The 61,959-nt window shown below is 39.3% G+C and overlaps 4 protein-coding genes across 5 annotated transcripts; 2 read left to right on the forward strand and 2 right to left on the reverse strand.

The window, feature by feature from the left end:
- Window positions 1-5,910: 5,910 nt before the first annotated feature.
- Window positions 5,911-12,236, reverse strand: LOC134565838 (keratin, type I cytoskeletal 19-like). Of its 2 annotated transcripts, XM_063425504.1 has the most exons (8): window positions 11,647-12,236; window positions 10,632-10,714; window positions 9,560-9,716; window positions 9,130-9,291; window positions 8,719-8,844; window positions 8,271-8,491; window positions 7,927-7,961; window positions 5,911-6,317 (listed from the first exon to the last, which is right to left on the reverse strand). In XM_063425504.1, exons 1-8 carry the CDS (start codon window positions 12,211-12,213, stop codon window positions 6,256-6,258), a joined length of 1,413 nt encoding a protein of 470 aa, XP_063281574.1. In that variant the 5' UTR covers window positions 12,214-12,236; the 3' UTR covers window positions 5,911-6,255. The 2 variants fall into 2 exon arrangements, with proteins under 2 accessions (XP_063281574.1, XP_063281575.1); XM_063425505.1 differs by lacking the exon at window positions 7,927-7,961.
- Window positions 12,237-20,811: 8,575 nt separating this feature from the next.
- LOC134566168 (keratin, type I cuticular Ha3-I-like) lies at window positions 20,812-24,161 on the reverse strand. The gene is made up of 4 exons (XM_063425871.1): window positions 24,113-24,161; window positions 21,907-22,063; window positions 21,568-21,729; window positions 20,812-20,907 (listed from the first exon to the last, which is right to left on the reverse strand). The coding sequence occupies exons 2-4, from the start codon at window positions 22,054-22,056 to the stop codon at window positions 20,812-20,814; spliced, it is 408 nt and encodes a 135-aa protein (XP_063281941.1). The 5' UTR covers window positions 22,057-22,063; window positions 24,113-24,161.
- Window positions 24,162-31,288: 7,127 nt separating this feature from the next.
- Window positions 31,289-38,789, forward strand: LOC134565839 (keratin, type I cytoskeletal 19-like). The gene is made up of 8 exons (XM_063425506.1): window positions 31,289-31,834; window positions 32,077-32,159; window positions 34,321-34,477; window positions 34,554-34,715; window positions 34,821-34,946; window positions 35,270-35,490; window positions 36,856-36,890; window positions 38,436-38,789. Exons 1-8 carry the CDS (start codon window positions 31,310-31,312, stop codon window positions 38,540-38,542), a joined length of 1,416 nt encoding a protein of 471 aa, XP_063281576.1. The 5' UTR covers window positions 31,289-31,309; the 3' UTR covers window positions 38,543-38,789.
- A 10,822-nt stretch (window positions 38,790-49,611) lies between these two features.
- LOC134614936 (keratin, type I cytoskeletal 19-like) lies at window positions 49,612-55,083 on the forward strand. The gene is made up of 8 exons (XM_063459219.1): window positions 49,612-50,237; window positions 51,497-51,579; window positions 51,742-51,898; window positions 52,500-52,661; window positions 53,305-53,430; window positions 53,526-53,746; window positions 54,298-54,332; window positions 54,824-55,083. Exons 1-8 carry the CDS (start codon window positions 49,680-49,682, stop codon window positions 54,883-54,885), a joined length of 1,404 nt encoding a protein of 467 aa, XP_063315289.1. The 5' UTR covers window positions 49,612-49,679; the 3' UTR covers window positions 54,886-55,083.
- The last annotated feature ends 6,876 nt before the right edge of the window (window positions 55,084-61,959 follow it).

The following is a 61,959-nucleotide window of genomic DNA, read 5'->3' on the forward strand; positions in this document are numbered from 1 at the left end:
TTCATATGTAAAAAATAAAATATATATTTTACTCACTCCACCCTAAAAACATAGCCCCAGTTGTCAACGTAAAATAATGGATTGAACACGACTCCAATAAAACTCAAAAAATGTGGTTGTATATTTCTAAAATTAAAATGACCATTCAGGTGGTAGTAGGTAAATAAAGAGATTCCTACATTAAATAATTCTAAAATTATCATGATTCTATAATGGTATTAACATATCTTTTTTTTTTATTTGTTATTGTTTTTTTAAACATATATATATATATGTAGGAATAATATTCTATTACATATATTCAAGTGTAGTCTACTTGATTAAGATATATATTTAAACACAAAAAATAAAAACAAATTCATGTAATAATGTTAATGTTTAAATTACTATCATTATTTAGAGAAGTTATTAAACATGAATTGAGAGCTTATACTAGTCTAAAAGATTAACAAAAATACATAAATAAATAAATTATACACAAAAAGGTACAAATATTGTACCTCAGAGGAAGTGAGACATCTATGATGGGCATGGGGGACTCTCCAATCCAATCCTAATAGCAGTATTTTATAATAAGAGCTAACTCAAATTAAAAATTGTTCATAGGGGACAAAACTGCAGGGCATAATAGCAGATGATATTATGTATCAATATCAGGAAATGAAGTAGGAACAAATTTCCTTCTTTAGAATATGTAAACCATACCTCCCAAATCTTATTGTTATGTCACCATCATTATAATAAACTGTTTATTCCATTACTCCTTGGTAATTAATGTGTGCTCTTATTTTGTCTATACTAGGAGATCCCTCCTTTCTCCAATACCTGGCCATACATAGTTTCACAGCCATTTAAATATGAACAACAAGATATAGTGATGGTCTAGATCAGGGGTAGGCAACCTACGGCACTCGAGGTGTCTTTGCACGGCACTCAAGGCTGCTAGAGTCAAACAAGCTCTGGCCTATCAGGAGTCCCAGTAAAACTTCAGATATCTGCTAATCCGAAAAGGTGGTGAAGGACAATCCTCAATCTATGCATTGCAGCACATAGAGGTAGTGATCTCAGATCACTTCCTCCCAGCACTTGTGAATAAGAAGCCACTCTGTAGTAGAGCAGCTCGCAGTTGCTGTTGCAGCTCCTGTCCTTGACATGTACCTGGCCGGACTAGTCCCCACTGGAACCCAGGGAAACCATCCACACTGCTAGATATACACAGAAATGCAGAATAACCCTCCCCTCATACAAATAATACGGACAGCCCACACACAAACATACACACAATCCGCACAAACGAAACACCACTAACAATCCACATACATGCACACAACCCCACATGCAATACCCCAAACAGCCCCCACACACTACCAAACACACACTTTGACATATCCATCCACACACACACACAATTTCGCAAGCAGCACCCATACACAGATACATTCATATGTATCATACACAATACTATAAACTACTCATGAACATAAACAATATAATAGCTCATATACGCAGGGCCTTCTTTAACGCGGGGCAAACTGGGCAGCTGCACCGTGAGCCCTGCTGGCCTCAACTATTTCTACCCCTCTGGCTGGTAATCTGCACACTAAGGAGGCCCACCGGGTGGCCCATGCACAAAGGACCACCCGCTGGGCTTCTTTCAGCTGGGACCCGGTCACACGCTGAGGTGCTTTAACAGTGCGAGCGGGCCCCTTGCTCTTCGGCAGCAGGCTGGGAGGAAGTGACGGCCACGTATCACTTCCTCCCACAAAGAGAGGAGCGCGCAGGAAAGAAGAGCAGATTGGAGGGGGGCTGGCCAAGAGCTCTAGACCCTAACTCCCAACGCCTTCAGCCACCAGCAGGAAAGGTAGGAAACTGGAGGGTGAGTTTTAAAGTGTATGTCTGTGTCAGTATGTCTGTCAGTGTGTGTGTGTCAGTATGTTTGTGTGTGTAATATCTGTGTGTGTCAGTATGTCTTTGTGTGTCAGCATGTCTGTGTGTCAGTATGTGTCAGTATGTCTTTGTGTGTGTCAGTATGTCTGTGTGTGTGTCAGTATATCTGTGTGTGTGTGTCAGTATGTTTGTATGACAGCATGTCTGTGTGTATGTCAGTATGTCTCTGTGTGTGTCAGTATATCTGTGTGTGTGTGTGTGTGTGTGTGCTTGCAATCACGCCAACACCACATACAAACATATTCCACAAAAACACACAAAAACTGCTTAGTGCTAAATACAGACCTGCAAACATGAGTAAATGGTAGAGCCCCAGCTGTCAATGCATTTCTGGAGTTGCACGACAGATGGGGATCTACCTTTTAATCACCCGTGCAACAGGGAGACCGCAAATAATTCTTGCACCTCTCTACTTTAGGGCCGCCACTGTGTTGAGGTGGAGGACGTGATTGCATGCCTGGGAAGGGGGGACAGGGTCCAGGGGGCCCTAAGCAAATGCTTTGCCCAGGGTCCAGTCATTATTAAAGACAGCCCTGCATATATACGCACAAATACAACGATACAAAGCAATTACAGTAAAAATAACACAAGCAGAATACGGCAGCATACACACCTCGATTTATAAAAAAAAATAGGACCGACACGCTACGGGACATCACAATCCTATATCGGCACAGTGCTGCTAAAAGGTTGCCTACCCCTGGTCTAGATAGACAAGGGAGGTCAAGATGAAAAATAAATTGCTCTAAAGTTAGGGTGATATCAATTTTCAAGTCTATAAAACTTTTTGTAACTTTCAATTTGAGATGATTTAGTTTAAAACAATCCCACCATATATGGTTTAGTGAGCCAACTATTACATCTCCAAGATAGATTAGAAGTATTTGGTTTGAATTTACATAGCTTTATAGGAACCATATACCATCTATGTACAAGCTTAAAAAAGGACTCCCGTATATTCACACAATGTATAGATTTCCCAATCGTTTTGAAAACATTTTCCCAAGTCTGGAAAGAGAACGTTTTATTCATGTATTTTTCCCATTCTTGATACAGCTTTCCTAATCTTAGAAGATAACTTCCCATGATCTCCAAGAAGGAGCTTATCTAAAGACGATTAATTTATTATTAAACTTTTACGTAAGACATTTTCTATTCTTATATGTATGTAGTTCTTTAGTATGAAGATTTTGTCTTATTTGTAAATCAAAAAATTTGCAGATTTTACCAGCATAATAGATATTTTTTATTCGTATTAATCCTGCGTCTGACCAACCTGTCAGATTCAAATCTTTAAAAAATAATTTCAAAGCTTTCAATGGGGTATGCTTGGAAAGTTGTTTGTCTACAAAAAAAAAAAATATTTATTGGCTCTACAGAATAAAATACTTGATTAATAATTAAGATGTCAATCTTCAAATTTCTATAGATGTTTTTTATCAATCCAAAAAGGTGGAAAGTGTCAACTTTGCCACACATCTTCCTTTCATATATATGCCAGGGTTTCATAAAGGAATAGTTGTTTCCCCATTCAAGAAAATGAGAAAACATAACAGTGTCATGAATAAGGAAAACATTGGGAAATGATAAACCATCTCTGATGTTCTAGTTGTCATTTTTTCAAGGGCAATTCTTGTTTTTTTATTCCCCAAACGTATAATACAAATAGTCTAGGTTATAGTCAAGTCAAGGTTATACTGGGGACTCTAAGAGGTATTATCCAAAAAGATATTCTAACGTATAATATTCTAACGATATTCCCCAAACGTATAATACAAATAGTCTAGGTTATAGTCAAGTCAAGGTTATACTGGGGACTCTAAGAGGTATTATCCAAAAAGATATTCTAACGTATAATATTCTAACGATATTCCCCAAACGTATAATACAAATAGTCTAGGTTATAGTCAAGTCAAGGTTATACTGGGGACTCTAAGAGGTATTATCCAAAAAGATATTCTAACTTTGGGAGTCAATAGGATCTGAGGGTATTTATCCTCCAAAGCCAAAAAAGCTGTATGTTACTCCATTTATCTATGAGCTCTTTAAGCTCTTGGAGCAATTCATTATAGTTTTCCTGGAGCCAATAAGTAATTTTAAAATTTATCTTAATTCCGAGATATAGGATGGAATTATTAGACCACTTAAATCTAGAGTTTTTTGATAAAGATTCAACCTGTGAATGTGAAAGATTGTTATGCATAACTTGGGTCTTATGTATGTTGATTTTATAGTTAGAGAGGTAACTGAATTCCTCTATTCAGCTCATTACTGCTGAATTAGACATTTCTAGATTAGTCAAAGTCAAAATTACATCGGCAAATAACATTATTTTTTCTTCTTTGCCTGCTAGAAAAACATCTGAAATATTACTTGACAATCTGATGAGAGCTGCAAGAGACTCAATAGACTCAATAGACTCAAAAGAAAACCACTGCTGTAAACACTGGAGGATGGATTGAATATATTGGATATCTAGCTAGGTGAGAGCTCCACTTAGAGTGTGTTAGGTGGAGGTGTCTGACCTGACGGTATTATACCATTCCAGCTCCTATTTTTTCTAGGTTATCCCTACAGGGTGTAACCCTTTGAGTGTTGGAGTATCAAGGAGAAGCTTATTCCAATGCAAATTGCAAGAGCTTGAACATATACGAACGTATAATATATACATACTGGGGCATTGTTTCAATTACAAAATACTTTTTATTTTTCCATTTTTATTTTTCTACATTTGTATTCTCTCTAATTTTAGAGTTATTAATATTATGTGCGCTAACTCATTGTTGTAAGGAATAAATATCTTCAGTTGTTTTAGCTCACTTCATTTATAATTCACGAGTTGCTCTAAAATGTTTGATTATAAATAACATGTACCCATTCTTCTAAGCTTCTGTGCTCATATTGGTAATATGTTGCTTATTGTGACAAAAAGAGACTTTAATGTGTCACATGGCAAAAGATGCAGAGCCTCCCCCCATGCTGAGATATCTGCCTGGCCAATCTAGGTATGTTTTTGTTGTCAAGGTGGACTTGCAGATGGTCGAAGGGGAATGTAGTTTGTATATCCTGATGCGAAGTGAAAGTAAAGGCAGTTGCTGTTAATACCAAGAAAGAAGCTGGTTGTCTCTTTCCTTGCTTTAACAAGATCTGCTATAATGTGAATGCTGGTGGATGAAGAGACTCCAAGCCCAGGTCATAGCACTTAGTGTGGTGATCAGCTGTGCAAGTTAATGGAAGTACCCACGGACGATATATATTAAGGCTGTATTGTCACACTTATGATCTTTGTTATTTCGAGTTTGGTATTATGCTGCATAAAGTATGTTATACGTCACAGGTTCTCAACCTGTGGTACGCACCACAAACAGGTCTTGAGTCAAAACCTGGCCTGCAGGCCACTTTAGGGCTCCTCAGGAGGCTGACTGTGTGCTAGGGCAGAGTAAGCACCTTCTTACTTAGATAGTAGTTGCCTACTCTGGCCGAATGCACTTTGTCTGGAGAATGGCATGAAGGCAGGCTGTGAGGGAGTACTGATGTTGATTCTCTACCTGCATGGTTCCAAAGCTTTAAATCACTCTGGCCCTGGCATCACTCTACAGCATAAACATTCTATTCTTTTAATTTTGCAACTTGAAAAAGTTTATGTCTGTTTAACCCCTTAAGGACACATGACATGTGTGACATGTCATGATTCCCTTTTATTCCAGAAGTTTGGTCCTAAAGGGGTTAAACTGACATTTGTTTCATTTGGGTGATATAGCACAAATAGTTGAACATTTGCATGATACTGGGATAAGTAATATTTACTTTTACATCTAAATTTCTAGTTTATAGCCACAGTAGCTGAACCAGGAGAATTTTTTTCAACTTGTCTATTCTGGCCTTAAATTTTAAATTTCATTCCACCTGTGAACGTGTTTATAAAGAATACAGTACACAAAACTGTAGTTTGCCTCAAAGATTTATGAATTAAATAGAAGAAAAAGATAGAACAAAGTCTAATTTAACACACATATGTATTGCATTTGTCTGGAAAAAAATATTAATCTTAAGTGTTTTTTTATTGGTACTCAAAATGACTAATTTTCTTTTCTGACATTAAATGCAGTTAATGAATATTGATGCCCTATGATGTCTCATTTATCAACTGCTGTTATGCAAATAATATGTTTAGAAAGATTAGCTGTTGTCTGACAAACAGAAGAGGGTAGGTTGTATATATTACTAATATATTATGTAATGTGAAGAAAGCTGTTGAATTCATAGTTGGTCTTCAATTTCCTGGTTAATTCTCAGAAGGGTTAAACTTTAGCACTTGCTCTGTTGAACATGGCCAGTTGTCTGGTGAACATTTGTGATGTGGTGAGATCCTGGAAAGATATTATGGGTTATTTAAGAGCATAGCATTATGACGCAATGTTTATGCACACTTTATACTGTCTACAGTGTTTTATAATGGTCTTACTCATGTTAGCACTTTGTAAGTCTTTGTTAGCCTAAGAAACCTAAAGATACCAGGAAAGGGCAATAGGAATTTTGAACTGAGCCAATATATTTTAGTAGTTTTAGTATGAGGATATCTGCAATATCCAAATCATTCTAGTTTGGAATGTCCTCAAATTTGAAAGGATCCTCTTTTTTTTACATTTACAGAAATCTTGGACTAGAATAAAGCATATTTTTTATATCAATTTAAGTTACAATAGAAATCTTGGACCTAAATGATCACTTTCAGTCATCATAAACCAAGTACGGAGTTTAGTAATAAGAAAATACTTTTAATGTGGACTAGCATAGATTTTATCCTCTTTACACCGATCATCCACAACATTAAATCCACCTGCCTAATATCATGTAGGCTTCCCCCCGCTGCCAAACAGTTCTGATGAGTTGAGGTATGGAGTCCACAAGACCTCTGAACGTGTCCTGTGTTATCTGGCAAGAAGACATTAACAGTAGATCCTTTACGACCTGCAAGTTGCAAGATGGGGTCTCCATGGATTGGATTTATTGTTACAACACATCCCACAGATGCTCAATCAGATTCATATCTAGGGAATTTGGAGGCCAAGGCAACACCTTGAGTTCTTTGTCAATTCCGCAAACCATTTCTGAACAAGATTTGCAGTGTGACAGGGTGAATTATCCTTCCAAAAGAGTTCACTGCCACCAGGGAACACCATTGCCATGAAGGGGTGTACATGACCTGCAAAAATCTCTAGGTAAAAATGACTTCCACATGAATGCCCGGAATCCAAGGTTTCCCAGCAGAATGTTGCCCAGAGCATAAAAATGCCTCCGCTGGTCTGCCTTCCTCCCACAGTACATCTTGCAGTCATCTCTTATGCAGGTGAACAATGCACATGCACCTGGTCATCCAACTGATCTAAAAGAAAAGCTATTCATCACTGGACCTCTCCATGGTCCCGTTCTGAAATTTACATCCCCATTGAAGGTGCTCTCAGAGGGCAATCATCACGAGGATTCTGAGTGGTCTGCAGCCCCATACGCAGCAAACTGTGGTGCACTGTGTATTCTGACCCCTTTCTATGATGGCCTGAATTGTTTTTTGTTTTTTTTCGTTTTTTTGCAGTTTGAGTGCAGCTGCTCTTTTGTGTGTTCAGACCAGACAGACTAGTCTTCATAATCTGCGTGCATCAATGAGCCTTGGGCATCCATGATCCTGATGCCAGTTCACTAGTTGTCCTTCCTTGCAATACTTTTAGTAAGTACTAACCTAACCACCGCATAGGGGGGAACACACCAAAAGAATTGTGTATTGTGCCTAATATAATACAATGTAAGTTTAACAACTATAGATGATTTAAATGAATGTAGTCATTAGTTAGCTAGGAAAAATCCAATTTGTTCTGTCACTATAGGTGCTGTGTTTGAATTTGAGTTCTTACACATATTTTGTAGCTGAATATGAAAACCATTTTAAATTGTCTAGTTATGAAATTAGCTTTTTCTACTTACTGTACTTGATTTCTGAGGAATGATGTCCTGAAGCACTGCAGGGAGAAAAATACAATTAAGAATGAACATAGAGAAAATATTTTTCACAGCATTTTTGTAATTTTAAGACGTTAAAATAGCTTGTTGATTTTTGTAACGTGTACCAACATTCTTTCGCCTCTGTGCTCAGGACTGAATCCATGCAAGTATTTATCTGTGCTGATATCATAAAAGAATATTACATAGGCTAACGTATAACAAATCAGATCCTATAAGGCAGGTAAATGGTCTTTGTTAAAGGAGGGACGAGAGTGCGACAAAGTCAACTTCTGATTGGACGTTTGGATTAATGGATAAATACATACTTTAGAACATGTCCATCCAACAGTTGCTTGTAGGTGGCAATCTCCCTCTCCAAATGAGTCGTTTGGTCCATGAGGATCTTATACTCATGGTTATGGTGCTCCAGGTCAGATCGGATCTTCTCCAACTGGGATTCGACGTTGTTGATCAGACCTTGCAACTGGGAGAGCTGTGAGCTGAAACCACCTTCTATTTCTGCCAACGTGCACTGCAGTGCAGATTTCTAGAACGGATAACAAATACATTTGACAAATGACCTTCATATTGGTGTTATGTTATCAATGCTGGTCCAGGTATAATCATGATGAAGTAGTAAAATATTGAAAACTATGATTTTTTTTCTTGCAAATATAGGCGCTGTGCATAAAAAAACAACAACAATATTGTTGTTGACAGCATATCATTTTATGTAACACCTCACGCTGCAAGCATAAAAATGCGAATACATACCATGCTTAGCTGACTTTCAAGCTCGATCTCCAAGGTTTGGACACTACGCTTTAAATCAATGACCTCAGTTTGTACGGATTGCAGCTGCTCTGAGCCAGATGTCACCTGCTGATTGAGTTCCTGAGTCTGGAAATGGAGAGAAGTGATTGCATCACCTGCATTCCAAATTATAGTGCAGTATCGTTCTTGTAGAAGAAATTGGGGTTGTTAACATTAATAATATTAGGAATTACTATTGAAATATAAAAGAAAGTGGGGACATTTGAAATGACAGCCAAGAGCATCTCTTTCATTCTGCTGTTCTTTACTTATTAGTCATCTTATAGTCACCAGAACAACTACAGCTTAATATCAGTTTTTTATGTCATAGTGTCATAATATAGAGAAAATGTATGAAATAATTAAGAGTACCCTTTGGAGGAACATGCTCTCAACCTCTCTCATATTTCTTTCCATTAGGTTTTCATATTGATGTCGGATTTCAGACAAGATTCTGTTTAGGTCTACAGATGGAGCAGCGTTTAGTTCCACGGTGACTCTCTGGCCCAACTGAGCTCGTAGAGAATTCACTTCCTGTTCAGGTTAGGATAAAGGTAATATTAAGTCAATAAGATATTCAATTTCTGAAGTCTATGGCAATATATCTCTCTAATATCTGTTCATTTTATATTTTTTCTAACCCGTTAAATACAAGAAAAATGTATAAAAAAAAACACTGCTTACATAGTTTACTTCCTGTAGGGTTCAGGTTAAAGAGTATGGTTTAATTATCTTTTCTAGTGAATAGCAATTTACTTATTATTAATAACTAAAAATGACAGCAACAAAAAATTAATTCTACCTCCTCATGTGTTCTCTTCATCTGCTGCAGTTCTTCCTGAAGGTTCTGAACCCGTGCTTCAAGATCGCATATCTCACGATTCAGTCCCTCCAGTGCTCTGCGAAGACCTTTCATATCTGCTTCAATAGTATTATGCAGCTGAAGTTCCAACTCATACCTTGGAAAATAGATACAATGATGTTGTTGTGATGGGAGAAAATATTTTTAACTTGCATTGTAATCTCTACGAGGGAACAGTCTAGCTCCAATAAGAGAAAGTAAGATTAGACTGGCCATAAAACATTAGCCTACTGTTTGTGTAGAAATATTAACTGTATGCTAATTATTATGACCTTTGTGGCTAGAAGCCTTCATACCCAATGTCCAAGACATAAAACAGATAATTACTCAAAGATGGGATAACCCCGCTGTACTATAGTCCTTAAACACTAATATAGACAGATGCCTACAATTGATTGATTGATTAGTGAGATTACAAGTAGATAACATTTTCCACAGCATGTATGTAATGTTTGTTAAAGCTTAACTTCACTTAAACATAGATTTTTTTTAAGTAGGCTATATTGAATGCTAACTTGGCTCTTCTATTTTACATCTAGCTGTAGAAGTAAGTTTAGTCAATTTTAGCGTGAACATTCAAAATAATGGAAATGTTTGGTGTCTAGCATATAAACCAGATACGACTTAGTATTTTGTGATTTCAGTGGGGGAAGTTAAAACATTTACCAGCTGCTGATTACCATTTGCAAAATGTTTGTTTTTATTGGATGGTAGTCATTTAGTGATGACTGTTTTTAAGTAAATAACTGTGACAACCATGGCAATGAACAATAGGTATAGTTAAAACATTCATATTCATTTTTAATGAATACAGACATAGAAGCATAACAATGCATTTTAATAAAATATAAAATTGAACACCGGCAGATGACCAACATAGGGTATTCATTATTATCCACTTAGACTTGTAATAATTAATGAAACAAGAAAGAAAATGAAGACCAACAGGAAGAAGATTAGGACAGGAAAAGGGAGAGACATTTACAGGACAATTTGCAGATATAAGACTTACTTGTTTTTGAAGTCATCTGCTGCCAGACGAGCATTGTCTATGTGGAGAACAACCCTGGCATTTTCCACTGTGGCTGAGGAAACCTAAAAAAGATTCCTGACTTTTACAAGTCTCCAAATACAATATGCCATTTAAAAAAAATGCTAAATAAAATATTAGTATCAAACTATTTTATAACAGGTATCTTCGAGGGCTAATATAGGACAGTGGTAGGCAACATTTGGCACTCCAGATGTCGTGGACTACATCTCCTGTGATGTTTTTAAAGCATTATGGCTGTAAGAGCATTCTGGGAGATGTAGTCCAAAGCATCTAGAGTGACAAAGGTTTCCTACCCATTATATAGTAACTATAACCATTTCAGCTCATTGAATTGGTTATAGTGCTTGGAGTACCCTTTTGCTGAATCTCTATCCAATGTTAAACCATTTATGAGTAGTTTAACAAATAGGGTTCCCTAGTTACCCACAACCTGAACTCCCGTGGTGGTATGGCTAGGGCAGAGATTACAGAGTCCCATAGTCATACCATTTCATACCAGCAATGGGCAGTTTTGATAGAGGGAAAGTGGTCAGTTGATGCTCCCAGCCAATCACAGCCACCGATTCCTACTCAGGCTAATGCTTCTTCATTAGTCCAAGTAGCACAGAGGGGAGGTGCTGATGGGGATTGTCATTTAGCAATAAACTATTACATAATTTTTTAACACGGAATGGTTTTGCATTGCGACTAAAGACACTACAACCACCTCAATGCTGAGGTGCTTACAGTGCCTACTGTGTCACATTAATTGTATATTAAAAATCCCACAACAAGGTCCCTTACAAAAATACTAGAATGTGGTTGCCAGTAAACTACAATATAATGAACATCTACTAGCTGACATTGGTTTGTGGATGCTGTAGTTTGTAAACTGCTGGAGATAATGCATTTAAATATTCTGGTATATATTGGAAAGCATTAGAGACAATATTCCAAAATCAGTTCAATTGTATTTATAAATGTTCTGCTGTACCTGACTCTTCAGCTCCTGAATGGTTCTAAAGAAGTTGCTGGAGTCAGGGAAAGCACTGGGTTGGTTTCTGTCATACCACTCTCGAATGTTCCTCTCAAGCTGGTTGTTCTCATTCTCTAGTGAGCAGACTTTCTCTAGATAGGAAGCCAGACGACTGTTCAGCAGTTGCATGGTTTCCTTTTCATTGAAATTAATTACGCCACTTTTCTTCCAGCTACTGTGGCCTCCAAATTTACGTTGCGCGCCATGACTTTGCTCTGCCTGTCCAGATCTAGGACAAGATCCATGAGTGGAAGATGAATGTTTGGAGATTGAGATTCCTCTGCCTCCTGAACCTCCATGTGCACTGGGAGCTCTGTATTGACTAACACGATGAACGTTATGAGAACCATGTGAACTTTTATATGCATCTTGGTGGCAATATCCTTGATGTGAAATTCCTGAAACCCCATGATGGTACTTTCCAGATCCTGTATTTCTGAAGATATTGAAAGAATGGCCACCAACATGGCAGCTACCCTTGCAAGATCCAGTTGAAGAATGTGACCTCTTACCACTGTGGCTCATTGTGATTCAAAAATAGGAATCCAAGCAAAATATGTTGTAGTTCAGCTATTAGATGACTTTGAACATATGTTCTCTTATCATTTTGCAAACTTTTATACAAATCTAAAGGGGCGTTGCAAATGATTGTGTCTTGCTTTTGGAATTTATTAAGCGTCTACATTTGTTAGTCGTTTCGCTTCACGTGGCATATGTCTCATTTTGTGAGTTACCTTGAAATCTTTGCAAGGCAAGTTGAAAGGTGCTTCTAAAAGTGTAAATATATAAATTATTGAGTTTATTCACACCACCCTGACAGTGTTACATTCATTGTCATAAATAGGGAATGGATTAAAATACCTCCAATAAAACTTTAAACATTGATTGTATAGTGCACAAAGAACTCTTATAAATTCAAACTAGCGCTATAGCATTTTTTATATTAACTCTTTCAAACCATCCATATTTCTTACCTCAACCACACTATTGCATCTACATTTCTTAAATTGTATGTATTTTAAGAGGAATCAGAGTTTCTTCATCTGATTGATGGAAAGCAAACTTATCATTACAAGCATTGTGGAGAGGCAATTTAAAAAATGGCTATTTCTTATATGATACCGAGATTTATGCTAAGAAAATAGCCACAGAGCTATCCTCCTTCATTTCCGAAACATTTATATTATGACCAAATAAGCTTTGTGGCCTAGTAACAAAATACGAAATTAACAATGCTATCTCCCATGTAGAAATTAAGCATTCTGTGCCAATTGCTTTTGTTTGATCCAGACAATGCCTTTTGATTACCTTGACTTAAACTACTTATGACTGTCTATTTTTTCATGGTTACATTTTATGTCCCTGAGGATTTATTGGGGGCATACTGGCCTTGGCCAGTTCCTATTAGAAATGGAGTATCAGCATCAATGAAGTAAAGGATACCACACTCTTCTGGTCCCCAAAATACAACCAGGTCTGAGGTTGGCCAAGCCTCACTTTACAGGTATAAAGAATAATCAATGGTACAGACACTTAAGGATGAGACAAAAATTGGCAGATTTATTGGAGCAAAAATCGGTGAGGTTTCGACCCCATCAAGCTGACCATTGCTTATTCCCCATTAGGATGGGTGTCTAACCTCAACTATATTCCTTATTACTGATAACTCTTGACATGGTTTTCCCCTTCTCTCTAATTATATGTACAGAGCCATTAACAATTACTATTAGAAACAAACAAAAAATGATAGATTTTGATTTTCTTTCATTTCAATGTCAGTCCAAAAAACTGTATATACATGTATTCCAGATGAGATAATAGGCTCTGCTTTATAGAAGGACGTGAAAAAAAGCCACACAATAATTAAATAACATAATAAATGTACCGCCAGGTTTATTTAATGAAGTAAGAGTTAATGGTATAGTTTCAAAATGTCATCATGTGATTTAAGTCCATTTTATATCCTAACATGGGCCTCAATTTAATATATTTGTATCAGCTTTTCAAATTATTTACTATTTTGTGCTCAACTTTTAAATTGATTTAAATATTTAGAATTTAATTTTTCTATTTTGATATTTTTTTTCTTATATATTTATATATTTTTATATGCTTTTGACTAGTTTGGTGTGATATATATATATATATATATATATATATATATATATATACATACATATGTCTAGTTAATTGTCTAGTTAATTCAGAAATGTTATTTTATTTTTCATTTATTTTGTGTGTTTTTTTCACAAAGGTCTTTATAGTTATGCATTAACTGAAATGCTGATTATCAAGTTATAAGCGACCTCGAGTCATTTAACGTGTTTTGGAGGGAACGAGCTCATGACGTCTTTGCTTTGAAAATAGCTGCAATACTTAGCAGGTAAGGATGCTATTACTACATGTTGGCTCCAATGGGTGTCTGTTTATTTTATATTGATCACTTTTTCATACAGTTTTTCACCGTACAAAAATCTATGAATTATTCTGTTCCATTGTAGGTGGCCCTAGTTAGTTAATAATGATAGCTAGTGATTTTAAAAATGTTTTAATTATTTTAGACTTCAAAAATCGTTTGTATTTTATTCGTTTTTTGCATTACCTGATTCACCTAAGTATTCAACATTTTGTGAAATGAATAGAAAACATTACAGCAAATTTCAGGTTATTTAGTTAAGTTAAGTTATTTAGAACACTCAACTATAACGTATTGAATGCATTCACTCCTCCCTGAAAGGACAACACAAGCTTTCAAAAGGAGTAATGGTTTGAAGACTCCTGCAATAAAGTTTTCAAAGTCTGACTGTATATATGCGTAGTCAAGAAGAATTCTAGTATACAATACCAAACAGTTTTGCACTCCAGCTTTCCTCTTAGTAATGCCTGGTGCTAGGCTGCACAATAAATAGATGAACAAAAAAAGCCAGCACTCTGGGTCTTGTAAAAACTTCTTAGATTTATTCCTGCAATAAAGTCAACGTTTCAGTTCATATTAGAACCTTCCTCAGGACATAACATATATGTATGTATATATATGTATATATGCTCCAGGTTTTGGAAGTCCCTGGCAGTCATGCCTTGCAGAAATGGTCTATTGTGGAGGTAGGGCATGAGGGAAGAAGGCGATGGTGCCAACCCGTACTTTTGCTTTGACGAATCCCAGATTCTCAGATAAATGTTGACATTTTAGCTGAATAAACCATATAGTGAAATGAAAATATAGGATAAATAGTACAAACAAGAGGCTGTGCAAAAAGTTGCTGTGTGCACACCAAGGTGCTACTGGTATTTATTTGAAGGACAGAATATCACACATGTTTGGGGTATTCCCTTTCTCAGTGCACCATGAAAATATATTTTTAGGCAACAAAAGTTAATAATTACTATTTTTTTTTTTTTTTTTACAATGAATTGTTGTTTTCTTCATTCCCTTTTTATAGGAGTGGAAATCACAAAGGGTTCCAGGCTGTGGCCTATGACTTCTTCACTATCTACCAGTGGACTTCACAAGAGCCATAGTAGCAGAACTTGAAATGTTGGTGGAAGTTTCTGGTTGTGTAAAGACCGTCATACTCTGCAAAATAAGGGGATGGGACATTTTCTTCACAGTATGTTCATGTACTCATGGGTAACAGATGCCATATTGTGCATTATTAAACTACTAACTTACCCTGCTACAATTAACTTTTGTTGTAATATAGCATCAAAATGCCACTGGGATAAAACAAAAAAAAAATAACTGTATGTCGACATTTTGTTAAACCATGATTGTGACGTTTATAATCTTGTGTTTTAAGGCTTACAGTTGTAATCAAAATTATTCATCCATGTCAAAATTTACATACGTTCAGCTGTTTGTGATGAATAAATCAAACAAAAGCGAATTAAATAGCTCAACACATTGAATGCTTCAAGTAGTTGCCCCAAATTCAACTGAAAATGCTACTTATAATGACTTTCCCATTTTCTAAATTATTCAACACCTTCTTGTCAAACATCTTTAAAACTGTCACGGTTCTCACAGTGACATCCAGACGAGGTCGCCCCAGAAGTGCCTAATGAGGGATTTGAACCTGGGTACTTTTCAGTCCTGGACCTGCTATTTTGTCTCTGAGCCACTATACAGCTCTATTAGTTGCCTGAAATCTAATCTTGTCTTGTATCAGCACTGGGGGCTGGACATTATCTGAGACTGCTCCTGTCACTCATGGTTCGCCTGTGGCTGATCACCAATTAGCCAGGTATAAGACGCTGCCTCTCTCTGAGGGCAGTGTCAGTTCATTGACTCTGGTTCAAGTATTGCTGTTTCGTGTTCTCCTGTTGATTCCTGACCTTGGCTTGGTTTTTCGTGTACCCTGACTTCTGGCATCCTCTGACCTCAGCTCTCTACTGGTTTATCCTGATTTCTGGCACCCACTGACCTTTGGCTTGCCAACGATTATTCTCCTGTTTATGTCCGTATCTGCACTGCGACTTGGAGCATCTGCCTGCACAGCCCCCGTGCACCGACTCACAGGCCAGGTGAATTCTTACCTGACCACCTTGGCCTGTGTTTACTTGCAAGGGTGAGCACATATATCTGCGCTACAGACTCCCATTTAGGTAAGCCCTGACAAATACTTAGTAGAGCACCCTTATGCTATTTTGACCTACTGCAAATGAGATGTGTAGCCTAACACCAGCTTCTGGCAGCATTTCTGAGGTATCATAGCATGAGCAATGGCCTCCATTACAGTAATATTATTGGGTTTGCATGCTGCAGCAACCTTCTTTTAATCCCACCAGAGATTTTCTATATGGTTCAAGTCAGGTGACTGTGATGGGCACTCTAGAATGTTTAGGACTTCTTCTGCAACCAAGCCTTGGTGGAATTTGAGGTATGCTTGGGATCATTGTCTTGTTAGAAGGTCCAGTTACGCCCAAGCTTCAGCATCCTCACAGGTGGCATTACATTTTCTCCTAGGATTTACTGATGCTTCAAGAAATCCATCTTGCCTCCCACACGCTGCAGGTTTCCAGTGCCAGATGATGCAAAGCAGCGCTGGAGCATCACGGAAGCACCAACATACTTTACTGTAGGCAGAGTGTTCTTTTCAGGGTATAATTCATTCTTCTTCTTCTCCATTGGGCTGAAAAGTTCCAGTTTTGTTTTATTGCTCCACAGAACAGAATCCCCAAACTTATGTGGCTTATTTATATTAATTTGAACATTTTGGAGCTGACTTTTCTTGTGTTTTTGGGTCATTATTGTTGTTTGTCTTGGAGTTCTGGCATGGAAACCTGTGTTTAGTACACGCCTTACTGTGTTCACTAATACCTCAGTGCCTGTTGCCACCAAGTCTTGCTGCAGGTCTTTTGCAGTCACTTGAGGATTTTTCACAACCTGCCTTCTCATAAATATGGTTGCAGCCATTGATGACTTCCTTTTTCTGCCCTGTCCAGGTAGTTTAACCACTGTTCCTTCAATTTGAACTTGAGAACTATTCTTCCAACAGTATCTCTAGTAATGTGCAGTGCCTTTGCTATCTTTTTGTATCCTGTTCCTTGTTTGTGAAGGGGTGATGATCTCTTCTCTTAACTTTGTGGACCATTCTTTTGACTTAGCCATATTTCTAACATGCAATCAAACGTGACACTCAACAAATCCCTAGCCAGTTCAGGTATTTCAATTGTTCCAGCTCAAGCACACATGGTGTAAATAATGAAGCCCTTGATTAATTGCATCAGGTGTGCTTGAGACAACACTGTTTTGCATATTTGTGCTGTTGTGGAAAAGTAATTATAAGTTGCATTTTTGTTGAATTTGGGAAAACCACTTGAAGCATTTGTTGTGTTGAGATATATTTAAATTGCTTTTGTTTGATTTGTTCATTGCAAAAAGCTGAAATTCTGTACATTTTGGAAATAAACCTAATTTCCAATGGGGATTGAATAATTTTGATTAAAACTGTATTGCAATAGGGTGTATTGTATTGTAATATTGTACAGTATGACTTGTGTTATATGTATTTATATTCAGGTTTAAATATCCATTTCAAGTCAAAATATTTGATAATTTTATAAGTGTTTCCAACTTGATTAATTGGTTTTAACATTTTCACCATAATTAATTTTTTGATCACCTATTTTTAAAATAAATGCCCAGTAGCTGTGCGATTCATAAGAAACAAGTGCACACAATTTTCATTTGCTTAAAAGATTTATTTGTTAAATACAAGCATTAGTAAATAAGAATAGGAACACACACAAAAGAACTGAAATTGTCCATTACTTAAATACCTTACTTATACAATTGGTAATTCTGTACATTACAAGATGTAGTAGCACAGCTATTTTCACATCAAAATAAATGTTATGTTCTTACTGTATATATTTGCATTTTTGTGAAAAAATTCCTGTGCGTTTATAAAGGGCAACTTTACACCTAATTATAATTTTGGAGATGTCTTTTTGAGCTAAGTGTCATTATTAACCCCTTAAGGACCAAGCTTCTGGACTAAAAGGGAATCATGACATGTCACACATGTCATGTGTCCTTAAGGGGTTAACCTTCTGACCTCAATTCAATCTAATAAATAAGACTATTCAGGACCTTTTGACTTTTCAGTTCCATTTTTGACGTGCACCGTTTTGATAAAAACAGGTTTCAGTTTATTTTTTGTTCAATAAGAGAAAGAAAATATGTTTGGTAAACTACTCAGAATTCTGAGAACTTTGAGAATGATTGTAAATCTTAGTCTGTTCTTTTTTTCATTCCCCAGTACCTTTCCAGAGTGACCAGTCAAATTTTAGGACTTGTTATGTTGCATTGTATTGTTAGAGACATGATGAGAACCTGAAAGAAAACATATTGAGTGATGTTCGGTCCGCCCTCTATTCATCATCATTGAGTAAACTTTGATCCTGTACCTCACAGTCAGCAGACACATTCCAGCCAATCAGCAGCAGACCCTCCCTCCCAGACCCTCCCACCTCCATGACGAATAGGGGGCGGACCGAACATTGCGCGTGTTCGCGACCACGAACACGCTATGTTCGCCAGCGAACGGTTCCTGGCGAACTGTTCGGGACATCACTAATCAAGGGGTTTGCCAGTCAACAGGATAATTCCAGATTTAGATTATAGCGACTCTGTCACACAGTAACTTTTTATTTTTGTTTATCTCCTTTTCTCGCAGGTAATTCCCTAAATTTCCTCTTTTAATATATTTTTCTTAATAAATCACCCCCCTTCACCTTTAAATTGCACTACTCTTCGCAGCTCCAGATGCTCATTTCCAGTTCCACCATCTTCTAATTTCTGGAAGTGATTTGCCTTCTCTTGCCCCACAGTATGCAGTGGGGGGGGGGGCAACTTGGCTCATGCTCAGTATGTCATGAGCTATGAAAATGGAACTGGGTATTTTTGGCGTTGGAAAATGTTGCAAGGTAATAGATGACGGACAGGAGAAGTTGAGTATTGTGGGAAAGTTAGCTTGACAAAGGAAGTGGAGCTTGCCTTAAGCTCACCATTTTGTCACAATTGTCAAGCGTAGGAAAAATACATAAGACAAAGTAGTCCCTACTTTGTCTTATGTTTTAAAGAGAAATAGAGCAGAAATGAAGAAAGGAAAAACAGATTGAGAAGGATAAAGAGAAAACAGTAGGACAAAGGTAAGTTTGATGGAGCATAAAAAAAATTAAATACTACTCTGATCAGTAGGTATTTGCAAGTTATTGCGTCAATTCCGGTTTAATGAAAGTCAGTTTTCTGCAATTCGTCTTACCTTTAATCTGTGTAGGGGATATTGTCTATCTATATGCATTTAATATATTTAAATAATTTTGGTTAAGAGTGTAGACTTAACAAAAATCCATTTCACCTGTAACGAATAAACCAAACGAATGGAACCTTCAGGTAAATGCCAGACGGATCTATTCATTTGGGTATAAATTAGCAGGAATTTGATTTGGTTGTCACAGGTGAAAAGGATTTGTGCACAAGTCTATAAGAATGGATGCCAATTTAATAACCTCTTGTTTTATATGTTTAAGTTTAAAAAAAAAATCCAAAGTACGAGGATTTCTTTATTTGCGTTATCTTAGGTGACATAAAATCAATAAAACCTTTGAAGAAATACTCCATGGTGAAACAACAATCCTTATTTATGGAAAATAAATGGTTTCAAATAATTTAGGCTAGGGTCATTTTTTACTTCCCAGGAGTTAAGCCATGACTCATTAAGAAGGTACATGAGTCAAAAATTCTCGGTCAGTGATTCGTTTAACTGTGATTGTCTAGATTGTTGTCCCACTATGAAGACTAAATTTAAGCTTTTCTTCTCTTTGTTTGTAAGTTTATCATTAAACTAAAGTCAAAGGTAAGTTCACCGTATTGCACATAACGTGACTTTTCTTCACTTACTGTCTTTGCTTCCTTGGAAATGATGTTTGTGAGCACTGGAAGAAAGCAAAGACTTGTACGAATACATGTAAGGATCGGGAGAAATATATTTTAGTTTTCTACTTACTTATTCTCTCTCTATTTCTTATTTGTAAGAAGTGTAGTTTAAAATGTTGGACATTGTGTTCATCCTGTAGCAACGCTGTTAAAAACTAATTATCAATATTACATAATAAAATATATTGGATATGAAACATGTTAAATTTGTTTTCCTATGTGTGAAATACTTCTCAATATTTTGAATTATGTTGCCTTGGATTTGACTAAGGATTCTTTTTCTGTCATTAACAGATTAAAATATATTTTTTTCTTGCCTTTTTCACAGGAACACTCCTGGCACCATAACAACTCTATTGGAATTAATTTGCTATGGTGCCAGGTGGTTCCTGGCACTGGCTTAGTTTTAGGGGTTAAACTCTTCAACAACAAAGTTTAGAATCCAGCTCCTGATCGCTCTGCCTCCTATCCTTCGACTGCTCAGATTCTTGAAAGAGGAATCTTAGACTGGGGGGGCAATTATTGGTTGAGAGTGTCAGTCGACACTTCAAGCCAATCAGTGACTTCTCATTCACACAGTCGCTTAAGAAAAAAAAAACATGAATTGGGAGTTACTGATTGGCTTAGCACATCAGTTGACGCTCTCAGCCAATCAGCAGCACACCTGGTCAAGGCTTCCTCTTTCAAGAACCAGAGTGGAACCACAAGTCAATGACCTCAGTTTGTACAGACTGGAGCTGTTCTGACCCAGATGCCACCTGACGATTGAGATCTTCAGTCTGGAAGAATTAGAGATCATACAGTGTAAACGGCATATAAAATTAATTATTCACGTACTTTAATCAACAAAACGTCTTAATTATATCATAGCATTATTCATTATGGAGAAGAATACGGAGCTCTTTAGAAGATCTACAAAACTCAAAAAATTATTTTTAACTAACGTGAGGAAAGTTGGAAAGTTTATTATAAAAGTCAATTACATTTCTATGCAAATTACTGTTTTTTTTTAAGTGTTCCTAGAATTATTTACTATAGTGCATAGCAGATTATAATTAACCATAGCATAAGATTTTTTTTTTTTAAATCATTTGGTATCAGTATATTTTATTTTTGCACATTTGTTGTACTCGTGTTATTATTATTATTATTATTATATTTGTCAACCGTAAACGCGATTTCACAATAACACGGTTTCATGTAATAAATGTTTGTATAATAAAATTGGGAAAAATGTAATAAAACATGAATATTTTTAAGGGCTCCTTTTGAAGGGAATTTCACCCATCACTAATTTGTACAATTATAAATGACCTGCTAGAAATTGATTCCTAACAATACTTCCATGATAAGAATGTTAATGATAATAGATAATGTTTTATTTACTATATTTGAGAATTTCATTACATACATAAAAAATATTTAATAATCATGGTCACCCTCTGGCGGTACATGTTCTCAACCTCCCTTCGGTTCCTCTCCATTAGATTTTCAGATTGCTGTCGGATCTCAGACAAACTTTGGTTCAGGTCTACTGATGGAGCAGCATCCACTTCCACGTTGACTCTTTGTCCCAATTGAGCTTGTAGAGAATTCACTTCCTGTGCAGACCACAAATAAAGTAACATTCAAATTTTTATACTCCAAGTAAGCAGACAATATTTATATTTATTTGTATATTTTTTATCCTGACTTAATCATCTTATGCATTCATCAAGAATGGTATTTTACTTTCTGTCTTATAAGAAAGACTTTAAATGTTATGGTCAATATTCAACCTCCTCATGGTTCCTCTTCATCTGCCGCAATTCTTCCTGAAGGTTTTGAACCCGTTTCTCAAGGTTACATATTTCTCGATTCAGTCCTTCTAGTACACTGCGCAGACCGCTCACATCTGTCTCAACATTGGTTCTCAGGTTGAGTTCCATTTCATACCTTGAGAAATATGTACAAAAAGCCTTGCTATGATAGAGTACATGTTCTTTGATAACATAATAATTGTTAGCATAGTTTTAAGCAGCATTATTTATCTAAGTATAATAATAATAATAATAAGTTTTCACAGTACGTATCTAGATTTAACTAGAAAGGGTATGGCAAACATAAATGTTGTTGTATATTTAGAAGAATAGATCTCCTAGTTGTCCTCCTACCATTTTTTTTTTTTGTGAATACAATTTTTATAGGTTATCGGATAAGGTATATTCACAGTTTCAAAATACACATGTATCCACAGTAACAACCATTTTTGTTTCTTTCTCAATACAGTCAGTCATGCAAGACTGATCAACCATTAGTATGAAATTAAACAAGGACACTTTGGTCTGCAAGTAGGTAACAAAACTTACTGTACAAATAAAGCACTTTTAATCGGGCTCAATTTAAAATTCTGGTGCTTGCTTACAAGTCCCTACATAATGCTGCTACCTATCCTCCCTAATACACAAGTATGTCCCGTCGAGGGCCCTATGCTCTGCCAAAGACCTACATTTATCCTCTGTCTGTACTCCCACCTCTAACACTCGCCTCCAAGACTTTTCTAGGGCTGCACCTCTTCTGTGGAACTCCCTTCCATCCTCCATAAGAATTTCACCCAGTCTCCACTCATTCAGAAAATCATTGAAAACTCACTTCTTCAAGAAAGCATATCAATTAAACTGCAGAAAGATAAGTCCTGCGCTCACTCCCATCACTGGGCAGCTGCAAATGACTACAGTACACATCAGCCCCAATATATAGTAAAAACCACAGAAAAACAAGTTACCAGCGCTATCTCCTTAATCCCTATGTTTTTTTAAACAAATGGAGATCTTTTAGTTACCTCCAAGGGCCATGAGAGGATAAGCACACCTGCCAACGTCAAGGCAGACCCCCCTAGGTGGGTCCTAACTCTAACCATTCACCTTGCTTCCTTGAGCCCACCTAGGGGGGTCTGCCTTGACGTTGGCAGGTGGGCTCATCCTCTCATGGCACCCACCTAGGGGGATCTGCCTTGACGTTGGCAGGTGGGCTCATTCTCTCATGGCCATTGGAGGTAACTAAAAAACCTCCATATCAATTAAACTGTTAGCAGGTTTTTATCCTCCACCCTCCACGACTCCTCTCCTGCAACTGTCAAATATTACCTACTAAGCCATCAGCGTATATTTTTCTAACAACTTACTTCATACCCCTACTTTTACCCTTTGTGTCACTATACCCCACTCCCTCTAGCATGTAAGCTCATTGAGCAGGGCCCTCCACCTCTCTGTTCCTGTACATCGAGTTGTCTGGTTACAATTAAATGTCTGTTAGTCCACCCTTTGTACAGCACTATGGAATCTGATGGCGCTATATAAATAATAAAATAATAATAATCAAGATTACATGGTGTCATGTTCCAATAAACCATTTCCATTTGTATATTTCAAGATAACCTTACCAGTACTGCTGCTCATCCAACCTCCTGTAAGCAAGACCAGCCTGCAACACAGTCCCCCCTACCCCCAGGCAGTCTGGGAACTTGTTTACATGTTTGTAAGTGGTTTGAGTTCACTACCTGGGAATGCAAGCAATATACAGGCCCGTCATGTGTCTAATGTGAAGGGGCTCCAAGGATGCACTCTCGACCGGTGACTCAACCCAATGCTTTCTTTTTGCTAATCTGTATAATGAAGGTATATTTCTCTGCAGCTATTTCAGGTGCTCTGTTTGATTTTGCCAACTTTCCAGTGTACTTTGACACATTTGTTGGAAGGGGTTATCACCCATAAATATATTTGCCCTATTCTGACTTGCATTGTATTTATATGAGTTTGAGTGAAATATACAGAAATGTTTAAGTTAATTTCCACAAAATGTTGGACATGAAGCTTGTGTGTTTCTTTAGAAAGTGTGTCACACACATGTATAGCCCTCCACTTATATACATCCACATACTACGATTGTCACGTTTCATGCAATAAATTAAGTAGTGCTGATTATATACTATAACATAAGTCTTACTTGTTTTTGAAGTCATCTACTTCCAGACGGGCATTGTCTATCTTTAGTGATGTCCCGAACGGTTTGCTGGCGAAGAGTTCCTGGCGAACATCGCATGTTCGCGTTCGCCACGGATGGCGAACATATGCGATGTTCGGTCCGCCCCCTATTCGTCATCATTGAGTAAACTTTGACCCTGTACCTCACAGTCAGCAGACACATTCCAGCCAATCAGCAGCAGACCCTCCCAGACCCTCCCACCTCCTAGACAGCATACAATTTAGATTAATTCTGAAGCTGCATTCTTTTCTTTTTTTTGTATAATTTTTTTTGTGTGTTTATTATACATTACCCTCCATAGCCAGTAACCTATGTGTATTATACATTATCCTCCATAGCCAGTAACCTGTGTTTATTATACATTATCCCCCATAGCCAGTAACCTGTGTTTACATTATCCCCCATAGCCAGTAACCTGTGTTTATTATACATTACCCCCATAGCCAGTAACCTGTGTTTATTATACATTATCCCCCATAGCCAGTAACCTGTGTTTATTATACATTATCCTCCCATAGCCAGTAACCTGTGTTTATTATACATTATCCTCCCCATAGCCAGTAACCTGTGTTTGTTATATATTACCCCCCACCCCCCCCATAGCCAGTAACCTGTGTTTATTATACATTATCTGGTGTAACAGTAGTGTACATTTAAAAAAAAAATACAGGGGGCTTGTTGTCACCTTTCGGGGACCCTTGGTGTTGTACGTGGCTGGGTGGAGGAAGAGACCTTCAATGACATCAGTGAGGACAAGGAACGGGACATGGCTAGCTTGGTATCCAACCTTGTGCAAATGGGGAGTTTGCGGTTGTGCAAATGGACTGTTTGCGGTTGTTTGCGGTGAGTTAAACGGGGAGTTTGGTCTGTCACTGTGAAGCGGGCGTAACCCTTACACTACCTGATCGATACGACATCATACCTGATGTTTTAAAGCACGTTATTCCAAACAATTTAGGTATGTTAGGTGATTTATGCCCTTTATGGATTAAAACCAGACTATGTAATTTTCCATGGGAGCTTTGCCATGGATCCCCCTCCGGCATGCCACAGTCCAGGTGTTAGTCCCCTTGAAACAACTTTTCCATCACTATTGTGGCCAGAAAGAGTCCCTGTGGGTTTTAAAATTCACCTGCCTATTGAAGTCTATGGCGGTTCGCCGGGTTCGCCCGTTTGCAAACATTTGCGGAAGTTCGCGTTCGTCGTTCGCGAACGGAAAATTTCATGTTCGCGACATCATTATCTATCTTGAGTAAAGTCCTTGAATCTTCCACAGTGCTAATGAAAACCTGAGAAAAATGTGTGATTATTATATATCTCTAATAAAATTATTTAGAATGGTTAGTAAAGCAATCATTCCATCTAATTCTTAAACCTTCATTTTTTTTATTATTTTCAGTGTTTTATAGCATTATTTTAAATATTTATTTAACTCAAACTGTATACTATGTAGAATAAGTTCAAATTTTACCTAAACAGGTAATAAGAGGTGGATCCATACAGTAAGTCATAGAGCATCATAAAATATTAATTTGCAGCTTTTAATTTTCACAAATAATGAACGTTGTTCATACCTGATCCTTGAGCTCCTGAATAGTTCTTAAAGGACCATTCTAGTGCCAGGAAAACATACTCGTTTTCCTGGCACTAGAGTGCCCTGTGGGTGCCCCCACCCTCAGGCTCCCCCTCCCGCCCGGCTCTGGAAAGGGGAAAAGGGGTAAAAACCTTTTTCCAGCGCTGGGCGGGGAGCTCTCCTCCTCCTCTCCGCCTCCTCTCTGCCCCGTCGGCTGAATGCGCACGCGCGGCAAGAGCTGCGTGCGCATTCAGCCGGTCGCATAGGAAAGCATTTACAATGCTTTCCTATGGACGCTTGCGTGCTCTCACTGTGATTTTCACAGTGAGAATCACGCAAGCGCCTCTAGCGGCTGTCAATGAGACAGCCACTAGAGGATTTGGGGGAAGGCTTAACCCATTAATAAACATAGCAGTTTCTCTGAAACTGCTATGTTTATAAAAAATTGAGTTAACCCTAGCTGAACCTCGCACCCAGACCACTTCATTAAGCTGAAGTGGTCTGGCTGCCTAGAGTGGTCCTTTAAGAAGTTGCTGAAATCAGGGGAAGCACTTGGTTGATTTCTATCATACCACTCTCGGATATTCGTCTCGAGTTGGGTGTTTTGATTCTCCAGAAAGAGAGAAAAGAGAAAGGAAAAATGGAATTATATAAAGGAAAAAGAAAAAGGCACATGTTTACACAAAAAAGAGAGAACACAAAATATATAGCACTTTTAGTTTATGTGGGAAGCTTAAACTAGATGGAGATATAAGATGTACGAAGAAGTTATACAGGTATCTCTTGAGAGGAAAAAAAGGAGCTTAATAAAGAGATAATATACACAGAGGTAGATAACGAAGGAAGATATCAAATCCTAGTTTGTAAGATAGACTCTGTAAAATACACGTTTGTAAACCTCTGTCTGCCAAATGTATTACCAACAAAGTATATAAAAACGATAATGGATAGAGTAGAAAAGTTTAAATTGGAATGTTAGTTATTACAGGGGACTTTAAATGTGTCCCGGATACGGTATACGATAAAAAAACTAAAGATAATAGAAAAATAAGTAACCAATGAAAGAAACAATCTAACATTCTAAGAAATATTATGAAAGAAAACAACTTGTTGGATATAGATGGTCAGCCCCTCACCCATACACATAGCACTACACACAACACATACGACACACACAAACAATGCACAAACAACACACACAATAAAACAAACTGCTCATTTGCATACACAATAATACGCACAGCAAACATATACACACATACAACCTCTTGAAGCAGACATAGCACCTATACAAAACACATATCAGAATACAGCAACATACACTTGTTAATAAAAAAATAGGGCTGTCACTCCAAGGGACTTCAAAGTCTTGTTTTTGCATAGTTTTAAAAGTTTACTCTACTGCTGACCCAATACCAAAACCCGTTACCCCCCCAATAACGACATGACACCTGAGTGTTGGGTAAGGGCAACGGCCACAGCTTTATTTAAACTTTAACACAGCCAGCATTTTCCACCTGTCAGCTGTTGGGGTGACTTTATCCAGAGTTCGTACGGCCTGCCTTTTGCCATCAGCCCTAGCAGGCTGCGATTCCCCAAATCCTCTCCGTGCATTACATGCGCTGTCCAGGAGCTCCGCTCCTCCCTCTCCTTTACCGGCATCGCGCCCCCTGCAGTCAGTGCCTGCTCTATACCCGATTGAAGGCCCACATTGAAAATGTCTAACCTGATTTGATTCAGGTGCACTCCGTCTGCCCTCATCAAGTTCCGATTGTCCCCCTCCAGCTCCACATGACGAACCGCCACACCGACAAGTCGCAGCACAAACCAAGAGATCGTCATGTTGAGCTTGCGCCTGCTCCGCTCCAGACTGCGAGCCTGCCAGCATGGACGGGGAACAATCTCAGAGAAAATCAGGGTACAGTCTGTGAATAGAGCCAAACACCGGACCAAGTCGTGCTTGACAGAGTGCATCAGATCCACCGTTCTAACCCTCCCTAAATTATTTCCCCCATGTATCAAAATTGTGACCGCTCCTGACATGAACCTGCTAAGGGCCACACACTCCGGATAGACTTGCCTCCAGGGCAGACCCGAATACCCCTCCAGCGTACCCTCGCTATGTCTGCTGAAATCCCGAGGTTCAGTCCATAGGTGCGAGATTCCGCCCGCCGAGCTGCCCAATATATGAACGAGTGCCCCAGGATCCATACATAATGGGGGGGGGGATCCTGCAACAAATCATAAGAGATGCGGTCAGACGTACAGCTGATCTCCTGGAAGACCCTCTCCCTAATCGCTGCACAACCGAACCCGCAAAGCCCAAGATGCTAGCCTGCGTAGCAGCCCCGATTCTGAAGGAATGAAGCGAGAAACCAGTTGGATCTTGCCCACAGTCAACCAAAGCTCTCCCCAGCACCGATGCGAACTGAAAACGCATAAGCGGGGACCCATCTGCATGCACCAACAACGAGACCGACTCCGGACGACTCACCATATACTGCTGGAAGAGCTGAACCGGACAATACTCACCCCCAGTACTCCCAACCCGGAGCCACATGCCAGTACCAGCCTGATCTGTCTTAGATCTACGAATATGCAGGTCCACAAACCCATCCGCCCAACGCACGTCCGACAGCAAGAGAGGGGAAACCGACCGGCGATTGGGGGCGACAAGCTCCCCTACCCACAACGCACCGAAGAAAAGAGCAAAACTAACCTGAAACAGACGACTCTTGGTGACCGAGCCACATATCTCAGGTAATGCCCCCATTAACTGCCACTACAGGTCCACTGAAATTTGCCGACGTCGGTCCGGATGCCTCCTACTCCTCCAACTGCGTAGAACCCGTTGTAAGCAAAACTCCTTTGTTATGTCCCGCCAACCTAAAAAAACTAAACAAAAACGACTGAGCCGTCAATGCTCTCTCCGCCGAGGCGCATGATTGACCCTGCTCCAGGAGACTATTCAGATAACGTAACGTCACTTCGAACCGGGCTGCCTCCGATGACAGCCGCACATACACATCCACACACGACAACCCATAAGTATTCCGGGCAGTGAAGACCCTCCTGCTCTGGCAACATCCTTGCCACGCTCATTGGGGTCTTCCCCTTTGGAACCATCTTATCGGGGCCCTGCCTTGGGGATGGACTGCTTTGCCTTCTTAAATCATCGCATGGTGGGGTGAGCCCCCTGCAATGTGAGCACTTGTGCTTGAACCTGCAGGAGGAGTACCACTTGCAGTGGCTCTCATTAAAGAGCCAACACACTCCTTTTCTCTGTCCAGCCGGCGCTCCGGAGGAAAGGACGCGGGACGACTAGGCATCATGAGTAGCAGCCACAGGCTGCTGTCCTGCATGCTGAAGTCCAATCCAGGACATGCTGTCATCTTTTGATGGAACTGCTGGTCATAACGGAACCAGCTCTGCCCGCCATACACCTTGTACGCACCCCAAATTAGATCCAGGCACCCGAACAACGCCGGCGCCCTATCCGGAAACCGACGGGTCAGGATACTAGCGAAAACTGTGAAACCCTGTAACCAATTCCCAAATGTTCGTGGGATTTGCTTACCCTTCTCAGGATCCTGTGGCTTGCCGCGGCGCGGTCGGTCCACCGAATCCCTGTCAGGAAAAACCAAGGACAGAAAGTCCACAAATTCCCCTTTAAGGATCTTATCACGTGTCTCCACTGGGACATGCATGCCCAAGATGGACAATTCACAACCAGGCAGGGAGGGGCGAAAGGCCTGAGCCTCCTCCAGTACTCTGCGAACGTCACCTGTTTGGCTATGCACGGTCCCTGGCAACATATCTATCACTGCCCTGTGCAAGAACAGCAGTTCCCCTTGAGCAGCCTGATCCCTAGGGAACCCCCTACTGTGCTCTGCCCCCCAGCTAGGCTACCCCAAGCGCTAGCGCATGCCAACTCACCGCTTTCTGGAGCTGCCACGGTAGCCAGCTCTGGATTGCAAGCTCTGGGAACAGTCCTCGGGTCCAACTCTTCCTCTTCTTCCCCCTGTGATCTGGATTCCGTGTCCTCCTGCAGCCACCCGGCCCGCTGGCTGCTGGCTCTCCTCAGTGGTGGACTCCTGGCCAGCAGTCCCCGACTCCTGCCCACTTCCGGCTCCAATTGCAGCAGGGCACCTGCCCCCAGCCTTCTCCAGGGCTGTACAGCCCTCCAATCCCCATCTTGTACCCCTCCACGGATCCCCTGGGGCTCCCGCACCAAAATCTCCCTTACTTCCGGGTTCTCCGATGGGGCCTGTGACGTCCGCACTCTGTGCCGTGCGTCCGTCACGTACACGCCCGTCGTGACATCCGGCATCTCCATGCTCCGCCTGGACGTCCGACGTTGATGCGTCACTTCCTCCCGGACCAGAAAAGAAGGTGGACTGCGAGAGCACTCTTCCCGCGCTCCGCCATCTTGGATCCACCTCACCGCCGATCTCACCGCCTGCGGTTGCCTCCTGGATCCGCCACCACCATCATGATGCTCCGGCGCCGCCTGTCGCCCGCTGGACCCGACCTCCGATCCTACTCCTCTCCGTACCGGACTCGGGGAAAGGCGAGTAGGAGGCCTAGAACACCTCGCCCTCCTACCGCAGGCCAGAGAAGGGGTCTCTGCCACCGGCTGCTCCACTTTCACCCGGGTCTGGGGAAGACCGGCCATCAGTTCTTCTAGGGAACCGAAACCATTGGAGGACAGGTAGGCCTGCAGAATCCCAAGCAGAGCCTCCCTTGACAACTCAGCCCAGCTTGCAAATATCTTAATCCTCTTGAGTGAATGTAAATTGAAAATTCTCTCTTTTTTTTTTAAACAGCAGAAGGCTAAAGGCTAAAGGGCTCTGCAACTATGAAAACTGTTCCAGACTGCTCCTTCTGCACTGGTGAGTACCCTCCCTTCTACACACCTTCTTATATCCCCCATCTTGGCCACTATGTATCCATCTTACTCCCACCCCCTTACTGCAGGGCAGCAGTCATGCTTCCCCTTCCTTGCAGTCCAGGGGATATCTTTCCCCTCTTTTATGTCAAACAAACAGAAAGCACATCCCCTTGTCCTATGTCATATAATTAATGGTGAAAGCTGTAAAGATAAGAATGAAGGGAGTCAGAGACAGCTATTCTATCCAAAATGCAGATATGCAGATAGAAAAAGTTGTTATGAAATTCAGTGTCCACTAGAAAAAGAAAAAAGTATTAAATTATGGCAGTTCTCTGTTTTAACACGTCATTAAGGAATAACTCTTTGATGGCTCAATAATTAAATAGGTCAGGGTGTGTAAAATATTTTCTATTTGATATATAACATTAGAAATCAACATATAGCAAACATTTCTATGTTAGTATAAGAAACAAACGTGTCCAGTTTCTGTGATGTTTTCATAATTACGGTGAATGTTCTTTCAAAACAACGTTTATCCTTCAAATTGCTCACACAGCCAATTGAACGCCCATGCAATCAGGAAAATTGATCTGTCGTCTTTGTCACTCGCTTCACATCCACACACTATAAAAAGAGACCCGGTAACATTATATTTCACTTGTCATACCAGCTACATTGCAACTTTTTTTCCATTATGCCTCAAAGTCAACTCAAGCACCTTCAGTCCTTCCATGGACTATTCAGGGCAAGCAGCCACAGCAATGGCCATTCTTCAAAAATTCCAAACTATGCCTCAACTATCCATCATGGAGATGTCTACAATGCGCATCATCAAGGGCTCAATAAGTTCCACCATGGCACTCCATCTGTTCATTCAGGTTCGGCTAAATTAAATGTATTCTCCAAACTGTCATCTTATGGTCATGGATATGATTCTGGAAAACATCTAAGCCACAATCATGAAGGTAGCTTTAGCAGTTTTTCGAGTCACAGTGGCCACAGTGGTTGGAAGAATGATGGCTTGCTCAATGTTAATGAGAAGGAAACCATGCAACTCCTTAACGAGAGATTGGCATCTTACCTGGAAAAGGTCCGCTCACTGGAACAGGAAAATGCTAACTTGGAGAAGAAGATCTGTGAATGGTATGAAAAATATTCACATGAAGTTCTGCCTGACTTTGAGCATTATTATAAAACTATTGAAGAACTTCAGAATAAGGTATGCTTTAAAAATATGTCTATGCTTTTTAGCAGGGGTAGGTAACCTTTGTCATTTCAGATATTGTGGACTACATGTTCCATAATGCTTTTTTTACAGCCATAATACTGGCAAAGCATCAGGGGAGATGTAGTCTACAATATCTGGAGTACTAAAGGTTGCCTACCCCTGCTGTATAGTAATCTGCCCATGTTAAAATAATAACTGGTTAATAATGCTTTGTTCTGATAATATTGTTGCAGATTACAGCATCCAAAGTGGAAAATGCAAGAATTGTACTTGAGATAGACAACGCAGGATTGGCTGCTGATGACTTCAGAAACAAGTAAGTAGCTGGGCTTACTCAAAAATGGAGAGACTATTAAACGCTAATACATACTAGTTACAATGCAAAAGGTAGAGTGCAGATATTCAAATCTATGGAAAATGACTCAATATATGAAAGCAATTCTAGTATATTTCCTACATATATGTATTTCTATGAGGACGTCTATATCCGTCTGTCACGGACGTAGGCTGCCAAGACAGTGGGGAGAGTGTGGAAGTGAAAGGGTTAATGACACCAGATCCCTGGTTACCTGTTGCTAGTCCCAGCAACCACTAAATTAACCCCTGCAATACCTCCGACACTAACACCCTAGTACACACTTTACTGCCACCACCAAGACTTTATATCCGGGCGTCTTAGGTTACACCACACACAGTAGAATTATAGTATTACAACCTTACTTTACGGATCAGACATATACATCATTAACCCTTTGGTAATGTGTTTACCTGAGCTTTCCTCAGGAGAGTGAACTCATAGAGAACAAAGAAACAAGCTGATAAATTAAACATTTGATCCGACAAAAATGATTAATTCTTTCAAAAATACACAAATAAATGACATACAGAAACACAGATAACAAATTGCAAAACAGCCCATAAAATAAAATAGGAGAACACAAGAAATCCTTACATATATTTACCGATTATATATCATTCTTGTGGGAGGTTTAGATGTTAACATTCTCCAAGCAGATATTAAAAAGAAAATATCTCCTTGGATAATCCCAACATTCTCATTATATAGCTCAAGCTGGTTGTTTCTAAGTGGCCAGAACCCTGGGTGGATCAGAGGAGTTTGGCCTCACAGTTTATTGTCCACTCTTATTAACCCCTTAAGGACCAAACTTCTGGAATAAAAGGGAATCATGACATGTCACACATGTCATGTGTCCTTAACGGGTTAAACCTGTCCAGGGCACTAGTGTGGATTTACCAGAAAACACTATAGGCTTCCCAAAATGTGCCATTTACAGTATACCTCTACAATTATCTTATCATCATATTCCTCCAATTCTTGTGAGGTTTTAGAAATCAAACATGCTAACTTTAACTCCTTGGTAAGTATCCATTCTGGTTTCCCATAACAGGCACATCTTCTGCTGGGCATGTTTGGTAACAAACAAATGGATATAACCTGTGCAATCTAAAAATATATTCATATTGGGCCTTCTCATATTATATACACATGTCCTCAATATTTCCTTACATGATGTTGTCCTTTGAATAACCCAAAGTCAGAGCATATGCACCAATACCTTTTATGATGCCCTATGTCCAGCTCTGGTGATTGTTATCTAGTAATTACATTGTATGGCTTAGGCTTGGTGTTAGATCCCAGCATACAATAAATGTTATCCCAACATGTACAACTCATAACACAAAATTGATGCTTTGGCATGGCACCATCCAAAGGTAAAAACTGAATATTTTTCACTGTTATAGCTCATTTGTCAAAATTAAAAGAAGCATATAAATGTCTTATTTATACATTGATGTCCTTTATCTAATAAAGATAACAAAAAGTGAAATGTTGGCAAAGAGAGAAAAGAGAAAATACTAAATAATCAAAAACTATAAGATGTGAAAAAATTCCATGGAGGTCTTAATTAAGAGTTTTTTTTCCTATTTAACACAATGGATTTAATAGGTGCTGTACCACATTAAACCAAAGGGTGGCTCTGCCTTATTGTATACATAGGATAACTACGGTATGGATGTAATAGTACCAAACAGATAGAAATGTATTCTACAATGCTTTCTCCTGGAATTTCTGGATTACATATATTACTAATATTACGTTACAGATATAAATAATAATATTAAGTTACAGGTCCGAAAAGTGGTAATGTTGTTCACTAGATTGTGTACGGTGAAAAAAATTCAAAATGTTCATGTGGCACTTTAGAGATATGGAATTCAGCCAAACCATCAATCAGCCTCAATTCTTATGAATTGCAGTTCAGCGGAAATCAAATGCACACGTTTAGTGCTTATTTTTAATTTAACTGAGGAGAAAATGTAATTCTTGATGTCCCCATGCTTATTGTCTTCGTGATTAACTACATATTTTTTTATTAGTCGAACATTTAAAAAAATAACTTTCAGAAACAAATTAGGTTTCAATCATGCATTCTGGATTGCTTGCGTTAATATAGGTATGAGATGGAATGTAGGCTGAGGAGCAACATTGAAGCAGATGTGAATGGTCTTCGTAGAATTCTAGAAGGACTAGCCATTGAGAGAAATGACCTAGAGATGCAAGTTCAGAACCTTCAGGAAGAACTACAGCAGATGAAGAAAACTCATGAAGAGGTAATTACCACGAAGTGAATATGATATAGTCTGTAGTAAAAAATGCTTTTCTCATATATACCTTATGACAATGCAGGAAGTGACGAGTTTACGTACTCAGCTGGGAGCCAGGATCAATGTGCAAGTGGATGCTGCCCCATCTGTGGATCTTAATAGAGCTCTGTCTGATGTCAGAGAACAGTATGAAAACTTGATGGAGAGAAATCTGAGGGAGGTTGAGAACATGTTTCTTACAAGGGTAAGATAGAATATTAAAGCAAATTCAGTTTCAATAGTATGTATTAATGGACGAGTCCCATATTTTTTTACATAGATTTTAATGGTTAACAATTTGCTCCGACAGAGTGAAGAGTTGAATCGTCAGGTGACATCTGGTTCAGAGCAGCTACAGTCTGTCCAGACGGATGTCATTGATTTAAAACGTTGCATACAAACTCTGGAGATTGAACTGAAGAGCCAGCAGAGCCTGGTACGATTTGGCATCCTCTCTACCTACCCTAGTGTTTATTTATGTTAATAGATCATCAACAGAATGATTGGTTTAATGCATCTCTTTAAATAAAGTAGACCTTGATTTTAACTATACGCCTAGTTGAGTGACCTGAACTATGGATATACTTTTGTGTCCTAAGATATTGTGTTCCTAAGATATCCTTCTCCTAATAGACAGAAATATGACAATTGCATTGTTAGTTATCGCCTGCTTTAATATTCTGGAATCATTTCTTTAACTTGTGTCACTTTAGTTTCACTATCTTCAATGTCTACCTCTGTTTCCTCCCTTAATTCCAGAAATCAGCTCTTGAGTGCACCTTGGCTGAGACAGAGGCAAGCTTCCAATCTCAGCTCAATCAGTTACAACATATGATAGACAATGTGGAAGAACAACTAGTTCAAATACGATCTGATCTAGAACATCAAATTCATGAATATAAAATACTAATGGATCACAAGGCACTTCTGGAGATGGAGATCGACACTTATAAATCCCTGATGGAGGGTCATGACATACAGTATGTATAATGTGGGCAATTAATTAAATAAATTCACAATAGACAAGTATTAGATGAATGGAGAACAGTGTACTGTTACTATTTATATTAAATTGTACAAGGTATAAGTCCAGAAAATATTCTGTAACCCTTAAATAAGTGTAGTTAAATATAGAAATTAAAGTCAAATTGCTCAGTATTTAGTTACAGATAATGCACATTTATGGATTTCATGCTATTTTGTTTGTGAGTAAAGATAGCCAATGGTTTGGAGTTATTCTGTATAATGGGAACTGTGTAGAATTTAAATTAATATTGCAACGTTTTAGCCAAATAAGTAAATTGGATATTTTTTAATTCCACTATTATGACTTACATTTTTCAACTATATTGTCAGTTCTGCATAATTCCAAATTTAGTGATTAAAGGGACACTGTAGGTAATTTTTCTGCATCAACTCATTAACCTGGTTATTGAATCTGCAATACTCCATGGTCGTCCTATCATTAAACAGTTAACTGTGTTAAACAGTTTTTAATGTTTTTATGTTTTAATACTACATGAGAGTCCCCAGCAGCCCAACCCTTCTGTGCTGCTTTGACTAATGAGGAAGTATTAGCTTGAGCATCAATGGACAGCAGTTATTGAGGGAGAGTGTCAGCTGACTGATGTTAGCCTATCAGATCTCCCATTGCCAGTATGAATTGGTATGGCTACAAGGAAGTGTGTAATCAATGCCTTAGCCACACCTCTAGTTTTTGCCAGGGACCTTTATTTTTTGTTAAACTACTTGAAAATGGTTTGTTTAACATTGAATGTAGGGACAGTGTCAGATGACTCCACGCACTATAATCAATTCAAAGAGATTAAATGGTTATAGTCATTGCAGTGACCACCATGACTTCAAGAGCTGTCTATCAATAAATTGAATTCGCATACCATTAACCCCTTAAGGACCAAACTTCTGGAATAAAAGGGAATCATGACATGTCACACATGTCATGTGTCCTTAAGGGGTTAAAGAAACTGATGACATCTTCGACACCATCAAAACAATGGGGGCTAACTATAAAAGTGTTGTGTTCTCATGAGTGTTCAAAACTACTAAAAGTGGGACGGTCGCCATGGAAACCAGTGGAATCATCAGGCACTTTGCATTGATGAATGTTCCCCTTTTCCTTATTTGCACCACTTTTCAGAGCAGACATACTTTATTGCTAAGAAATGCTTTAATACAATACATGATTGTATTGTATCTTTATAACTTGATGTAGAGGCAGCCTATTAGTGATACAATTGCAGTGCTAATTGGTGGTCCTTTAAGGTCTGATTTAAGATGCTCTTTAAGTTTTTGTGATTTGTAAGAATGTTTTTTATTCCTTGCAGTGTCCCAGAAAACAAACACAAAATGATGAAAGAAAGTAAGTACTTATATTATGCAATAATAGGTTATTACAGTAAAGTCACGGAGCTGTTTTTAGCTACAAAGCACTTCAGCTGTTCAAGTACACGAATAAGTACTATGAAAATAATATTAATGTTTTCAAATACTTTAACATTTTTTTTATTTTTTTTTTATTTTTTTTAAGTCAAGATGTTTGTGAAGAATGACACATTACATTCTCTAGGTTTAAGTGTCCAGGCAAGTAGTTAAAGGCAAAGGGACATAAATAAAATAAACAGCATCAGGACATATACATTGTAATGCTTTATGACAAGATGTATGTACAGACCTGAAAAGTTGCATAAAAGTTTGATGTGTAAACATTGCTGAGTAAAGAGCAATATTCATTATTTCATTACGTGTTAACTACTATACTGTTATTCTGGAATGATTTTGAATATGAAATATATAGTTTAAGAGGAACTCTAAACACTATAACCACTGTAACCCAGTGTAGTGGTTATGGTGCAAAAAGACTATAGGCACTGCTTGGAGTAGTTTGACAAAAGACAGGGCTCTTCGCACAGCCTGAACCTTCTCCACATGGACTGATTAGGTTTTAATCGACAATGCGATATTATTAATGGTAATTCTATCCTACCTGGATGGAAATTATCGCCTGAGAGTAGTGGTAAAAACAGTGTGACACATAAATACAAACACACAAACACACATATACAGACACATAGACAGACATACACACACAACTACATACAGACACACACACATGCAGACACACACACATACACACACACACACACACACAGACATGCACACACATACATACAGACACAGACATACACACACACATACATACACACATGCAGAGAAACATTCATACAGACACACATACACAAACACACATACATACATACATACAAACACACACACACACACATACAAACACATATACAAAATGTTTAAGTCACCCTCCTGTTTCCTACCTTTTAGGTGCAGGAGGGTGACTTCCCTGGGGTCCAGTGGTGGCTTAGCCTGATGGGATTGAGAGTTCCCACTCTGACTCCCTCTTCTCCTCTTCCTACCGTGTGGCTCCCGGTGGTTGCTGGGTGGAAGTGACCGGGGCAGTCAATTCCTCCCAGCTCTGATGTCATCTCAGGGGGCTCAGTCACGCTGTTTAAGCACCGTAGCGCCGACCGGGCATCCTGGTAATACTTTGCCATCGATGGCCCAAACAGCATGGGCCACCCGATGGGCCCCTTCAGTTCGGCCCCGGCGGTTATACCATGCTGGCCAGGGATGCGTTACTTAGCCGGCAGGTACCACGGTCACAGGGGTCCAGAGGGCAGCCGAGGACCCTGGAGTGACGGGTCAGGTCGCAGTTGCGACCACTGCGACTGCGATAGTTCCGCCACTGTACATGTTTTAGATTGCATCTCAATGAATACAGGTGGGATACAAAAAAAAATATTTTTAGCATGTGTGAAATGGCTGCTCAGGGATATGGGTTTTATTAGACTTCAGTTTCAAACCTATAATATGTCTATGTTTTACTTTTTTGTAGTGTCCATCAACAATGCAAAGCAGCATGTGACTACCCACCATGATCTCGAACATGGAAAAGCTGTGCCTTCTCCAGAGCATGAAATGCAGAACAAGGGATGCGTCTAGAGCAAGGATAACACAGAAGACATTTAAGTTTGCGTAGAATAGATAGATGATACAAAGCATTGCTTAAAGCTGAAATTAGTAAATCCATGTTGAGTCTTTTGTTCAATCTCCAGCTAACCTTTACTTATTCTGTAGAATCTGTAAAACAATATGGACTGCAAACAACTGCATTGGGTAAAAAGTATTTGGTGTGGGAAACGATTCTGTTTTGGGTTTTCATTTAAATAAAAACTACAACACAGCTGAAGCTTCTTAAAATTATTTCAAAAACTTTGATATTTAGGAGGGATATCAGTTTGTATATCAAATCTAGTGATGTAATCTCTTGCGCTATTATTGGACCGCTAGAACTTGCCACAGGCTCTTGTGTGTGATTAAAGTTCAACTAATTATCTTCTAAAGTAAACACACTGTGCTGAAGATATGATTTAAAAGGATACCATTTTTTTTATGCAGGCTGTGCGAGTCACCGCCAGGGGAGGAGTAGCTAGTGTTGCATAAACAGAAACAATGGTTATTTAACTCCTAAATGTCAAAATAGGAGCACTGAGCAGTGAGACTTCATGGGCATGATCTATACACCAAAACTGCTTCATTAAACTAAAGTCGTTTTGGTTCTTAGAGTGTCCCTTTAAACATGTATTAGGTCATCAAAATAAGTTATTAGACTAGTAAACATTGATTATCTATCTGGTAAAATGCACCTTAAAGGGACACTTTTGTAACCAGAACAACTAAAGCTTAATGCAGTTTTTCTGGTGTCTAGAGGTTCCAGGAAGTGTTTAAATGACTGCCTAGTAGCACCTCTAGTGGCAGAATGCCATAAACTTAGTAAATGCTACATGTGATTGTGGAAGATATGACCACCATAAAGTTGTATTATGGCCATGCAGCAGTCCATACTCATGTGAGCCCTCATTCATGTTCTACAAGCTATGTCAGAGTCAAATTTAACATGGCATGTGCAAAATGTAAATTAAATAATGAATAGTAGCAAATTAAAGAAAACAAAAAGCATGGGTGTCAGATGAAGCAAGAGACTAGAAGCAACTCTCCATTAAGTCATAAATCATATATGTAAAAACTAGCGGTTTTGATTTAAATAGGGAAGGTCGTCTGAAGAAAAATGCCTGTCTGTCTGTAAAGCTGAGTGAAAGAGTTAAGTAATCAGGTGATTAAAGAAAGAGCTAACTCAGCCCCCAAAAAATATTTTTTAGACAGACAGACAGATAGATAGACAGACAGACAGATAGATATATATATACTAGCACTCTAGGTTTCCAAATAACGTCCATACTATATTATGTACAAAATTCCATAGGTTGACGTTTCAGTTCCTGTACAGAACTTTCCATATATCTATGACATGAAATAGATATATTATAGAAAATACCACAAGTAATTTGATTCGGGGGATAGAAAAATACAAAAAAGGTTTGGATGTGTTTTTCAAATAAATGGATGACATTGTGAAGTTAAACTAATGGGCCGACCATAAAAGTGTAAGAAAATGGTGATGGATGGCTGAAGTGAATTAGCCAATCAGAATGCAGCATATCTGTAGAACATTTTTTATAGGTTCCAAACCTTTTGTTAGTGCTTTTTTTTTTTTTTGTCTGTTTTTTTTTTTAATCTGCCTGCTAATACCAGTCGTCGTTAATGTCCTAACGTTACTGTATTAGTTTAACGTCACACTAATCCTCTCTACCATTTTGATTGACAGTGACAATGTGGCGTAGGATGGTATCTAGTGTTTCCTAAATAATTAAAATAAAATCTGTCAGGAAAGTATCCAGAAATGAGTAGCAACGTGATCTGAATTATAGCAGCTACGTTGCTTTGAGTATCCCTTTGAATATATCCAGTAATGTGCCACACATTTACACATGGAGGACACTGACACATAGTTACACACAGAGGACACTGACACATATTTACACACAGATTACACTGACATACACATTTACACACATAGGAAACTGACAAACACACACTTACACACAGAGGACACTGACACACACAGGATACGGACATAGAAACACACACACACAGAGGGCACTGACCCACACACATTTACACCCAGAGAACACTGACACACACAGTTGCATACAGAGGATACTGACACACACATATTTACACACACATATGACACTGACACACACATAGATGACACTAACAAACACATACACACATAGTAAATGATACATACACACATTTACACACAGATGACACTGACACATACACACATATTTACACACAGAGGACACTGATACACATATACACATCTACACATGGAGGACACTGACACACACACTCACTGACAGACACACTCTCACTGATTTGAAACACACTGGAAGCCACACCTACTGACACACCACACACATTCAATGACACACACTCTTACTGACACACACATTCACCTTCAGAGCGACACACTCACTGATTTGACACACGCTAACAGACATACTTTCACTGATATTTGACCCACACTGAGAAGACACACATAAAAAAAAAAAAAAAAAGTAACAAGGTCACTGTTGACTTGATCAGGTTGCCCCTTTGAAAGTTTAGGCTGCAATAATTTTTGGTTGCTGTTTCCAATATTTTCTTTTTTTGTTTTATATGACAATTGTAGCATTGATTGAATAGCATTGTTTTCTTTTCAGACACCTGTTGCAGTTACCTACTAATGAGGATTACGTTATTGTTAGTTCATGCGCAGTCTTTTAATTATACATTCTTTGAAGTAAATGAAGTCATTTAATGTGGATATTTTAACTAGTCAATTAAATCTAGTTCTAGCATGAGAAGGGAAACTATTCTGCCTTATTAAGTATGCTGTCTCAGATATACCACTTTTTAATTCCCTGAAACCAGTGTATACGTGAAGTACCATTAAACATGACTAATCAAACTTAATAAGAAAAAAATCCATGCACTATGCTATGCAAATTAACTGCAAATCTATAGTTAAACACATTTAAAATTTTATTAACCACATGCTTTTCATTTATACCATGTTTTTATACCCCGGGTATTGATGTAGCTAGAGATGAGGTATGTAAGATCAGAATGGTTTCAGTCATTTTGAAGTTGTATGCTACAGCAATACTTTTGTACACTTTATCTTCGTTATCTTGTTTTCTTGTTTTGTAGTTTTATAGTTATGAGATAAACAATACCGTAATGGACTGTCTGGCACCCTGACTGGGTACCTCCGTCAAGCACACTTCCTAACTCTTCTCTGGGACACAGGAGTGCTTCCACCCCTAGCCGCTGCAGGTTGGCTGGGGTCTCCATCGCTTCCCATCCTGGAACAGGGTCCAGGGTGCAGCTTCAGGTGATTTAGCTCTCCTGCAGAGAGTATAGCTGATCCACCCAAACACTAGCCTAGACTGAGTAAAGGGTGTAAAGGAATTGGTTTATTATGGACAAGTTGCCTGCTTTTATACACAGCCTTCAGCAGGGGGTCTCCATTTAATGCAAGACAAGTCCCTCCCATAAATCGCTGTGCCTGGGAGATAATTGCATTAAAGACCAGTGCTTTTCCACTGTTGTTTTATGTGGTTCCTCTTTGGCCATTTGGGAGACTCCATACGAACGGAATCCCTTTGTCTCCCGAACGAGGACCACACCTGTGCCCCATTAGAACGTTGACACCAACCACTTAAGTGCGAAACCGCAAAGGGAAACAATTAATTTCTCCTGCGTGGCCGCCATTTTGTCTCTCGAACGTGGGTAGCGGTACTTGGTTGTCGAGTGCCTGGAACTCTTTTTGGCTAGACACTCATGCAAACACCAGTAAACCTTAGACCGCTGCCCGTTCTAGTTCCCGACTACCTACCGGAATGACGTTCGGGAGATGTGAACTACCGGACAGGGGGAGCATTCTGAAAATAAGAGATTCCCTTATATGGTGTTCACACAGGAACCTCATGAACTGAGACCGGCTAGGACAACTATTTCTCTGAAACTCAGATATGTGAGGGAGTGAAATTTTTGGTGCTTGTACTTTGCATGTGTGGCAGCTTTGGCTCCCCTAACCAGAGTCTCTTCTTTCTGGAGTTGTGGAACTATTATGGGCTCGCGCCTCATGTCTGGCTGGTCAAAAGTTAACCCCGGTGGCATTCCCGTTCTGCCAAACCAATCTGAGTGATTCTTGGATATGTTGGACACTCAGATTGGGGAATGTACTTTTTGTGGGGTTCCTGGGTATGGTTTAGGTATTTTTAAGGTACAGGATATTTTGTTGGATGTTCTGTACCTAGGAGATAATTAAATTATCTCTCAGACACAGAGGATCCTGGGATTGAAAACCCTGCATTATTGTATGTGAAACCCCTTGCATGGATTGGTCATAAAAGTCGTGTGTGTGACAATAAACTTCAGTTCTACTCCCAGAACTGTGTATCGTCCAGGTGGGATATTCTTTGACTGTTTTATTTTTCCTAGTTATACTTTGGTGGATCCAGCGGAGAAGAGTCCCTGCTAGGCTCTGCTACACCCCTATGTTGCATGGATCTGAGCGTTATTTGGAGAACTCAGATCAGGGCTATTTATGGATGTATTATGTGGGGTTATTATGCCTCCTGAGTGATGGCATACCGGGTGAGTATCACTGCCTTTACCCGACCATAGTTCTGTATATCCTCATCAGGGACTGTGCGGCAGGCTTCCGCTGCCCTCCCTGACAGCCTGCGAGGCAAACAGGGGCACCCAGTCTTCCGGACTGATCCTATGTAGGGCACATTGTCTCTCAAAGTCTTGGTGGAAGGCATCAATATCTTTCTCCGCCTCTACAAAGTTTTTAAATAAGGTATTTTGAGCTTACCCTCTGGTACCACTGTCACTGGCTGGGTCCTTTTGGGGACGTTTCTGTTCTTTCTGTTTCAGCACAAACTCCTGGACCTCCAACATGGTTCAGGCAATAATATCGTTCAGTGGATTCTCGCCATAGAAGGATAGACAAAATTGCAGTTCTCTTTGAAAATCCGTCATCATTTCCCATTCGTGCTGAACCGAAGCGCTGGATCCACCAAAGTATAACCAGGAGCAATAAAAAAGCCAAAGAATATCCCACCTCCTCCCCAGAGACTGGATAATACACAGTTCTGGGAGTACAACTGAAGTTTATTGCCACATACATGGCTTTTATGCCCAGTCACATGCAATAATATAGGGTGTTCAGTCCCAGGATCCTCTGTGCCTGAGAGATAATTGCCTGAGAAAACTCATCTAATTTAATTATCTCCTAGGTACAGAACATCCAACAAAATATCCTGTACCTTAAAAATACCTAAACCATACCCAGGAACCCCACAAAATGTACATTCCCCAATCTGAGTGTCCAACATATCCAAGAATCACTCAGATTGGTTTGGCAGAACGGGAATGCCACCGGGGTTAACTTTTGACCAGCCAGACATGAGGCGCGAGCCCATAATAGTTCCACAACTCCAGAAAGAAGAGACTCTGGTTAGGGGAGCCAAAGCTGCCACACATGCAAAGTACAAGCACCAAAAAATCTAACAAAATATCCTGTACTCCAAAAGTACCTCAACCATACCCAGGAACCCCACAAAAAGTACATTCCCCAATAACCCCGACCTGAGTTTCCAACATATCCAGGAATCACTCAGATTGGTTTGGAAGAACAGGAATGCCACCAGGGTAAACTGTTGACCCACCAGACACAAGGTGCTAGCCCGAAACAGTTCCAGAGAAATATGTGTCCTGGCCGATTTCAGTTAGTAAAGGTTCCTGTGCGAACACCAAACAATGGAATCTTTTATTTCCAGGCTATGAATGCTCCCCCTGTTCAGTTGTTCATATCTCCCAAACATAATTTGTGTAGATGGTCTGGAACTAGAATGGGCAGCGGACTAAGGTTTACCTGTGTTCGCGCGAGTGCCTAACTAAAAAGAGTTCCAGGCACTCAATGACCAAGTACCGCTGCCCATGTTCAGGAGACAAGATGGCCACCATTCTCTCTGCCATGTGTTCTGTTATATGAAATGGCGGTCACCCAGGGGAAGCACTCATTAATTGTTTCCCTTGCGGTTTCGCACAAGTGGTTGGTGTCAACATTCTAATGGGAAACAGAGGTGGTCCTCGTTTGGGAGATGAAGGGATTCTGTTTGTATGGAGTCTCCCGAACATCCAAAGAGAAACCACACAAAACAACAGTGGAAATATACACAAAAGGTGGAAATTCTATTACAGGGGATACTAACAGTCTAGAAAGGAAAATAAAAAGTATCTGGCAAGCGTCCATTACGCTACAAGGGTAAACGTCACCGTGTTACACGCACACGTGGTCCTGTGCCCAAAACAGTTCCAGGGCATTTTGTGTTTTGGCAGGTCAATTTTCGGGAGCTCCTGCAGCCACAATATAGGGTGCTGTGTCTGAGTGACCGGGAACCCACAAAGTCCTCATGCCGAAATTAGTTCCATAGCGATCGCGGCTAAGTACCGCTGAGGACTATTCGTGGGTTTGGTTTATGCGAACGACCACCAGAGAGCCAGCATTCGGTTCCATTCTCATGAAGGGAATGTGCCGAACCAGGGGCACCCAGGGCAAGTTACTAATGGTGGCTGGGGAAGTTTAACTCCCAAACAGGGTCTTTGTATATGGCCCATAGTCCTTGAGCAGGAGGCTAGCTAGCAGGCTCCTTCAGGAGCTTGTGGCATAGGCATGTTTGCCACAAATACATTCTGAAAGACCATGTTTGGTGTAGAAAATGTAATACAATGATTGTCTGCTTCAATGCAACTATACCTGTGACCTTTCCTCTGTTTACATAAAGAGATTCTATAGTGTTAGGAATACAAGCCCCTCCCTCTTTGCCAACCCCTTCTATACATAAAGAGTTAAAAACTCTTTATTCACTTAACAGATTCCAGCATCGATGTCCCTCGGCACTGAGTTGGCTCTCCTTCAACGTCATCCGAAAGGGGTCCTAATGTGCATGTGCGTAGAGCACTGCAATCCCATTGGGCTTAAATGCTTTTCTGTACAGATTTCACTGCAGAGTGTGAGAATGTACAGCATCAGTTAGGCGACCTAGAATCTGGTTAAGTCCCGTAAGCGCCTCTAGTGGCTGTCAGTTTCTCTAAAACTGCAATGTTTCACATTGCAGGACTAAGGACAATAGGGGCACTATACCCAGACCATTTCAATGAGCTGAAGTGGTCCAAGTGCCTATAGGGTCCCTTTAGCCTACTTAATGAACCTACCTGTGTATATGTACATTCTCTGTTGTCTCAAATAGAATACGTGTCTTTGTCCTCACTGAGTTTATTTTTGTGTATGCGAGGGATCCAAAGAGGGTAACTTAGGTTTTTTACTTGCACAGACAGTTGGACAGTTATAATCTCTTGAGCCATTTCATTTTGGTACCTTGTTTGGAATTTTGACTTTGTAGAGTTTAGCCAACATATGCAACAAAGAACAGTTGCTGGACTTTCATGTCACCCATCCAAGGACCAGAGTCACCCGGAGAGATCCCCTATATTCTATAACTCAACATCCATGACATGGAACATACTTATAAGTCACTTCCCAAAACAATCACAGCATAGCTTGAGTGTATCACTAATAGGACTGTAAGATTTCACTGCAATTAAAAATGTGACGCATGCTGCAAATAGTTCTAACTAAATGAAACTCGTGGCACTATGAATAATACCAATTGCTGTAGTGAATGTTATTATGGGTTAAAATACATAACATAAAACAATTAACTTGCGATAAACATTATACTCACAAACTAATAAGCCAATCAGCTAAAATAGTCTCATGGGCTTAAAAAACAAAACAAATAATCTTACCCTTAGCAACACGCCACGACAATTAAATAAAAAAAAAACAATCAATAATAAATATTACATATGTAACATATAAATTCGATTTTTTTTTTTTACATTTTTTGGCATTTACTATTAATAAAAAAATTAATACGGGGGCGGAGCTAGCAGCGCATCGGAGCAGACACGCTTTTGTGAGCTCTGACTCTCAAACAATCTAAAATAACACTTTTCATGGTGGAACCAGACCCAGAAGAGCCCACACAACTGCCTAAGCCTCACTGCAGACCATGGGCCGAAAAACTAAGAAGGCAAAGGCAGAAAAAGGCACTCACGGCAGAGACATCGGCGACATGCTGAAAAACACTCAACAGGCCGCATGGTCCAAAATGGCGGACGACCTAGACTCATATTCCTCGGAGGAGTTTGACACAGACCTCATGGAGGGAGCGAGCTTTGGCCCCGCGCCGGACCGTAACACTGCACCTAAGGCATCTGGGGAGCCGGTCACAGCAGACCAACTAAAGAGTATGCTGGCAGACCTGCGCAGGGACCTAGCAGCAGACATGGCCCACTATAGAGAGGCCATAGAAGGAGCCCAGTCCAGAATCACGCTGCTAGAAGCCAGCTCGAGTACACAGGACTCCAGACTAACCACAGTGGAACAACGAATGGCGGACCTGATAAAACAGCAGAATGCCACCACAGAACGGCTAGACGCACTCGAAGATCAGCGGAGGAGGTACAACTTAAAAATCCGAGGGATACCCGACTCAGTTGGCCTCTCGGAGCTGCCTTTACTACATCAGGCGGTTCCTGGGGACCCTGATTCCGCCTAAACAAGTGAAATCCCTGAGATTAGATGGGATGTTCCGACTACCGAAGGCGGTAAGAGCACCAGCAGATGCACCTGCAGACCTCATACTGCGCCTACAATCCCTGTCGGACAAAGTTACTCTTTTAGCTGCGCTAAGAAATAAGACACCGCTGCCGTTCCAGGGTACGACTCTAAAAATTTTTCCGGACCTTACCAAGAACACCCTTGCCTGGCGAAAGTCCATGCAACCACTCCTGCAGCACCTCCAAGCCAAAGATAAGCCTTATCGATGGGGAACACCGCGAGCAGTATTCTTCACTCACAACGGGATTCCACGCAAAGCGCAGACCTTCCAGGAACTAGAGTCACTCCTCATAACCGAAGGCATACTCCAAGCGGCTCCAATGAGAGGCACAGAACTGTCCCAGCTCAACCCAGCGAATGTATGGGAATTCACCCCGAGAGGGACTCGGAAGGCATCAACAGCTAGACACCCCACCTGAGGCATTAAAGACAGATCAAATTATGGGGACACCGATATTCCACCAGGAACAGTTCTCGCTCTGTTTGAGACCGCTGCTAGCAGGTCTACAAGTTACTTCTCCTTTGTTTTATTTTCGTTGAATGTTACTATTTTCTCTCTTATTTTTAATCGACTGCAATCCTAGCTTAGGGACCTAGGCTTATTCCCTACCCTCGAAACAGCTGGCGGCACTAGTCACGCATCATAGGCCGACCACACAGCATAACAAGATCACAGCCAGGCTCTACCAATCTGCCCACAGCCCCAATGGAATAGCCTTCCTCCCCCAACCCCCCCCCCGGTCTCTTTCTACCGGTCGATGGCTGAACCCACCCTGTAGCACACACATATAGCTATCCAGTTGAGGGGACCCCCCACTGTGTCTACCACGACCTTAGAGTCACACTTCATTAACTCACCCAGGTGAGGCACAAGAGCTGTATGCAGCTCGTGTATATAATCCTGCAACCTAAACCATGTACATGTGCACTATACACTGAAGCCCAAGAGGAAGAAGCTAGCCATACAAGGTGATAGGTTCCTATCTGGTACCTGAAGTACGAATCCTGTGCATGCTCAATCTACGTACTAAAACTCTGCTATATCTGAGATTTTTCAGTCGCATGCGGGGTTATGCTATGAACACTAAACAGCATTTTGACACCTTAAGGTGAGCTTAGGGTTAACCAGTTGCTAATTACTACCAAACACGTTAATGTCCAGGACACAGCACCACAGAATTATACACACACACGTATGCCATATCTTGATATTATTTTTTTTTTATGTTCAATTCTGAGTGCCAATATTGCTAGGATGTTGCAAACATGTTCGTTCTCAAATAGAGTGTTATATATTAGGCATTCCCGCCTACCTTGTTATGTTCTCAATACAAAAAATGTGCAATTTTCTATGCCACTGTTTATCCTATCTATGCATGAATATGATTGTACGCTGTTGTGGCGTATGGCTTTGATTTGTATTAACCTGCACAACAAAAATAAAGTATTAAAACAATTTTTTTTTTAAATAATACAATTTTAAAAAATTAAATAAATAAAAATCAATATAATAAATAAAACAAAAAGGGGAGATTGGGTGGCACAGTGATTTAGGTTAAGCAACAACGATGCTTCCAGATTCACCAACACGGGTTACAGAAGTGCAGAATAAACCCCCCTTTAGATATATTTGTTTTTTTGCAACATTTTAGCAACTCGTGCCCCATTATGCCGATCAACCCAAAGCCTCAAGACGTTCTAAAACACAAACCACAAGTTTCCAGGCCAATAGCCTTGCAGTAACAAGGTGTAAAGGTTCTATAGCCATCCTGAAACCAGTTAGCATTAACCCTATAGTTGCCCTAACCATACAGAGCTTCATAATTTGCTTATGAACTTATAGCTTTTCCCATGTGAGAGTTCTTACACATCAGTCTACTCTTTGGGCTAGTTTGTGGGTCCAAAGAACTTCTAACATTTGGCTTTAAATGAATTCAACATTGTGCTTAAAATCTCAAATATTTTGCATAAACATAGAATCTCCCAAAAACAATGTCTTTATATTTTCTAATACAATTTGTGCATGTGGTATGCCTTTACTAAGGCAAGGCATTTGCAAGAATACTTGGATAAAGCACATTTTGGTATTTAAAGATCTAAATTATCTGCCACTTTCCTTTCATGCTTCAATGATGCTGCATTTCAATGTTTTTAAGGTGTGGTAATGACTATACAGCTTTGCTATAAATCTGGAAGCACTCCCTCCTCCCTGTGATCTTTTTTAGGGAAACCAACAAATGTCTCTCATATTAGAAAGATCAACAATAAAATGAAAAGAAATAAAATGTCTGTGAATGCCCAATAAAATTATTTTATTTTCTTCAACGCCCGCTGAACTACGTATAAGAGAGGAACCACAGGCAGTGAGCATTTGTACATCAATTGACATTGTAATCTATACAGCCAATTGTCTCCCGTCTCTTCTTCAACATGAGCCACGGAATAAAGTCAACATCAGGATCCCTGAAGGGAATCAGTCATGTTGGTGGCCACTGTTCCAAGATCTCAAGCCATGTGTCTACCGTTCATCATGGAGGATCTCATAAAGCCATTCATGGAGGATCACATAAAGTACACAGTGGAGGATCAAACCTGTCTCTCGGAGGATTAAATTTAGGACATCATAGTGGTCACTTCAGAGCCCCAAGTGTCCATGGTGGATCAGGAGGTAAAGGTATCTCTATTTCCAAACACAGCCATGGGCATAGCTCTGGAAGTCTACATGGTGGAAATAGTCATGGTGGCCATTTTAGCAGCTTCGCAAGCCATGGTGGTTGGAAGAATGATGGGATGTTCAGTGTTAATGAGAAAGAAACCATGCAGCTTCTGAATGATCGACTGGCTTCCTATCTGGAGAAAGTCCGCTCACTTGAGCAGGAAAATGCCCAACTGGAGAGGAATATCCGAGAGTGGTATGAGAAGCATCAACCCAGTGCTTTTCCTGACTTCAGCAACTTCTTTAGAACCATTCAGGACCTTCAGTGTCAGGTGAGATAAAATTTACATTTTTGCGCTTAAAATATTTATTAAACACATATTAAACAAATAAGTACAAATAAATATACTGGAATCACAATCTAGACATTAAATGAACTAGTCTGACTTTAACTGTGATGTTTATGTATTGTATGAAGTTCTTTAAAGATCTACAAAGGAATCCACCATTAAAAACTAAAATATACAATTTAGAAGATATACCCAAAGTAAAATCTGCAAGTATTATGTTTCAGCCCAAATATGTAAAGTGTTTAAAGTCAACAGGGGAGATCCTTAGGGCAGTGAAAATATCATAATTTCTGGGGAAGCACACACTTTGCATTTGGGTAGTTTCATTACTCATTATAGATCCCCAAAATGTATTGCAGCACCATGTATGCTGTTTATTTTATTGTTATGTAAATATGTATTTGGTTAATTGTCCATTACTTACATTGTGTTGCACAGATCACACAGCTTTACATCATGTATAATAAATTTATTTTTGAATATAATAAATTTATATTTGATTTATCAGCGGTGAGTTAATCAGTGGCTCAGTCACTTTAATTGAGACATCTTTTCAAAGAACTCAAATGCAATGACTGATGCTGTTGATGGATCCTGAATGTCAGGGGTCAAGAACACAAACTATTGTTTAGAATTTAGGATCAAATAGTGCTCTTACCACTGTTAACATGTGTCTCCCTTGCTCGGAAATGTGTATTGTAAAGTCTTGAAGACTATTCTAGGGAGTTAAAAACAAGTAATACAATAATATACATATGTCTTTTAGATAAAATGTTCAATATTATTTTATTAAACATCGAAATAAACTCACTAATGTATTAGCCAAGTGAGTTGATAAAATAGATTGTTAGATTAACACAGTGACTATAGAACCTCTCTAATCCTCTGGGTAACAGTTTGAACTCAATATCCATTGATTCTTCCCTTCATTCTCATGAATCTGATAAATATGATATTGAGTTGGTATATGACATTTCTTCTGTAGAGCACAAATTAACAGAAATCACAATTTAAATTGTCACCATGTTATATATAAAGAAAAAAAAAGCAAAGCATATTAATAGACCATAGAATAGAGAAAAGAACAGTGCAGTATTATCTTCCGTTGCTTACTTTTGATTTTAGCTACGAGGACAAAAGCAAAACTGTTTGCGGAATATAGTTAGATGTCACTACATACATGTTCTGAAAGACATTCATGGATTACTGTGAATATTAGAAAATATATTTGTATGTTACAGATCTCTGCAGCCACTGTGGAAAATGCTAGGGTTGTTCTACAAATAGACAATGCCAGGTTGGCCGCCGATGACTTCAAGAACAAGTAAGCAAATTATATAATGATCATTAAGTTAAAAGGAGATAAATAAATGGCACAACATTGAAGGCTTTTTGATATCATAGGATCTGTTATTAGTATTTATTAAATGATCTATATTGGAAAAGATTAGTTTATATTTATTTTTACGCATTCATTTTTACATAGGTACGAGATGGAACTCCGACTGAGGAACAATGTTGAGGCAGATGTAAGTGGTCTACGTAGAGTTCTAGAAGGCTTGAACTCAGAAAGATGCGACCTTGAAGTCCAGGTGCAGAACCTTCAGGAAGAGCTGCAGCAAATGAAGAGAAACCATGAAGAGGTAATCATGTGCTTAAAGTGATCCTGTCATGACAGATATAGGTTTGCAGTTTTCTAACCGTCTGCCTTGACTCACATTATAAAATGAGTAGTACACTTGCTGCAAGATACATTTATCCTGCATAACCCAGTTTGGGAAGCACAGACTTGCTTTTCATAACAGGATTAAAGTCCCAGACACTTTATTCTGTGTAAATACAACATTTCTGTTCTCTTTCTCCATTCTGAGATTGTCTGTCCAAAGCTGCTGCAATAAATCATTCTAGCTGTTTCTCTCCTCTCTCCATGCTGGTGCTGCTTTGAGAGGGTCTGCCCCTCGTCCATATTTCCCCTTGTAAGCATTGCTTTCCCTTAGGTTGAATTCAAGCAAGAGACATACACAGATTAGGTTTTCCCTGACAACAGATATGCAGAGCACCATCTTCTTATCTCTGTACAGAGTGAACTGACAGAGAAGGGATGAAAGGCAATTTTTGAACCTCTGATTTTTTATAAATCTATTGACATTTGCTAGAAAATCTGCTAGCACTATGTAGAGATGAAATTGAATGCAAATGTCCCAAACATGCTTAATCATTATCTATTTTATTTGTATTTTATAGGAAGTGAACTCTCTGCGTGCTCAGTTGGGTCAAAGAGTAAATGTGGAAGTGGATGCTGCTCCATCTGTAGATCTCAATCGATCATTGTCTGAGATACGAGAGCAATATGAAAACCTGATGGATAGGAACCTGAGGGAAGTTGAGAACATGTTCTTGCAAAGGGTAAATAAGTGTTTACCAGACTTTAGGATTAACACTAATACAATATTTTATGTAATATATGTTACATTGATTATACTGTAATGAAATTTAGAAAATAACATATTGGAAATTTGATAAATAAACCATTTAATCTTTACATACATATTTATGTAAATTTATACTAGTGCATTTTAGTGACAATAGAGTGGAATGTGTGAAACCTACTATCATAAAGATGGACATGCTATTACTTAGATATACCTTATAGGTACTTATTTTCATACGTAGCCCAAATTCAATCAAACCCTCATGACCACTGGGAGTGGCAGAGAGACTTGGTTTCCCCTTCATCACTTTATAACACACTAATGAAGGGGTTAGGTTATTGGCAGCAGGCTAGTCCATGGGGGAAGGAGTGGCGTTACTACTTGGAGTCCACTTGGTCACTTTAGAACTTTGTGAAAAAGGGCTTAAAATGTTTTCTAAAGGGTGTGGACCTTTGAGAACGGTAAGGGCTAGAAAGACTGGGTTAGACTCTGCATTTACTTCCATGGCTGAGTCACACTCATGATTTCTGCTAGTGAGGGGAACTTGAAATGGAGACACAGACATCTTTACTAAATGCTATATTCTCTTTTTATGTATTCTGTATCTGTTTTCACAGACTGAGGAGTTGAATCGTGAAGTAATTTCAGGTTCCGAGCAGTTGCAGTCTGTCCAAACTGAGGTAATTGAGCTCAGACGTAGCGTCCAGACATTGGAAATTGAACTGCAAAGCCTGCAAAGCATGGTAAGCACAGAAAATAATCATAAAATACAAGAACTTTCATTTTGCTAAAGCAGCAGCAACATTTTCATAATTTCTTCAACATATTGTCATTTAAGAAATGTGCTCTGGAAGGCACCTTGGCAGAAACAGAAGCCAGTTACAGCTCCCAACTCTCCCAACTGCAAGGTATGATCAACAACGTTGAATCTCAGCTGTCACAGATCCGATCTGACCTGGAGCACCAGAACCATGAGTACAAAATTCTCATGGACCAAAAGACCCACCTGGAGCTGGAGATTGCCACCTACAAACGCCTTCTAGATGGACATGACATCCAGTACGTAGATTTATTTGTTATGATTTGGGCTTTATATAAAAACATTTTTTAAAAAGCATATTGGTGCCACTGTCATGTCCAGTATAAAAATAATATAACAACGAGTATTCATATAGTGCCTTCCTCCCAGTGGGACTCAAAGCACGCTCTCTGAATTAACCAAATTAGCAGCTGAATAGTATTTAGATATTATTATTACCCAATTGATGGTACTCATTTTATCAAACTCAGAAGGATGAAGGGCTGAGTTGACCCTGCCAGGATTCGAACCTGTGGCATTGTAGTCAGGGAACTTACCAACTGAGCAACCTCACCGAATGAACTCTGTGTTCCTCTGTCTCTTGAAGTTTCAAGATTATTATATTAACAATTTTACAGTTGTTTCATTGGGTGTTGGGTTGGTTGTTCACCATAGCACTAGTCAAATTATCAAATTAGAAAGTACTTGTATGCAAATATGGATATTATTGAACATTAACGGGTAACTCCAAGCACCATGACTAATTCAGTGATTTGCTGGATTTAATTTTTGGTATTCATATCTTTTTTAGTGTTTCTGGACATAACTTTTCAAGTGGCAAAGAAGGTAAAGTATTCTTTTTGTCCCCATTAAAAATCAATACATAAATTAAAAATAATATTTTATGCTTGTGTATCAATTTGAGTTGTTTTGCACCCAAACATCATAGATTTCACATAAATTAAATTGTTTATTTAAACATTGCTCTAACGTCTTGATTTGATACTTCTGGATAACCTTTTTAATTGATCACAATCTGCTAGAAAAACTGTTCAAATGCTTTATCTACAAAAAAAATACCTTCTGATACTCCTATCCCAGGTTTCCAAACTGCTCGTGAATTGGAAAAAAAGCTCAACATTTAATTTTTTTCTTGATCTCTCACTCGTTATGCCTATTTTAATTTGTTGTTCTAACTTTGTAGAGGCATTATACATTGTCATTTTTTTTTCTATCCAAATATCTGCATGTTTATTTATATGTAAAAAAAAAAAAAAAACTTTTTTCGAGTCATTTCAAAATAAACATATAGTTATGACTGTTTATTCTGTTTTTAGGGTCTCACCATCACGCCACAATTTCCCATCATACCTCAGAACATGCCCACCACACCAAATAGATGGGAGAAACAAACTGATTGGAGCAGAGCAGGAAATCTTCATGCATCTTCCTAAAAGTTGATAAATCTGTCTCTTTAAATTTGTGTTTGAATTTCTCTCCTATAAAATCATCCCTTCTCTTTATATAGACAAATTAAGGTTTTCTGCATTTGCTTTGTGTATCATTTTCTCAAATTAAATCTATCTGTTTCATGCAATTATGGCTACTGTCTATTATTTCAAGTTTGTATTTTAGAACATCAACACCCTTCATTGGAGTGCATACAGTGTGTTTGTGAGTTTTTTCTCCTCTACTCATATATCATTTACACTGTTTTATCAGTACTATTCTATTCTATTTTTTCTTTTATATATATGTAAAACTTACTTAAACTTTTTGGGTATTTACCCATAGAATTATATGTAATTAAAGGTGATATAGTTACATAGCTGAAAAGAGACTTGCGTCCATCAAGTTCAGCCTTCCTCACATATGTTTTTGCTGTTGATCCAAAAGAAGGCAAAACACCTAGTCTGAAGCGCTTCCAATTTTGCAACAAACTAGGAAAAAAATTCCTTCTTGACCCCAAAATAGCAGTCAGATGTCTCATTGGATCAAGCAGCTATTACCCCACTAATTAGAAATTATATCCCTGTATGTTATGTGTTTGCAAGTATTTATCCAATTGCTGTTTTAACATCTGTATAAACTCTGATAAAACCACCTCTTCAGGCAGAGCATTCCATATCCTTATTGCCCTTACTGTAAACAAAACCTTTTCTTTGCCTTAGATGAAATCCCATTTCTTCCAGCCTAAATGCGTGACCCTGTGTCCTATGTATAGCCCTGTTTATGAAAAGATTTCCAGATAATGGTTTGTACTGGCCCTGAATATATTTGTGTAATGTTATCATATCCCCTCTGAGGCACCGTTTTTCCAAAGTTAAGTTTTTAAACCTTTCTTCATAACTAAAATGCTAAATTACTTTTAGCAATTTTGTAGCTCATCTCTGCACTTTTTCTAGTGCCATGATATCCTTCTTTAGAAAAGGTGCCCAAAATTGCACAACATATTCAAGGTGTGGTCTTACCAGCGATTTATAAAGAGGCAAAATTACATTTTCTGTGACACAAAAAATAACAGAAGAAGGGCTAAAATTGTACTCACAAGTAGAGTGCTGGCAAACTGCACTGTGGTATCAGCGTGGGTGGTATGATCCGGGATCCGGTTTCTTTTACATTGAAGACTAACCTATTGTGAGGAACCGTATCAAATGCCTTGGCAAAATCCAAGTAGATCACATCCAGTGCAACACCCTGATCTAAACGTCTACTTACTTCTTCGTAGAATGCAATTAGGTTAGTTTGACATGACCTATGTTTCATAAAACCATGCTGATTTTTGCTAACAACAAAGTTCTTCCCAATGAATTCCTGAATATGATCCCTTAATAGCCCTTCAAATATTTTCCCAGTCACAGAAGTTAAGCTCACAGGTCTATAATTTCCAGGCAAGGATTTTGAACCCTTTTTAAATATTGGAACATCTGCCTTCCTCCAATCATTCGGTACAATAACTGAAACAAAAGAATCTTGGAAGATTAAATACAGAGGTTCACTTATTCCCCCAATTAGTAAAGTTAAAGAGTGTGTTTTACTTTACTTTAGCACTATCTGCAATATTTGTACTATATATTGTGATATGTTCACAGTGTTACAGACCATATCATTTATTTATTAGCAGAAACACTTTCTAACTGTATTATTGAATGAGCATATTCTTGTGTTTGTTTTTTAACCCCTTAACACCGCAGCCAAATGTACAAGTTGTGAACGAAACAAAATGTAAACAAAACCTGGCATTTGCGCTATATGTCTGTCCAACCGTAATTCACCTCTTTCATATTAAATGCACCCCCCTTATTATATATCATTGTATTCAGGGGAAACAGGGCTTTCATTTAATATCAAATATTTAGCTATGAAACATAATTTAATATGAAAACAATGGGAGAAAATAAGATTTTTTTATTTTTTTAGTTCTACATGACATTTTAACTGTGCATGTCATAATACTGTTTGCTTTTACTGCAATACAATACACATATTTGTATTCAGCAAAGTCTCACGTGTAAAACAGTACCCCCTATGTGTTTTGGGAAGTTACAGGGTCAAATATAGCGTGTTACATTTGAAATTGAAATTCGCCAGATTGGTTACGTTGCCTTTGAGACTGAATAGTAGCCCAGGAAATAAATTTACATCCATAATGGCATACCATTTGCAATAGTAGACGACCCAAGGTATTGCAAATGGGGTATGTCCAGTCTTTTTTAGTAGCCATTTGGTCACAAACACTGGCCAAAGTTAGCGTTAGTATTTGTTTGTGTGTGAAAAATGCAAAAAACGCCAATTTTGGCCAGTGTTTGTGACTAAGTGGCTACTAAAAAAAGACTGGACATACCCTATTTGCAATACCTTGGGTTGTCTACTATTGCAAATAGTATGCCATCATAGGGGTAATTTTCATTCTTGGGCTACCATAGGGTCATAAAGGCAACATAAGAAATCTGGCGAATTTTAATGTGAAAAAAATGAAACACAAGCCTTATATTTGACGCTGTAATTTTTGAAAACACCATAAAACCTGTACATGAGGGGTACTGTTGTACTCGGGAGACTTCGCTGAACACAAATATTTGTGTTTCAAAACAGTAAAAAGTATTGCAGCAATAATATCGTCCGTGTAAGTGCTGTTTGTGCGTGAAAAATGCAAAAAATGTCACTTTTACTGGCGATATCATCGTTGTAATACATTTTACTGTTTTGAAACACTAATATTTGTGTTCAGCGAAGTCTCCCGAGTAGAACTGTGCCCCCCATGTACAGGTTTTATGGTGTCTTGGAAAGTTATAGGGTTAAATATAGTGCTAGCAAATTAAATTCCCCATACTTTTGGCATGGGTTGTCAGGCAGGTCCCGCTAATTGTAATTAATTAGGATACCTAATTATGTAAAATTATAACATAAATATATGTGTAGAATTAATATATGTATATATATATATATATACATATGTGTGATGTGGATTAATTTAGAAATAAACAAATATGTTTAAATGTCTATCTGTTCCTGTCCAAATCTGAGATGATTAAATTGCGTATACGCAGAAGTAAGCTCACACTGACACATGGAGTTCAGGTTAAAAGCACTTCAGAAATTTTAATGCCATCTGGTTGGAAAAAAGTTATGCAGGCCTTTTTAAATGCAAAATGACATCATCATTGGTTATCAGATAATAACAAATAAACATCATTAATTGGATTAAATGTTATGTGACTATATCAGTGTCCACCCATCAATATTATTAATTGGCTCAGGGGTTTGAGTGACTAGCTGGGTGTCCTCCCACCGGGAGGTGGTATTGTTCTGGACAAGGGTGTGGACAGAAGGCTCAGGCGCCATTTTTCCCAGCATGAGTTTTACTCGGTGGAAAGGGGGGCTTGAGCGTCATTTTACACAGTCAGCGATGTCAATCTTGTGGTCAGGTGCAAAGTTCTTTTATGAATAGAACATTTCATTAGTACAGTGTTCTCATGGCCTTGGCTCTGGCCTTGGTTATACTTTGTTGCATGTTACAGGAGATTCAATAATTCCGGAGTCAGCTATGTCTTTATAGAAAATACAGTCTCTGTTCATTGTATTGAATGTTGCTGGGAAATTCTGTCATGTAATGTAGTTTAAGATGGAGAATCTGTCAGGTAATGAGGACAAAATGGAGGGTTTGTTACAGTGTGAGGTTAAAATGGAGTTAGTACAATAATTCAGTACAAGTTCAATAAAGATTTTTAATAATTCTACATCAGTCCCCCCTATGAAATGTTAATATTCTAAAAGATAAACTTTATTGGTTAGTTCCAGAAGACAGGTTAGCCCAAAGGCACAAAACCCTATGAAGTAACGATTCTTAAAGTCTTCTTAGTTCTTCAGAGGGACATCATGAATAGACAAGCTTACATTACCATATGGACCTGTGTTATCTGGAATATAGGCACAACAAGTCATGGTGACAGGTAAACGTTGTTGGTTGCAATAGATATAATAAATGCAAATCAAAATATTATTATTATTATTATTAGGTACCCCCCTTGGCACACCTATGGCATCAATATATATATATATGTGTCAAACTTTCCCTTTAGAGGGGTGCTCCTCTTTATGTTCTGAAGCATGAATGTGGTGTGTCAAGAATACCTTGTCATGTATTATGTGTATGGACATAATAACCTTGGCTAGGGCGCATTTGCTTATGCATTGTAGTATTAAACCTGTCCCACGCTACATCAGCGTAGGTGGACTCGGATCATTTAGTCAATATTAATATCACCACAAACTCAGGATGGGCAAATAATCCTGAGGGAGCTTGGCGTTTGGATCTCTTTAGCTTCACGAGGTCTCCTTTTGGGGTCCTCGGCTTTCCATCGATGGCAGGTGGTCAGGCATTATTATGGCCATCAAACACCTACTTGCTGGTATCTTTTTATTTAACAAGTCATTTTTTCTTTAGAGTCAAAAGTGTGTCAAAATCAACAAATGTCACTTCTCATGTTGCAGAGAGAGAGAGAGTCTTGAATCTGGAACAATGAATCCACTGAGTGATCTCTGCAACTTTCACAATGCACTACTGGGTATATGGTCTTGGTTGTCACATTGATGACCGGCTAGGCTTCTGGCCATTCTGACAAAATGTCTATTATAACTAGTGCATATTTGACCCAGTAGCTCTTTGTCACCTGGATTCTTGAAAGGGATATTGAGAGTTAGCTAGGTGCTTAGGAGTATTTAGAGATCAAAGAGTTCATGAGGGTCTTGGATAGGTATGAAGTTCCATGGGCTCACTGCCCAGTACATGTTTTTGGGTAAACAGAGCTTGAGAGTGTTGGAGTACAGCCCGTCTTCAAGGGTTGCCCCTTTCTGTTTTTCCAGCTTTGTATTTCTTCAGGGTCAGCAGCTGCTTGTCATTCTTTCAGAAGTTTGAAATCTGTGGGTAGGATCTACATGGTGAGTATAGAAGTTTCTTTAGCGGACACCCTTCTGTCCACTTCCCTTGGTGCACTTGTGGCTTGGTTGGTAGCTTTTGGTCAGCTGAGTGGTGCTTCTTATCTTCCAGATTGATCCAAAATAATGTGCTGCACCCAGGGCATATCTTGAGTCAGTGTAGGTATTGGCATGTCTTCCTTCAGGCATTTTGTATGCCACTGAGAAGGCTGTCAATCAGCGTCTTGAGCAGATGTGGGTGAGGAAAGTGAAGATGCTTGACGTACCTGATCTTCTGTAGCAACAGCAAATCCAGTATGGTACCTTTCCTCATTATCCGCAAACAGAGTGGAGTCAGGATCTGGTAAAGCTACTGCATGCTCTATTGAAAGGTGTCTTGTTTCTTCTTTCATCTGTTCAAAGCAACCATGAGGAGCAGTAGGAGAGGTTTCCTCACCTATTTCTGTGTGAGATTGGGGGGTATTTGTCTTTCTATTTACAGTTCTCTTGCTGACCCCCCTCTGTAGAGAGTTGTGAATTGATTGTTCATGTTTTGTTCTAATGAGTCAGGTTCCTTTCATGAGATTTCTGGGGACTTAGTGAAGAGAAAAAAAAAAAAACATGAGGGACAGCCACCTCCCTTACAGGTGTCTTACTTCCATGGGAATCTGGGTCAGGACCGCACTATTTCCTTGAGAGTGCCCAAAACAGTTCTTTCATGTATGAATAATTATTCGTTAGTGTGGTATTCCCCCCTGGGAAGTGGCGGAAGAGTGGCCAGAGCAACTTTCCTTCAAAATATAATGTTGTCAGGTAGAGGCAGAGTTGTCTATGGGTGGAGGAAATTGGTAAGGAATAAGAAGGGAGGAAGCATATAAAGGATATAGATATGGTGGTGGGGAGATGGAAGAATGAGTAGTGGATAGAGTGAGAGGGAAGAAGGTGGAGTAGGAGGAGGAGAAGGCGGAGTAGAGGGAGGAGTAGGAGGAGGAGAAGGAGGAATAGAGGAGAAGTAGGAGGAGAGAGGAGAAGGTGGAGTAGAAGGAGAAAGTGGAGTAGAGGGAGGAGTAGGAGGAGGAGAAGGAGAAATAGAGGGAGGAGTAGGAAGAGGAGGGAGGAGTAAGAGCAGGAGGAAGGGGTAGGGGGGGGTAGAGGAGAAGGAGAAGGAAAGAGGAGAAGGTGGAGTAGAGGAAGGAGTAGGAGGAGAAAGTGGAGTAGAGGGAGGAGTAGGAAGAGGAGGGAGGAGTAAGAGCAGGAAGAAGGAGTAGGAGGAGGAGAAGGTGGAGTAGAGGAAGGAGTAGGAGGAGAAAGTGGAGTAGAGGGAGGAGTAGGAGGAGAAAGTGGAGTAGAGGGAGGAGTAGGAAGAGGAGGGAGGAGTAAGAGCAGGAAGAAGGAGTAGGAGGAGGAGAAGGTGGAGTAGAGGAAGGAGTAGGAGGAGAAAGTGGAGTAGAGGGAGGAGTAGGAAGAGGAGAGAGGAGTAAGAGCAGGAAGAAGGAGTAGGAGGAGGAGAAGGTGGAGTAGAGGGAGGGGCAGTAGGGGAAAGTGGGGGACTGTAGATGAAGGGGAGGGATCGGTGGGAGGAATAAGCGGGGGTGGGCAGGTAAGGGAGCAGACAGGTGATGTAGCAATGGAGGATACATCAGAAATCAAGACTAGGTAGAAATGCAATGGAGGCTGCAAATAGCCCATGTACAACAACTATTAACTGGCCCTATGCTTTCCCTAGAGAAAAATAATAAAAGGCTAACATGCTCATCTTGTCTCCACAAGCCTCGAACGTTTCACTCCCATGGGTGGCCCATGATGGCTTGCCCACCACTTCTCCACACGGGGTCTTGTGCCCGCGGAGACAGACGCTATCCCTGACTCTCGTTCTTAATTTAATAATTTATATCTAACATCTCAAAATGTAATTCCTACTTATATCACAAATATACATTATCACAATTTTATGTCTCGTAAATGGGATAAAATTTATTCTACTCTTCACTGATAATGTATTTTTAAAACATACAAAATAGACAAATAACATTGCCTTCTGCAAAATAAATGGAAA

This window comes from Pelobates fuscus, chromosome 6, assembly GCF_036172605.1.
Source record: "Pelobates fuscus isolate aPelFus1 chromosome 6, aPelFus1.pri, whole genome shotgun sequence".
In the NCBI taxonomy this organism is placed as follows: Eukaryota; Metazoa; Chordata; class Amphibia; order Anura; family Pelobatidae; genus Pelobates; species Pelobates fuscus.

Bases quoted from the DNA above. Each gene is read 5' to 3' on its own strand.
- LOC134565838 (XM_063425504.1), bottom strand. From the start codon at position 12,213: ATGAGCCACAGTGGTAAGAGGTCACATTCTTCAACTGGATCTTGCAAG. The intron at 9,717-10,631 runs GTAAGTCTTATA...CTATTTTCCAAG, and splicing joins GCAGATGACTTCAAAAACAA to GTATGAGTTGGAACTTCAGC. The intron at 8,845-9,129 runs GTACTCTTAATT...CTCCATTTCCAG, and splicing joins AGAGCATGTTCCTCCAAAGG to ACTCAGGAACTCAATCAGCA.
- LOC134566168 (XM_063425871.1), bottom strand. From the start codon at position 22,056: ATGGAACTCAACCTGAGAACCAATGTTGAGACAGATGTGAGCGGTCTG. The intron at 21,730-21,906 runs GTTGAATATTGA...TGGTCTGCACAG, and splicing joins TGAAGAGGAACCATGAGGAG to GAAGTGAATTCTCTACAAGC. The intron at 20,908-21,567 runs GTGACCATGATT...TAATTCTTCCAG, and splicing joins AGAACATGTACCGCCAGAGG to ACTGAAGATCTCAATCGTCA.
- LOC134565839 (XM_063425506.1), top strand. From the start codon at position 31,310: ATGCCTCAAAGTCAACTCAAGCACCTTCAGTCCTTCCATGGACTATTC. The intron at 34,478-34,553 runs GTAATTACCACG...ATGACAATGCAG, and splicing joins TGAAGAAAACTCATGAAGAG to GAAGTGACGAGTTTACGTAC. The intron at 35,491-36,855 runs GTATGTATAATG...TATTCCTTGCAG, and splicing joins ATGGAGGGTCATGACATACA to TGTCCCAGAAAACAAACACA.
- LOC134614936 (XM_063459219.1), top strand. From the start codon at position 49,680: ATGAGCCACGGAATAAAGTCAACATCAGGATCCCTGAAGGGAATCAGT. The intron at 51,580-51,741 runs GTAAGCAAATTA...ATTTTTACATAG, and splicing joins GCCGATGACTTCAAGAACAA to GTACGAGATGGAACTCCGAC. The intron at 53,747-54,297 runs GTACGTAGATTT...TATCTTTTTTAG, and splicing joins CTAGATGGACATGACATCCA to TGTTTCTGGACATAACTTTT.